The sequence below is a fragment of the Harpia harpyja genome, chromosome 3 (assembly GCF_026419915.1).
Source record: "Harpia harpyja isolate bHarHar1 chromosome 3, bHarHar1 primary haplotype, whole genome shotgun sequence".
In the NCBI taxonomy this organism is placed as follows: domain Eukaryota; kingdom Metazoa; phylum Chordata; class Aves; order Accipitriformes; family Accipitridae; genus Harpia; species Harpia harpyja.
Window position 1 is genome coordinate 12,660,197 of NC_068942.1, and position 72,089 is coordinate 12,732,285.

Here is a 72,089-nt window from a genome sequence, read left to right on the forward strand (position 1 = left end):
AAATTAACTTTTTGTGATTTGTTTTTACAGGCCATGTTCAAATAACTATTGGTCTGTCTAGAGACTAGGAGACAGCATTAACTTAAGCTGGTGGAAATTTCTGATCTTGCTGTATGTCTTTCCTAGGCAGCTGGGTATACACAACTTTCATTTAGCAAGGATTTTGTGCATAAAACAATGACACTTAAAGATGAATGAAACTATAAGAAAAATGTACATGGTCATCTTAGAACAACATGACAGTTGTCTAACTAACGAATAAAGCATTCTCTGATAGAAGAATGTAATTTTGGTGTTTGTTACTTACCTTTGTTCTCCCCCTCAACAGGCCATACCATTCATTGCATCCTTTCTCCTTTTGCCAAGTACTACTCCTGTTGTTTGTTGCTGTTTAACACAAGAAAGTAGTAGGTTAGTGTCCTTGGGCAAGCCTTCTTCCCGCCCCTCTAAAAGAACTGCTTGACTGAAAAAGGTCTCAGTTTTGCTCAATCAACTCCTTGCCTCTTCATGACTTCAGAAAGAGCTGCTTCTGTATAATCTCCCTTCAATCCTCATAGTTTTGTCAGTAAACCAGGTCAGTAAGAGAGCTCTTAGGAATAAATCTGCTTCCACTCTAGTCTCATTCGTATAAACATTACAGCAGGAGCAGGGTAGAGCTCTATGAGCTCTGAACTGGCAGGTTTTATGGTAAATTTCATATGACTTGAGGAGGGATTTGGTCAAAGAACTGATGGAGAAAACGCTTATTGTACTTTACCTGTTCCTCATTTTATGAGAGAAAAAAAGCTTGGTTTTGCCTTTTACACTATCATCTGAACTGCCCTTGGAATGAGGTTTCTTCCTCATCCAGTGAAAAGCGGCTCAGTGAGGATCAAAATCTGAAATGTCATCTGGAAACTTGTTGTAAAATATTAAGACAGAGATCATTTACATTATTTAAACCTTATCCCTTACACTGGCTCATTACTAATTTGCTACATATTCTTATTATATAGAAATCTGGAATGCTTAAAATAGCTCTTCCCAGTCGTTCTGATTGTTCAAGTGGTCTCAGACATTATTAATGGAGAGCATGAGAATCACAAAGCCTTGATGTGATATGTTTTTAATCAGAATGCCATGAAACCCCCCCCCCTGTATTTTTTTCAAGTGATAGCAGATTGTTACTTTCACTGCATTTAAATGCACATCTAGTAATTTCACATTATTTACATTTTAAAACACTTACTGCCATTTAGTGCAATTTTGTATTACAATACTAATGTTACGCTAGCAGTAAATTCAACTCCTTTCTGAAATGCAGCATGGAATTGCTCTCCTTTCTCTTAAGTGAACTTTCTTCTACCACATTTTTAATAAATTCTAGTAAACATTAAGTATGCTACTGCTGCTTTCACAGAAGTACTTATATGACACTTTCATTCTGTTTTTAGACTAATAATCTGACTTAATTATGAATGATGCCAAGATTATAAATGATTGGGTTGTCTTCTGAAAATGTAAATTGATTTTACATGCTTTTTCTTCTGCCTCTTTCTAAAATAGACTTAATGTTCCAAGCTGGAACATCTGCTTTCAATAAAATCCTTATGTATTTTCCCCAGCAAATGCACTTGTAATATGTAATTTCTCTTTTGTTTACAGCTATTTCCGTACTTTGTCTTCATCTTTGTTTCAGACTTATAGAACGGGGAGTTAAATCCCTTGTACATCTGATGCATTTTGGCATTTTTCTTGGAATGACGGACCACAAAGCTTGGAGTAATGTGCAATAGCCATTTACAACACGGGACGAAACACTCACTCAGGAAATGTCAAGTCTGAGTGAGATCTGCCACTACAGCTGTAGGTCTGTTCCTGCCAGGAGGGTGGAAAGAAGTTGTTACATACTAATTTCCTTGGCCTTGCTTGGTATGGGGAAACCAGTGTGTGTCTCTGAAGCTTGCCTCTGCAGGCATTGTACATTGTGCATTGAGGGCATTGGTACCACAGAAAGCAAAGACTTCTGTGTAAAGTAAACGGCATAGTGACCTGTTTTCCCATGGCACAGAGCAAAGGTACAGAAGTTCCCTTCAGCTCCTCCCCTTTCAACCATTTTTGCATTTCAGGGAGAAAAATCAAGGACAGTAGGTATTTCTGCTTCATTAGAAAAGGAAATGGAAGAAGCTTTTTGGTTGCTCCATCGGAACAGTTGCAGTGTCTCTGGGGGTCTTTGGCAGAGTTAAAACAGAACTAAGACATATTTCTGTTCCTTTTGCACAGAAAAGTCTTCAAACCTTCTTTGTCCTCATACCTGTGTCAACGCTAATAAATAAGCCAGAAAGTGAGAAAGGGCCTAGCTGAATGTGGCTGTGCATACACACAGACTTTTCAATGAATTCCAGGAACCTTAATGTATAAATCCTAGAGAAAAGCAAAATGCAGTCCCCCAGACAAACAAAAATTGGATTTAAACGCATGCTTTTTTTGCTATAATAGCTTCCAGTGAAAGTAGCTATGCAAATAAAGCCCAGTAATAATTTACAGTAGCACCTGAAAGTGCCAATGTTCCTTTATTTTTCCTTTTTATTTCTTCATGGCTTCCACCCCAAACTTTTTTAATAACCTAGATGCAGGATAAGTAGGCAGTTGCCTGGGGCAGCCACAGCTTTAGTACCTACATTTCATTTGAAAAACTTTGCAGATCTTTCTTTTGAGGAGAGCAAGGAAATATTTAGGCAGCAGTCACTGAGCAGCAGCTGCCAATTCCCCCTCCTCCCCCTGTAGAGTCCCAGCAGGATGAGCAAATTAAGTCTTTAAGCCCTGTCTCCAATTTCTCCTCCCCTTCCCTCCAAACATTATCAGCTATTCAACCCAACATCAGCTATTCAACCCAACTCTCTCCCTAACTTTCCCATAGCAAGGAACAACTTTAACACAACACTCCTGGAGTGGGTAAATTTGATTTTTTCTCATGCTTTTGAGAAGCACACAGACAACTCAAGATTCAGGTAAATATTCAGCTTTCCTGAAGGCCTTTAGAATCCTGGAAAGGAAAAAAAAAGATAGATTTTTTTCTTTTTTGTTTAAATACCACACTACTGATGTTCTGATGTGTGTTGGCTTTTTGTTCTGCAGTCAGCCAGATGATTTAATTCTCCAAGGTTACACTCTAGAACTATCACAAACTGTAATATTAGTTTAAAAATACTTTTAGTATTGTCTGTTAATCAGTCTCAAATCTGTTGGTGTATATTTATCACCATATATTTGTACTGTATAATGCGCTTTTGATGTTTGATTTCATCTGTATTACTCCATACAGTTGCAGTCTTTATGGTGTATTACATTGTTTAAGACCTTTATCCATAAACGTTCATTTAACATACTGTCATTTGCTAAATATCTTTAATTTAGTTTTTCCATTGTTCTTCTTAGCATGTATAAAAAGAAAATTGAAGAAATAAAATATAAGACCAGTGAATCAACTGATGAAGAAAGTGTTAACATGAGAATTTTTTCTGGGAAAAGTCAGAAATTACAGTCCTAGAAATTTCGACAGTTGTTTGCATTAAAAATTAATCATAAACAACAGAAAAACTGAGACAGTTTCATTGTGTTATTGGGATGCTTTCCTAAACAGAAAGTTTAAACTTCAATTTTAATAACAGTGCAATGTATACTGTAAATGGATTATCTTTACAACTCATTTGTACCATGACTACTTGTTCAGTTCTCTTGTGTTGCATCTAAATACCAGGAGTTAGTCTACTCATCACTTCTGGAAGTGACTGAAATGTCACATTCCCATGGAAAATCAGAATACAATGAATAAAGCTGGAGACAGTAGCTGGCCCAGCTGATGCTTTTGATATTTTTGATTTTCCTTTATTGGTAACTATTTTTCCATTTTATTTTTCAAGAAATTAAAAAGATAGATTTGTGGTTATACACCACGTTTCCTTCCAATGTTACTCTCTTTTATTGTGATTAGAATTTTACATTAAGTGTTAATGCTTTTTACTAAGAAGCAGGTTAATTGTATCATCTAGTTTCAATTAGCTCTAATAGAGTGTATGTATAGCTACGGAGTCTATTGTGCATATCCTCACATAGATGGGGAAATGGAGTAAAAGCTATTATTTTGATGTCCTGATAAATTATGCTCCGTATTATGTTAGATTAACAAAATGCATGACTAATGTCCCATGTACACATGAGCTGTGACAGCATTTCTGAGTGTTAATAAATCTGAGCACTGGCTGATGTCCAGTTCTTTTTTTATCGTAAATGCAAATTAAGTCCACATCTTCTCATTATACTTAGTAATTTACTTCTAAATGCTCAAATCTAGTCATTATTGTTGGCAACCTTTATACTGTAGCTCTCCAGACTGAATTAAAAATAGTAATAAAAATAAACTAATGACTATATCTAGATTGGGGCCTGAAGATAGTTGTTCTTTCTGAAAGAACATTGCAGTCATAATAAACAAATTAATGGCTATAGGCAGCACTTGTTTGAAACACAGTGGACTTAGAGATACTGAATCTGTTTGCAAACTTCACCAGTATTCAAACCAACAAAAATGTTTTTCTGTGCAATAGAACATAAGTATCAAAAAATTATATTACCCCTTTATTATAAAAAGGAAAAATCTTAGTTTTTGCAGCTGTGAGGTACTACTGAGACCAAGGACATGGAAGGGTGCTAGGAGCACTGGTGTCTGAATAAGGATATGGTTGGCTGCAACTAACCCTGTAAGGCACATCGAACAGCAATTATAAGAGTGGCTTAGAGTCCCTCCTGTGGTGTGGAGTGATCTGTTCCCTACCACCAGTCCTAGGAGGACAATGATGCTTTTCTTAGGCACAGAGCAAATGGAAACTGCTTCTTTCTCTTGTGGATCTGAGCTGGAAGCATTATTCCAGGCCTGGATCATACATGGTTTGCAGAAGCAATTACACGTAGAAGCGAGTTCATAAAACGGATGTCACAGCCTGGGCTGCCCACGGTTAACTCTGGACCCCGAGATGATGTAGATCCAAATATAGTTAGTACACGGTAGAAAGCTTATATGGTACTTGCAATATTTGGTTTCTAGAATGGCTAACTCTACACAGAAAATAGTATTGTCCTTAGCACATGCTGCTGGGTTCAGAATCATGATTTAATGGCATTCTCTTGTGTTGCTGAGGTGACTGCAATCCTGGAGAGATGTTCTTAAAACATTTACTGAATCCCAGAGTCCCTGTGCAGTAAAGAAGTGTAACACTGTGGGAGCAGAGGACAACATCATTTGTCTGAGTGGCAGACCAGTTCTTGTGTTGACAGGGGACTGTAGTGAATCTTTGCATGCAGAGAACAAGCACCTAGGTCTTTCACCTGGTACAAATGAATATATGAAGCAGGGCATTTTACACATGTTGAGAACTGGGCTTTGAATCTACAGCTGAAGCCATGCTAAGTACAACATAGGTGAGAGGCAAATGCAGTGGGTACAGCATAATTGGAAAGCAGTGCACCTATGATTGTAGCATAGGATACAGAAATTATTCATCCTGCACTGTATTTTGCAATCCAGCCTTGGGTCACAGAAAAGGCTGCTTCCTTTATGGTACAGTAGACATGCTCAGGCTGCTTCAAAGAATATTTGTGATCCAAATATTCTAGGCGTGCCATATATGAAAGGCATAAAAATTCATAGTGCTTTGCCTTGAGTATAACAGTTTAGCAATTCTGAAAGAGACTATGTTTAATGGGAAGGCTAAAGACCTATGAGCTCTTCCGGTAAGCCTGTTCAAGCCATGTCTGAATATTTGATGGCTGGGCCGTAACATAGTGACTTAGTATTTACTAGTGTTTTGTACCTATCTGACTTCAGTGAATGTTACAAATAAGTGCTGCTGCTGTTAACCCAAAGAACTAGGACAATTATACATATATCTCCCCAAAAGGCTTGTCTTTGAAACATCTTCATAGTCTATTGGTAAAAGATGAACAAATTAACAAATTTAATCTGACAGAATAATACTTCAGTAGCCATTCTTAACCATTTTTTCATGTGAACATGATTCTAAAGAATATAAAATAGTAAGGGGAAAGAAGGATAGGAATACAGTTTATTCTATGGGCAAGTATTCTCAGCTACTTAAAGGATAAAAAGTCAAAGACAGAAATAACTTGACAGTTTAAATAGTAAACATATACTGCATGTTGTAGAGGCAGCAAGTTCCTTCCAGGCAAAGGGCCAAATTATTTCAGAGAGAGCACGGTGGTTGGAATTTAATTATTTGACAGAGCTGGAACCTCTGAAGGGCTTCTTTGTGTGTATTGGTGAGAACTCTAATTGAAGCAGACAATGAACAGGTCAGAGCTTACTGAGACTGATTAACTGCATCACCTGCCCTGCAATTATTGTTACTGCTCTTGAGGCTTTTAACTGAGAGAGCTTTCCTCAGGAGGTACATATGTAGTTTTCCAAGAAGGCTTTTCTTCCCTCTCTGCTAAAGTGTCTCAACATTACCTGAGTGTAGGCTTATCACATTTATCTAGGGAAAAATAGACCTCTGGAGGGGGTGTTTCAACTCCTCCTAAAATATATATCTAAGATGAATTGGTCTCTGAAGGTGTCATTTCTCACCACTGGCTTTAGAAGAAATCTAGGGTGATTAATGACTTATTCAGACATTTGTTGAGATAAAACTTACCTTTGGTGTGTTTTCATTTAAAATTTCTTTGCATGTGAAGAGAAAAATAGGTTACGCATAATTGTAGTTTTGATTCTGTATCTTTGAAATTATGTGATCAACTATTAGATACGCAAACAGCCCCAAGTAATGACAGATGCAATGACTCTACTTTTGTGCTAGGAACTGGTCATTGAGATAAGAATGGACAGTTCTGCTCTATTTTCTTTTAGACTGTTTTGTGAGAGAACATTTTCCTGTGATTAAGTTTTGGTTCGTTTCTAAGTAAAAAGGCTAACTATTACATTTTTATGACAGATCCATCTGTGAGTAGACAGACCACCATTTTTTTTTCATACATTGTAAATTCTCTTAAATATGTGGAAGAAACTTTAACATTCTAGTAATGAACATCTCTGATTTGAAAAGCTGTGATAGATTTTGAGCATATGGACTGGGATTATCTACAATGGTGAAAAGGAAGGCTATATTTTCTTCCTCACAGTTTACAGACCTGTGTCTATGTTAGGCAAAGTTTTCGAAAGAAATCACTGTAATTAAATAGAGAAACCATACACAGAATTCATTTTAATATTATGTGCTCTTAAGCTATTTCATGCTAGGCACCCAAAGTTATTTGTTGCTATTGAAAATCTCATCTATATAAACCAAATCTAGAGACATCTAGCTGAAATACACATCTCGGGTATCTAGTTCACCTGTAACACAGGTTATCATACATAACCTATATTATTTTAGAGATGCACATTAAAATGATTTCACACCTATTTTCCCCCCCAAACTTCAGTATTTCTTCTTACCAGCTATCCACAAGACTTAGGCTCTGATTAGTCAGTGGGATTGTTTACATGTGCATCCACATGACAGTCCTTGAAATAATTTTGAATACTTCTATTTTATTTCCATATTATATTTTTAAAATTCTCTAAGTCTGTCAATTTTATGAACTTCCCTCCCCTTTTTCAAACCATTTTTGCATATTTTATTACAGAGCTTACTTTCCTAGTTAGGCATCACAGCAAAATATTTAAATGCCTAATAATCACAGTCTAGAGCTGTAAGTATTAATAGGCTCATTCCTCAGAATCCAAGTACTGCTTTCTTTCCCTGTCAAATCTAATTGGAGTCAGAACTTCCTAAATCCTGGTCTACAACCCTATTTTTTTACTGATTTAAAATTACATATTGCAGTCTATGGTGCTAATCCAATTTTACAGTTTTATGTTTTTTATAGGAGCAAGAGATTGTGATGTAGGTTAAAGTGCATTAAAATTCTGGTTATGTCGAAAGTTGTGACAGATCAAGTAAGGAGATGAAAAGGGAATTCTTCAGGGCAGAAAGGACAGCCTTATCTGATGTAGGTGAACCAGATACATAACAAATATTTCATCTTTTTTGAATAGAAGGATATCACAGTCATATAAGAACACTTCTACTGGAAGTCCTCAATTAAAAGCAGTCCCATATGACTTCTTACATTTCAAAAGTCTAGAGTATGAGAAGTGATAGCTTCCTACCACAACCAGAAGTAAATGATCTCCAAAGTAATTAACTCAAATCTTATTTAAATATATAAAATGGAGAAGATTGCAAGTCAATAGACAGTGTACTTTGTTCAGCATCATGAGTTAAAATTAATCACTTCTAGTGGCACTGAGGAAACAAAGTCACAGTGTTGCTTTCTCATGCATTGAAAGGTGGAGGGAAGACAGAACACCAGGAGTTAGTTTGATTTGTAGCAAGAGAGACAAGAATGAAGGGGCCTTTTTTAAAAAAATCAAAACTAGTAAATCAAGGAAAACAGTTACAAATTCTGTATCGGTAATGACATTGATCTGCCTTTTCTGTTTAGATGCCTAGGTCTTCTGAGCAAGGCCTGTCTGTTTCTGTATGTTTATATAGTACCTAGCCCAATGTAAATGTTAAGTGATGCTTTTAACAAAAATAGTAAGCTGTTGTTCAAAACTCAGTATTGAAGCCAAATTTTGCATTAGTAATTTCTCCTGATTGTATTCTAGGGTAAATTTTCTTTTTTGAAATTTCTGGAATAATCTTTTAATAGATTGAGAAAGGTAAGGTTTCTACCTTGTGTTTGAGCAGCTGCAATGAAAAATGGGCACAAACTCTTGTGCGGGTCTCAGATGGTTCCTTCTTCTATCATCAGATGAATGTTACAGTTCAGTATTTTAATTCTCAGCACAATACTACTTTGTTTTAGTCATACATACACTCTATGAAAAGAAGCATGCATCCTTTTAAGTCTGAGCACTCCCTGATACGACTTAGAAATACAGTAAAATAATATCTTTTCCTCGGTTATTGTCCTGAATAAAACCCCAATGACCAAAGGCATATTTCTGATCTTTTCGGTCTGCCTTTGGAATTCTTCCTGTTTTTATCAGCTCAGGAAACACATTTCACCACTCACTCCCTCAAGATCAGCAACCAAGGGCCATTTTGCCATTCAGTTGTCTGGGGAGAACTGAAGCTGCTAGACACAACTGAGTGGGAGGGATTCTGATGCTGGACCAGACTTTTGCCATATATTCCTAGAGTTAGAAGCTCAGTTTGCTCAGACAAGCCACAGGCAAGAGTCAGGGGTTTATGCAGATTCATTTCCCCTTATCTTTTTGTAGTGTAATGATATTGCCATCTCTCTTCACCTTTTCTGATACTACGTAAATTGAAATGCTCACGCTAATTCTTTGAATGGTAGAGGATACAGGTAATTTTGACTTTGCTTCTTTTCTAGGTTGACACAAACAGATGTGCTTTATGCTTTATTAGTTTCTTTCTGGGAACTGTGCTGATGAAATGAGTTAAGAGTGTGTTGCACATTAGCACTGTCATCACATACAAGTTTATTAGTGTGAGGTATCCACCATGTGCATTGATCCAGGACCACCCTGCAGTACCACAGTTGTTTCACATCTAGACAGAACCCGAGTTCACTAGAAAGATCAAGAGCAAGTAGTTTAGAGTCACAGTAACTCTCTGTGCATGTGAGCCTCTGTTTTGCAAATGATCCTGTGGCATTCTGAGTGGTCACCTTTTTTTTTTTTAATTAATTCATACTCTCTAGAAGGGAGCATGGCAAAGACTGCAACAGTGTGGAAGGTTTGAAAGGACCAGTGTGCACTAAAAAGAGTAATAGGGAAATAACTCTGGCAATTCAGAGGACAGAAAAAAGGCAGGAAGGTAATTTTTGTCCCTGCCTGCAAAACTTCTGAATTCCTGTTCCAAACTGAAGTGAAATTGGAGAGTTTCCGAAGCATTTTGGTGGTTTGTGTGCATAGTGAAAAAAACCTAAGTCACCCCAAATTATGCTCCTGTAAGGCCAAAGCCCATGATCAGGAGGCTAACGAGCTGTGGGAGAAAAGAAGTTTATGTCATATAATTTATATGAAAAATTTACATCTCATATTCATGCGCTGTTTATTCCCTTATTTGAAGAATAAGTCAGAAGTCTCTCCTGATCTCAAGAAACAAGTCTAAAGAGCAAAATTTGCTGCTGATCAAGTTTGTGAGTACAAAGCATTTGAATTTTGACAAAGCTGTATTTCTGCAATGAAAAACATTTTGTTGCAAATTCTCTGTATCTCATAAACTCATTACTTCAGAGCTACATGGAAAAAAAAAAAAAATTGAACCTGTCATTGGAGAATGCTGTATTGAAGGGATTAAGCAAGTTAAACTAAATATGTACATACTGTCACATTCACTTTATGAGAACACGAGTCTGAGTTTCAAAGAAGTAGAATATTCACATTTTATAGGGTAAATAAAATGGAAATTCTGTTATATCTAAACAGCATACATCAAGAGAGTCAGCAAAGTATCTGTGTGTTAGCTGGTACTTAACTGTCTTGTTCTAATTACTTGCCCTTTAGAACACTTTACCTTCATATTTGTAGTAACTTTTCATCCTCCAGTATAGATCATTACAATATCAATCCTGAGTGTTAATGGAATTTTTTTTGTTTTAACTTCTGTTGACTATACATAGTAGGGTCCTTATTGAAACAGATTCATTCATTTGAAAATGATATTATATTATATTTTAAAGGTCGATTAAAATTGTAATATTAAAAATAAAACAGTGGTTGACAACAATTAAAGGTAAGTGAAAGTAATCTCAGAGTTTTTGCCTTTTCTTATAAAGCCTTGTTATGTTTGAGCCCAGGACATGACACAACCATGTGTAAGAATTTATTGCTCTTAAACAAGAATTGTGTCAAGGACACCCACAAGTTCATATTAGCACGGACTGTTCAGTAGTTGATTGATTATTGTTACACAATAGGTTGATTCTTTGCATATTCTTGGGTTTTGGAGTTATATAACGTTTATTGTAATGATTGATTCTCATTATTATATTCAGCAGAGGAAAATGTGGAAACTATTCTTTGAAAAGGCATTTCATTTGTTGTATTATGCAGAGACACATTGCACAAGCGTTGATCAAGTAACTTAAACATTGAATGAAGGAGGCTTCTGCCATACTCTTCATGTATGAAGGAATCCTGAGAACACATGGTCCAATCCTCTTTATGAGAGAGCCTAACCTCAGAACTAGAAAGATATTATTTATCCTCTTCAACACAGTTCATTTTCTTGAGAGGCCTTTCATATACCATTCACAGTAAGCGTTACGTGCATGTATGTGCAGTTAGGCAAAATCTGTGAAGGTTTAGTTAAATGTTGAAAGCTTGGGAAGTCATCACGTATTTACTTATTGTGCTCGAGACACTAATGACAATGGAAAACTAAAACCCATTTTGCTCATATGTAGCACTAAATAATTTAAAGATGCTTACTTAAAGTTGTTGGTGTATTGGTGAACACATAATATGAGTGAAACCATTCTTATGAAGGGACTAGTTAGAGTTTGATACTACATTTCCTACTTTTTGTGATCTCACTGAAATCTTAAGAATTAAAAAAGAAGAATCCACTCCATGGCTTTGATATCAAAATTATCTGAATTATTTGGAAAATGGCTGTCTTCTAAAACATTTTTTCTTATTTAATACACAAAACAAAATGTTTGGGGTTTGTTTGGTTGGTTGGTTGGGTTTTTTACATACAACAAAATTCATTGGCACTAGTACTGAACAGTCTGCTAGGAAGTCAACATATTTTCATGAATCACACATAGAACATTTATGGAATTCTTTATAATGATACTACATTTATGAAGGATTTTCCTAAAAGACTTGCATATGTGAGAAAAAAAGCACTGAGAGCAGAGTATAAAGAATGACTTGCAAAATTATATTTCATGTTCATTTATTAGTTAAAGTGGAATTAATTTCCTAGGATGATCATTACTGAGGTAATGCATGACAATCCAATGACAACTTTGCATTTATGCTGTCTTCCTTATAGGTTGTCACACTATAGTTCAAAAGCACTAAATATTTATATAAACTATTTAAAAAAAAAAAAGAAGGAAAACAAAGACAGGTTTTGTCTTTGTTAGGAAATTTAATGACAGAAGCTATAACTCACAGGAAAATAGTTATCTTGTTCAAGCATTCCAGTAATATCAAAGAGCACTTGAGCCATCAGAAATTATAGGTATTAAACCTAAATCATTGCTTAGGTTTTTCAAATGCAAATTCACTTCTGGGCACATTTTAAGTGGCATATAGTATTTCCTCCAAATTGTATTAGATAAAGTCACGGACTATTACACTGTTGTCATTCAGCTCATTTTGATGAAAAAGCAATTACTTATAGCAGATTAATGCAAAGAGTGGCCATAATCACAGTAGGTTAGGTTAAAAGTTTATTAGAGAAACACAAGCCATTTAAATTAACCCAAATGACCAGCATGTCAGTTCAAAAGAAACATGTGCTTTAATTTGTTAAACTGTAACCTTTGCTATATTAGAAAAATACTTTGACACAAACACTTTACAAATGTCAGCAGAAAATCTATACTCCATTTCTTCACATTGGTTTTGTGACACAGTGTTTGCTGATACTCGTCAAGGGATAAGTTACGATTGATTTCCTTCCACCCTTACTCTTTTCTCTTGTATTACGGGGAATTAAAGGGCAAAAATGACCTGTTTTTTTTCCCAGACCATTCATATGGATATGCTACAGTAGGTAAACTTAACTTCTGCCTGGAACTTAAAGGTCAACAGAATCTCTCAAAAAAGCTTTGAATGGTAACAGTTAGAGAAGGCCAGAGCATCCTAAGATCGAGGAGGAAAAGTAATGCAGAAAGTGGAAGAGCTGGTGTGGAAGGATATTCTGAGGCATTTGCTTCTGTGTCTTTTCTCTAGATATTGCTCCTGTGTATTTGCACACCAAAAAGGAATTGCTGAAACCAGCTTGATTTAAAGAATCACTAATATTTCTTGCTCTAGGATAAAATCTCTTCATTTTCCTAACTCTGTTTCCCTCTGTCCCTTTCAACCGCTTTTGTCAATGTAAGATATAAAGGTTGTGTTTATACACTGGAGGTTTGTTCCCCTATTGAAAGAGCATTGTCTTTTTGCTAATGCATTTTCAATTGGATGGCAAGGTGTAATAAAGACCCTTTGAAAATAACATTAAAGCTGGATCCTACAAATGACACAAGCATATGAGTTGCTTCATTTCCATGTCTGTAGTTTCAAATATCTGACCATGAGCTGTTAATACACCTGACAAATGAACACACATATGTATAAATACATGTATGTGCACACATATATGTATATGTACATCTCAGGTGGCTTATTGTGCTGTCAGAGAAATGCTTTTCTTGGAGAAAGCTTTTAAGAAGCAATAAATGGTTTTGTTGATGCTATATCAAGAAACTGCAGTGAGGAAGACAAATGTCTTTCACAGTATGGAAGATAGAAACCAATAAAGCTGTGTATTTCATGCAAATGTGCATCTTACATGTTTATTTCTTCATTGTCCTTTATTCCCCAGGAAACAATGTAGTCAAAATGAATACTCAGAGAAGATATCTCAACCCAGACCCTCACAGACTTAGCGAAACTTCAGTGATTTAAATGGAATTGTGCCTTAATAGTCCAGGAGAATTTCTGGAATGGTTCCATAGATAGCCTGTCTGAAGGATAATTGTCTTTCCTCTATTAACAAAGCAATTATGAGCATTAAGAGCATCTTGAACAAGAGATGTGGTAAATGGAGAAATAAAGGGATCAGAGAAACGCCTTTGATCCAAAGATAAAAAGAATATATATTTATTTTTAAAAAATAGGTTAACAAAATAATCCTGTATATATGTCTAAAATTACTAATGAGAATGAGAAGGAAGAACATTTAGAGGGCAGTTATGCTGAGATACATTATGTCCTGCAGCATTTCGGGGGGGGGAAATGATTACTTGTTTCTAAAAATTGCCAGAAATTGGTAGCACAGGTTCTGTACTAGTCTTTCCTGACATAGGAATTTCATGTTAGGTATGTTCCTTACTAATTGTAGAGAAAGCCGTCACAGACTTGCATTTTTGTATGTGATTTAACAAAAGATTTGACTGTGTTGAACGTGGACTACAATTAGGAAACAAAATTAAAATACTTCTGTCATGGTTTAACCCCAGCCAGCAACTAAGCACCACACAGCCGCTCACTCACTCCCCCACCCACCCAGGGGGATGGGGGAAAAAATCAGGGAAAGAAGTAAAACTCATGGGTTGAGATAACAACGGTTTAATAGAACAGAAAAGAAGAAACTAATAATGATAATGATAACACTAATAAAATGAAAACAGCAATAATAAAAGGATTGGAATGTACAAATGATGCGCGGTGCAATTGCTCACCACCCGCCGATCGACACCCAGCTAGTCCCCAAGCGGTGATCCCTGTCCCCCACTCCCCCCAGTTTATACACTAGATGGGACGTCCCATGGTATGGAATACACCGTTGGCCAGTTTGGGTCAGCTGCCCCGGCTCTGTCCTATGCCAACTTCTTGTGCTCCTCCAGCTGGGCATGAGAAGCTGAAAAATCCTTGACTTCAGACTAAACACTACTGAGCAACAACTGAAAACATCAGTGTTATCAACATTCTTCACATACTGAACTCAAAACATAGCACTGTACCAGCTACTGGGAAGACAATTAACTCTATCCCAGCTAAAACCAGGACAACTTCTTTCTGCTGATGTCCACGTATTCAAAATTGTAGCCTCTTAAGTCATCTGTGATGGGATAAACCAAAGGGGTTCCCACTCCTTGCATGGAATAACTTTCTATGCAGGAATGTCAGCAAGATAATATAATGTAAGTAATACAGTTTGCAAGGAGTTTAGAGATCATCACAGACAGTACACTGGTGCAGGTGACTACCATACAATTGAATTTTCCTGGTTTCAGTTCAGAGAAATGTGATCCATTAGCTTTCAAAACCATAAAGATAATAACAAAAAGTCTCAATAAGAGACATCATTCTGCACTTTGGCTTTTTGAATGTCATTATGCTCAATACAAAATGACAAGGACCTTAACAAAATGAAGAAATCCTCACTGAAAAGAAAGAAAGATTTGTTTCATACCTTGCAACAGAAACTGACATAAGAAGTTCCTGTGCTCTTTTCAAAAGGGCAATGGACGTTTGTAAAAAGTTTACTTTGGTTGAAAGACTAAGTAGCTTAAGTATTTATTTCCCAAAATGTATATTACCATATTGCTTAATAGATGTCAGTGATGTGATACTTGAACCTTTTTGATTAAGCTCCTGTTGAACTTTAGATTGCAATAATCAACAGTCTGTACAATTTAAATTTTAGATTATTTAAGAAGTCTTCAGAAGCACAGGCATTATAATATGAGATGATTATTGTCGTTGTTATGAAAGAGGCTGCTAAATCCAGTGGGAATGTTCATCAGCATACTGTAATCAACAGCTACGGAGAATGCTTAATTACAGTTATTTAGGTGACATGTTGATGCAGTAGTAGTGGTGTTGAAAGCAGAAAAGTTGCATGAATTAGCACTTGTAGCCATGTGAGAGGGTATTAAAAGGCATCAATATCAATGTAGAATGTCTGATTATGTGGCTGTTTATACTAATTTGTCTTGCTATTAAACTATAGTGCTCAGCATAAAAGACCATTGGGCTTACATTTTCTATCTTTGATACTTATTCAAAAGGGAAATTATTACATTGTATTTGATTGTCCAGAATTAAATGTTCATAGTAGATTTAAATAGTTTTAATGGATAAAGTATACAAAGAAAATGAAGTACATGTGTCAATAATTCTTGTAACTCTAAGTTTTATTTTTAACATCATTTCCCTGATTAGATTAGGTGTCAAAACTGGCCTGTAAGAAATTATGAATGCACATTTTTATATATTCATGTATTTTGTATATTCATGAATTCTGTATATTCACTAGCTACATACATATAGCTTAGTAACAATCATTGTTTTGGGTTACTACTTAATAGCTTCTGGACTTGTGATCTTTTAAGAATTAGGCTCATCAGTCAGTAGTGGGTCTTGCTTTGACTTAGGATATTCTTATGACTTACATATTACATACATAAATGAACAAAGTTGTTAAAATTCTTGTCTCTAAATTGGAGAGACACGGATTTGACATGTGAACTACTTGGTGGATAAGGAATTGACTGCATGGTCGCACTCAAAGAGTTGCGGTCAACGGCTCAATGTCTGAGTGGAGATTAGTGATGACTGGGTTCCTCATGGGTCGGTTTTGGGACCAGCATAGTTTAACATCTTTGTTGGTGACATGGACAGTGGGATTGAGTGCACCCTCAGCAACTTTGCTGATGACACCAAGCTGTGTGGTGCAGTCGACACACTGGAGGGAAGGGATGCCATCCAGAGGGAGCTTGACAGGCTTGAGAGGTGGGCCTGTGTGAACCTCATGAAGTTCAACAAGGCCAAGTGCAAGGCCCTGCACCTGGGTCAGGGCAATCCCAAGCACAAATACAGGGTGGGGGATGAGTGGATTGAGAGCAGCCCTGCAGAGAAGGGCTTGGGGGTGTTGGTAGATGAGGAGCTCAACATGACCTGGCAAAGTGCATTTGCAGCCCAGAAAGTCAACCCTATCCTGAGCTGCATCAAAAGAAGCATGGCCGGCAGGTCAAGGGAAGTGATTCTCCCCCTCTACTCTGGTCTCATGAGACCTCACCTGGAGTACTGCATTCAGCTCTGGGGCCCCCAACATAAGAAGGACATGGACCTGTTGAAGCCGGTCCAGAGGAGGGCCATGAAGATGACCAGAGAGCTGGAACACCTCTCCTATGAAGACAGGCTGAGAGAGTTGGGGTTGTTCAGCCTGGAGAAGAGAAGGCTCTGGGGACACCTTATAGCAGCCTTCCAGTACCTAAAGGGGGCCTACAAGAAAGCCAGAGAGGGAGTTTTTACAAGTGCATTTAGTGATAAGACAAGGGGTAATGGTTTTAAAATGAAAGAGGGTAGATTCAGATTAGATGTGAGGAAGAAATTTTTCACTGTGAGGGTGGTGAGGCACTGGAACAGGTTGTCCAGAGAGGTTGTGGATGCCCCATCCCTGGCAGTGTTCAAGGCCAGGTTGGATGGGGCTTTGAGCAACTTGGTCTAGTGGAAGGTGTCTCTGCCCATGGCAGGGCAGGGTTTGAACTAAATGATCTCTAAGATCCCTTCCAACCCAAACCATTCTATGATTCTATGGTTCTGTAATATTTCACTTTTCATGTAACTAGAATACTTTTTCTCGTCCGATAAATACCAATCTATTGCTATTAAATTTGGGGTCCATATGAAACCAGTGTTAAATGTACCACAATCTAAGAATTTTTTGTTTTTGCTATGTATTTTTCAGAATTCCATTTCAGTATTTAAATCTTTATATCTTTAAAAATTGTATTTTTAATTTTTATAATAAACTGTAAATATAGTTAAAAAGGAACTGGCAACTAAATCTGAAATTTCCTGACAACCGTAAGTATTAGTACTATTGATTCATCAGGATGATTTTATGTTTGCATTATGTGGCATTATGCAAGTATTCAGAGAAGTGACTAAAGACTAATGTAAGTTGAAATACTGTGAATTTCATGACCGTCTAGTGCTTCCCTTTACATTAAACAAAGTGTAGATAAATTGTGAGATACTTGCTGAAACCTTAATCCTTTTCTGGCAGTTTTCTTTAATGCTAAAATTTTTCCATTTCATACAAAACTAATCATGTTTTTCTATATTTACATATTCAACTTAGTCTCTGGGAGGATTTTTTTTCTCTCCCATCATATAATTAGCTATAAAAAGGTCTTAATCTGTCATCTGCATGCAGACAACCTGAGCATCTGGAACTCAGAATGCAAAGTAAGTGACATTTTCTCAAAAGGTACTAAATGCATGCAATGTATTTTAGGAGAAACAGGGAAAGCTGCAACCTCTCCCTGCCATTTTGAGTATCTGCCTACTCAGGGATTATAATTAGAAAAAGTACCTGAGTAGATTAATAATTTTGGCTGTTGAGAACCTTTAACCCTAGTCCTTAAGTAGGCTTTTATTGCCATTGAAATATAAATACATAGTAGCTTATTGATTTTACATTGCAGTTCAAGTTCAAAGTTGGTTTGTCTAAAATTAAAATAAAAGTATTTCTTCATATGGCATTTATTCATACATAAAAGATTGGGAAAGAGGGAGAGGGCAGGCATTTTCTTTCTTTGCTCTACATGTTCATTCTTTACACGATCTCTCTTGAAGAAAGAACTAGTGAAAAAAACTTTAGGACAAGGATGGAAGAATGATGGTAGGGTTCATGTGTGTAGTGGTAGGTATGAAGTGATTTGTTTCTCTGCATGTTCAAATTGAGAAAGAAAGCTGTTCCATACATCATAGAATCACAGAATGCTTGAGGTTGGAAGGGACATCTGGAGGTCATCGGGTCCAACCCCTTGCTCTGGCAGGGACACCTAAAGCCAGTTTCTCAGGATCTTGTCCAGATGGCTTTTGAATAATTCCAATGATGTAGATTCCACAACCCCTCTGAGCAACCTGTGCAGGTGCTCAGTCACCTTCACAGTAAAAGAAGTGTTTCCTGATGTTCAGAGGGAACCTCCTGTGTTTCAGTTTGTGCCCATTGGCCTCTGGTCCTGTCACTGGGTGCCTGTCACTGGATGAAAATAGCCTGGCTCTGTCCTCTTTGCACCCTCCCTTTAACACATTTATATACATTGATGAGATCCCACTTAAGCCTCCTCTTCTCCATGCTGAACAATCCCGGCTTTCTCAGATTTTCATCGTAGGAGAGATGCTCCAGTCCCTTAATCATCATTGTGTCCTTTCATTGAATTATCTCCAGTATGTCCATGTCTCTCTTGTACTGAGGAGCCCAGGACTGGATGCATTACTCCAAGTGTGGCCTCAGCAGTGTGAGTGTAAGGGAAGGATCACCTCATTTGACCTGCTGGCAATACTTCTAATGCAGCCCAGGAGACCATTAGCCTTCTTTGCTGCAAGGCCACATTCCCGGCTCATGTTCAACTTGGTGTCTACCAGAATCCCCAGGTACTTTTCCACCAAGCTACTTTCAAGCTGGGTGGCCCCCAACATGTATTGCTGCATGGGGTTTTTCCTCCCAGGTACAGGACTTTGCGCTTCTCCTTGTTGAATTAACTTCATGAGGTTCCCTCCTGTCCGCCCATTTCTCCAGCCTTTTGAGGTCCCTCTGGATGGCAGCACAACCCTCTGGCATATCAGCCGCTCCCAGTTTTGTGTCATTAGCAAACTTGCTGAGGGTACACTCTGCCCTATCATCCCAAACATTCACGAAGATGTTAAACAGAACTGGATCCACTATTGACCCCTGGGGTACACCACCAGTTACTGTCCTCCAACTAGACTTCGTGCCACTGATCACCACCCATTTTGTTGATTTTGTGATCCCTTCTTGTCACATCGCCCCGTGGCCTTTGCTCAGGGACCCTGTCTGTCACTCCCTCACAGGACTGCTGGTTACTTTCTCTCTCCCTCATCATTCTTAGTTTAAATCCCTCATGATGATGTCAGCCATCCTGTTGGTGAAAATAGCTTTTTCCTTCTTCGTGAGGAGGATCTCATCTCTCGCAAGCAGACACTGATCTGTAAACAGGGTCCTATGGTCATAGAGCCCCAAACCTGGTCACCAACGCCAGTTCTGCAACCAATTATTGACTTGTCCTATCAATGCTCTTCTCCTCACACCCTTTCCCCTTGATGGCAGGATTGAGGAAAACACTGCCTGAGCTCTCATGTCCTTGACTACTAGTTTTAGACCTCTGTAGTCACTTTTGATACTATCCAAGTTTTCCATGGCAGTATCATTTGTGCCCACGTGGAATAAGTGCAGGGAGTAATAGTCAGAGGGACAGATGAGCTTCAGCAGTCCCTCTACAGCATCCCAGATCCCGGCCCCTGGCAGACAACAAACCTCTTTAGATGTTTAGTCAGGTTGACAGATGGGTGTCTCTGTCCCCCAGAGCAGGGAGTCACAATGACTTACTGTTTCTTCCTGGTGGACTTGCATGGTCTAGGGTTGGTGGACCAGGTTCTTTCCTTGTAGGCACATCTGACTCCTCTTCAACTTCGAGAGCAGTGAATCTTTTTGATGAAGCTTGAGTAGATAGATCAAGTATAGTTCAGAATTTTGCTTGTACATAAATAAGTAAATAAAAATAAATAAAAATATTCTTAAGTTGTCTTAAAAATTACCTTCGTGTCCTGTTATTCCACTCTCCCATGCATTGTGACTCTGTTTTTAGTGAGCTGTAGTGATATGGGGAACATAATAAACATTTAAGGCCAAACATCCTAATCCTTGGGCTCCCTCTATGGTCTCTGTGACTGTGAGATCAGTGTTAACTGAAGGTTCAGACCAGAGAAGAAATGTGCTGAGGAGACTCTGCCTAAATCTATGTATAAAGGAATAAAAGGACCAGGAAAGTGCTGGAACTTCCTCTTTGTAATTCATTTGTTTTTCAGACAGTATGATTTTGCTGACAGGTAGGCTAAGGATTGAGCTAACTGCCAAGAAGTGTGAACCCTTGTTCATTTTAGTACTTGGGATGGTTTCAAATCACAAGTCCCATTTCCCGACTAGTTATGAACATCCTTCTGGGAGAAGATATCAATAGAAAGGGAATCTGACAATGTAAGTGACTGATCAGGGAAAGAAAAATCTGTGTTCCAGTTCTTGATTCACTTTTTTCTTTTTTTTTTTTTTTTTTTTCAGTTTTGTATCTAGTGACTATAACAACTCACTGCAAGGAGGAGGGAACAGAGCCTCTCAGCACTGCCATGGATACTAGGGAAGGCAAGTTATGTTCATGATTTTTAGAAGCTGTGCCTCACATAGGTGGAGACGTATGGTGGAAAAGCACCCAAGTTGCAATGGAGTTTTAGACCAGGTAGAGGAGCTTGCCTTTCTAGACAGTGTGCATCCAGGAGACTTTCAGTCAGACCAGGAAAAACCTCAGCAAGTTCCACCGAAGTCAGACAACAGTGTAGACCTTTCAGATTACATTCTCAGATGGAAATATCTAAATCTCAGTGCTAGGTTCAAGGAGGTGTTCAAAGCCTCATGCTGTTAAAACACAAAGTAGATCACAGGAGTACAGGAAACTGAGCTATGCTATGGTTAAAGATTGCAGGTGGCTGTGTTGTTAATCTAGGTTTTAATCAACTGACAACTATTCCATTTACTGTAGCTAGTGGTGATACTCAACCTACATTGGTAAATGTAGGTCCTTTCAGGAATACTTGCTTTTATAATAATGTTCTAACTTCTCCCCCTGCCCATGTCCTTATGCTTTTATTTCATAGTGGCGATCAAAAAGGTTGTTTCTCTTTATGGTTATACTAAGTCATTATGAAATCACAATTTTATAAATATGGGGCCAATGGAGACCATTAGAACACTTAGGCTGAATGATGTTTTTATTCCAAGACTTCCAGAAAAAATATGAAAACTTAAAGAAATGACAGCCCACCACTTCCTTTGGCAGTCTTTTGCAATGGTTAACTGGAAATTCTATGCTGTACTTTCTGTCTTCACTGTGGCTGAACGTTTGCCTGTAGACTTTTGAGCCTTCTTTCTAGCAGCTTCCAAATGACTTTGCTGTTTAGTATGTTTCTGAAGATTTTCTTCCAGTAAATAATAGATAATATAATCATAATGTTAAATTGAGTTTCTGAGACTTTTCGTCAGCAATTTTACCTTCTTTCTGTACTATTATTTAGTTGGGTCTGAAAAAGCAAAAAGCAAAACCTGAAATGATCAATGCAGAATAAATAAGAGATAGTGATCTCTCAGGCACATTTGTTAAGGGGAAGCATCACTTGTATAAAACATAGTTAAAATATAATGGACTCCAGATGCTACACAGTCATAATGTGTTTACTTTCAAAGCACAAGACAATCACACTGAGGAAGAGCCCTACTGAAATGTCTTTATTTCTCCTTTGTAAAATGACTTTGGTAGATATAATCATCTTGTTGAGGGATGTTAGTCATGGTTGCTCATTCTACCATTATTGACTCAATGTATTCAGAGTAGTTTGTATATCAAATCTGTTGTGTATCTGTGCTAATCAAATATCTGGTCATATATAAACTACAAGTTAATAGTTGATTATGAGTTGTGATAAGCCAATGTCCATAATGTGTTACATTCACATTATTCAATACTGAGGCTGGATATCTACCTCTGTATTAAGGCACAATTATTCCCCTGAATTCTTCAAATGCAGGCCATCGTTTTAGATTTGTATTTGTGTTTAGGTTCAGATATATTGCTTCTTCTCCAGAGCCATAAATAATGACTGTTACCAAACCACATAAATTGTTGCTATAGATCCCATTAGATACTGTATAGGGTAATCAAATGTTCTGAGACAGCACGGTGTTCATAATTTACTAGGGATTCCCTTGCATATACACACTCTGCAGACATACAACTATTTTGTAAGTATTTATTTTTTAATTCATTCTCTGTGGCCATGATCCAATAGAGAAGAAAGAAGAAATGTATGCATACAAAAGCTGTGGAACTTCAATAACACTACCTACATGGAACTGACAAGCTTCATCAAACAAAAGAAAGTGTTAAATATAAATTAATTTTTTATAATAGTTTATTCTATTTTCATTCTGCTTTATAGATATGGTCAGGATGATTCAGTGATTACAGTGATGTTTGTTGTATTACCATTTCTTTTGGCTCTTTTTCATTATATTTTCCAGCCCACCGGAGACTTCTTTTTACATGTCTGTCAAACATGAGGCAGAATTCAATGCTCATCCTATTACTCTGAAGGGAGAGCTTTTAACGGAGACCTAACAAACAAAATTCCACAAATCCTACCCTGAGCTCCTTCTGAGTTTCAGCTGAACCTACAGTCACTAGCACACTTCCACCCCCAAGCTCTTTGACTAGCTCTCTAAGGATATCATTAAAAGTACTGTATACTGTGTATAGAAAAGTAAAGAGGCATATGATGTAGTCTGCAGTACACTGTATGCCTTATTTATATAATAAACCAAGTCCAATTACATGTGATGTGACATGTGCTTGGGAGAAAGCGTCTGCAGTTACAAAAAGAATAAAACTAATTTAGAAAGCCGGTGTTTTAAGAGTAGATGGAAAGTAGGTGGCAACATTTTCTAACAGTTTTCTGTGCAGTGCAGGCTATTAAAAGTTTTCAGAAAACTCTTTGAGTTTTTTCATTAAGATATATTCTATAGAAGGCAATGACTAAGTCACGACTGTAGTTAATGGATCAGACTGATTGCTGATGGCAAGGCAACAAGTGTTGATACCACAGAGAAACTTGTCAGCATGCAAATGTCAAAAGCTTGTTAGAGAGTAGTGGGTTTGGTCCTTTCAGATAATACAGCTTCATATCAGAATTACAAAGTTACAGAAGGACATTCTGTTACCATACATTATATCTAGCTGTTATAGACATTTTGGGGAAACATGCTGGCCCTGTTGAAATCCATGGTTCAACTCCTCCCTTCAAATTTGTAGTTTACCAGGCAATCTGTCTTTGTAATAAAGAGAAAACCCTTCTTTTTGAATTAGGGACTTGAAAAATCTGTTTGTGCTTACATTTGTAAAGCTATAACATAATCAACTATTGAATAATACAGTTTATACATTTTGAAAAAATTAAAATCAGGTCAGTCATTGTGTAAACATGCATAGCAATATTATTTGGAAGGGGGAGAGTTAAGTAGTGGCATAGCTATTAGTATCATTTTCTAAAGCTTGTAAATGCCTTTTCTTCAGAAGAAAAACCAACAGTGCTGAGGTCAATGATCTTGTTAGATAAAAATTTAATTTGTAATAGTACTTGATGAATATGTTGATTTTTATGCCAAGCTTGTCAAATAGAGTGAGATTAATTCAGTATTACTTTAGCCTTCTAGAATGTAAATATCTTAACTTAAATTAGTTGTTTAGGCTATCTCTGAAATCAACACAGAAAGATCCCAAGGGACAATTCAACTCATCCTATGATAAATACCTAAAAGAAAGATAGGTGATATTGTCTGGAGGAGCCTGTCTGCCTAGGTTAGACCAAAATCCTAAAGACAAACTGACTACAGTTATCACAGTTTCATTAAAATCTCCTAAAACCCCCCATCTCCGGCTATATCACTGTATTGGGCTTGTGTGGCAAAGTTTTGGTAGTAGGGGGGCTACAGGGCTGGCTTCTGTGAGAAGCTACTAGAAGCTTCCCCTATGTTCAATAAAGCCAGTGCCAGCTGGCTCCAAGATGGACCTGCCTGTCCTGGTTTTGACTGGGATAGAGTTAATTTTCTTTCTAGTAGCTGGTATAATGTTGTGGTTTGGATTTAGTATGAGAAGAACGTTGATAACACACTGATGTTTTCAGTTGTTGCTAAGTAGTGTTTAGATTAAGTCAAGGACTTTTCAGCTTCTCATGCTCAGCACGCAAGAAGGCTGGAGGGGCATGAGAAGTTGGGAGGGGACACAGCCAGGGCAGCTGACCCAAACTAGCCAAAGGGATATTCCATACCATGTGACGTCATGTCCAGTATATAAACTTGGGGGAGTTGGCTGGGAGGGGCAGATCACTGCTTGGGGACTGGCTGAACATCAGTTAGCAGGCTGGTGAGCAACTGCATTGTGCATCACTTGTCTTTCTTGGGTTTTATTTCACTCTCCTCTTGTTATCTTCCTTTTCATTACAAATATTACTATTTATTATTAGATTAGATTAGATTAGATTTTTTATTTCAATTATTAAACTGCTCTTATCTCAACCCACGTGTTTTACATGTTTTCAATTCTCCTCCTCATCCCGCCGGGGTAGATAGGGGAGGAGTGAGTGAGTGTCTGTGTGGTGCTTAGTTGCTGGCTGGGGTTAAACCACAACACCACCCTGGCCAAGGCTGAGCCCATCAGTGATGGTGGAAGCGCCTCTGGGATAACAGATTTAAGAAGGGGAAAAACGTTGCTGCAGAACTGGGCAATTGCAGCCAGAGAGGGGAGTGAGAATATGTGAAAGAAACAGCCCTGCAGACCCCCAGGTCAGTGAAGAAGGAGGGGAGGAGATGCTCCAGGCGCCGGAACAGAGATTCCCCTGCAGCCCCTGGGGAAGACCATGGTGAGGCAGGCTGTCCCCCTGCAGCCCAGGGAGGTCCACAGTGGAGCAGATCTCCACCTGCAGCCCGGGGAGGACCCCACACAGGAGCAGGGGGATGCCCGAAGGAGGCTGTGACCCCGTGGGAAGCCCACACTGGAGCAGGCTCCTGGCAGGACCTGTGGACCCATGGAGAGAGGAGCCCACGCTGGAGCAGGTTTTCTGGCAGGACTTGTGACCCCATGGGGGACCCACGCTGGAGCAGTCTGTGCCTGAAGGACTGCAGCCCATGGAAAGGACCCACGCTGGAGAAGTTCATGAAGAACTGCAGCCCATGGGAAGAACTTATGTTAGAGAAGTTTGTGGAGAACTGTCTCCCATGGGAGGAACCCCATGCTGGAGCAGGGGAAGAGTGTGAGGAGGAAGGAGTGGCAGAGACAACGTGTGATGAACTGACCTCAACCCCCATTCCCTGTCCCTCTGCACTACTCAGAGGGTAAAGAAATCGAGAGTAAAGTTAAGCCCAGGAAGAAGAGAGGGGATAGGGGGAAAATGTTTTAAGATTTAGTTTTTATTTCTCATTACCCTGCCCTGATTTGATTGGTAATAAATTAAATTAATTTTCCCCAAGTCAAGTCTGTTTTGCCCATGATGGTAACTGGTGAGTGAACTCCCTGTCCTTATCTTGACCCATGAGCTTTTTGTTATGTGCTCTCTTGCCTGTCTGGCTGACAAGGGGAGAGATAAAGCAGCTTTGGTGGGCACCTGGTGTCCAGCCAGGGTCAACCCACCACTGTAACTAATTTCTTATCCTTCACAGAGTCTTTAAAAATATAGACATTTTCCATACTGTTACATGGAACTGTCAAGTGTGCATATATATTTTGATTTTGAGCATGAAATGTGCTCCTATGCTGGAACATATGGTTTTATAGATCAGTGTTATTGGAGTGAGCTTTTTGTGACAAGCTATTAATCTCTGAAAGACTTTCTCCAAATGCAGAGGGATACTTTCAGCAAGCAATTGTTAGTCTTGGTTTAAAACCTCACTGAGACAGAAAATAGGACATTGTCAGACATTTAACAGATTTTACCTATTTCCACAAGCAAAGTTAGAGTAAATGTCCTGGATTTAGGCATAAGGTTGGGCTACTGAAGTTAAAAGCATTTATACAGTATTTACAAGAATCAAACCAATCTGAGAATTATTAATTCAAGTTCCTTGATATTTATTTCTCTCATGCTCAATAGGACATTGGAGAAGAGAAGGCTCCAGAGAGACCTTATTGCAGCCTTTCAATACCTAAAGTGGGTTTATAAGAAAGATGGGCACAGACTTTTTAATAGGGCCTCTAGCAATAGGACAAGGGATAATGGTTTTAAACTAAAAGAGGGTGGATTCAGACCAGATATAAGGAAGAAATTTTTTATGATGAGGGTAGTGAAACACTGGAACAGGTTGCCCAGGGAGGCTGTGGAGTCTAGGAAGAGAAGTCTCATATTTGTAGGGTAACTAGATATTACTATTTCTAAAAGCTCAACCCCTCTCCCTTGGTTGAGTTGGATAAATAGTAATAGTTGAATCTATATATTAGCTGGCCAACAGTTAAGGATCTTCTAAGCCAGGTGTTTCTGTTATCAAAAGAGACATACCCCTCCAGAAGGTGATTCTTCTTGCCTATGCTGGACTTTTAGCTCACTTCTACTAAATCTCTGTCCATTGCCTGAAATGAGCCCCATTATCCACAAAACAGGGCATAGATGACTAGAATGGGCAACAAAAAAATGGTTTAAAAATATACTATTAGTATGTGGAGTGTTATCAATATTTTCTTAGAATTGCAAAGCGAGAAGCTTTGGAATGGAACAGTCATTAATTTTTCTGCTTTCTTCACCGAGATTTGGAATATTTTTAGTCAGAATAGAAATATCACAGAACAGTCATCTTTGAAGTACGCTTGCTCAAAATACAGTATTTGGTTTATCCTGCCAAATCCTAGGAGTACTTGTGTCTAGGAAAAAAGAAAAAAAGTTTAAAATATCAGTTAATTCTTTTCATTCCTCAAGGAGAGTGTTCATTGTGGAATATACAATGATTCAAATAACTCATTTACTTATCTGGATATGTTCATTTAGCTCTAGTTAAAATTCTAAGTTACAAGAAATACTACTTTGAACTAGAATCTTTTCAAAGGGATATTCTCCAGAGATGTTTCTCTGTGTTTACAGGCCCTGTTTTAGAGGGTTAATTACATCCAAGTGTTTCCTTTTATTTCTATGTCCTCCTCTACAAAGACTGAAACATCCTTACAAAATCAGGGTCCAGAGCTGCGATCTTGATTTCTCAATGAGGAGTATAGGTACCTAAATATGATTTTTTTTTTTTCCATAAACAGATCTGTTACTGTAAGTGGTTTTAGTTAATCTAGGCTTGCCTCTGACTGAACCTATGAATCTGTCTGTCATTTAATAAATGGTGAGCAGGACAGATTTTATTCTTCCTCCACTGGAAGAGTGACTCATAAAGGTTTAAAATTTTTGCACAGACTTTGTGTAGTGGATCCAAGAAGATTTACTTTAGCACGTCTAGGATTGCTAATCAAGCTTAAGCCTTTAGATAGAAGAGTTGAAGTCTCAGTCATTCAAAATGACTGAAACAAATGTGAACTAGCACTGAGGCATGTACACGTAAGCACAGAAAGGAGATCTTGTCTTTTTAAACCAGCCATATTGTCTTACAGTCCAGCAATGTAGCAAACTAATTTCTTAAAATCTAATCATAGATTTGAGGTGCTTATAGCCAAAAACTTATGGTGGGCTTCAGGCTGAAACTGAGACATCTGGTTTTGGCTTGGCTATATTGTAGAATTATGCTTCTGTTACTTAAACACAACCCCTTCCAACCTTTGAGACTCCCTCATGTATCCCAGAAAGCCTCTAGGTGCCTCTCCAGGAGGATATAGGTCTCCCATCAGTCCTGTGCTATATCTGCCAGCTCTGTGACGATGTCTCAGATATCCAAGGGCATCTCAGATGGCACTGGACATGTAATTTTAGGCATATTTATGATTTAAGAATTATATTCTAGTTGTCCTTAGGTTCACTAGGTGTCTAAACTAGACGCTGACAAGTCTATACAATCCATGAAACTCAGAAGCAATTCCATTGACCAGCCACTAGCTGTTTACTTCGGAGGGAATAGACTGCAATCCAAGAACAGGCAAATAGCACACTTATAAATACACATATGTGCACATCTTGAACTTGAACTTCATCATGACCTTATAGATTCAACCTCACCATCTGCAAAATAAACACTGATTTTTGAACACTATAAGCTGCAGTGGCAGAGAGCATGAGATTTCATCATGCATAAGGCTAACCAGGAAAGCATAATGATTCTTTACTGTTCTAATGAAACTCATGCTTAGAGCAGTTTAAGTGCTAAGAGTCTTTTTAGTTAGAACATTCAAAACTTCAGTCATATCTTCTATTGTTCATAAAAATAATGAAAACAAGAAGTTGTAAATCATCTGATAAGTTTATAAGATGCTCTCAATTCACAAGATTGTTTCCATTGAACTGCTAAAATAATCTATTGTACATTTATGATGTCAATGTATACCTATTATAGGGCTTGAAAAATCAATATATTTGCTGATATAAGGGTTTAAAAACTTACAGTCTAAATAATAGTTTAGAACTATGTATGTCATATAAGTATATAGCATACAGTATACTGAATAATGGTTCTGTTTGGAATTATCCACTTACCAAGTAAACCAAAATGTACCTAATTGCTAGTTTTGAGAACAAGTGAAAGTCTGAAATTTTGCCTAAGGTTTTTGGAGAAAGACAATAAAGGCTTTCACGGCTTTGTCCAAAATTGTTCCTCTATCTCATGAATTACTACTAGACACTTATTTTCAGAGTATTCAGGTATAATTGTATTCCAAAGTACAGGTAGTCTTGAACTAGACTTGGAATTAAACCAAGCAATTAGAATAATTTTACATAATACTTCTAGTCCAGCTGAATCAGAACCTTTGACATAAACTGAAGTGTCTTGTTGGAGCAAATGCTTCACTATGGGACTATTCCTTTTGTTGTCTTCTGTGGAAAGGAGATTAGGTGTACCCTGCCACAATGCAGTTGACTTTGATCATGAACTTACATGGACAGGTTTAGGATGGACTTGTTTAAATTACTAAATATATTTTATTTTGCCTAGTGACAGAGAACTACAGTACATGTCCTTTACAGCCCTGCAAACACTCGTATTTCATTCCTGTAAATGGTAGTTGTTTCATACATGGAAGAATTAAAAAATACATTCAGTTGAACTACAGAGTAAAGTTTGAGCCTGTACAGCTAAAGTGAAATTGTACAGACTAACATTAGTACTATAAAGGACATAATTAACTGAACTGCATGATTAAAACTCAATTGAAATACTGCTTGATTTTAAAGTTTAAGAAAGGGATATGCTTATTTACATAATGTTTTACAGCAAGGTGACCATGCATTACCACTAATGTCCACTTGCTACTTTCATAACAGTAATTTCAATAACATATGATCTTTAAAATTGCAAGAAAAGAAATTGTAAACATTAAATGATAAACTATAATTCCACACAGAGTTCATTAATGTGTAATTGAATGACAAGTTAAGACTTAAAGAATGGCTAACAGTTTTGGTAGCTTAAAAACAAAGTACTATATTAATTTGCAGTTTAAGATAAGGTTTGCCAGCCTTATGCTATTTTAAGGGGAAAGTTTCTTTTTAATTAGCTGATAAGTTCTATAATATGACACTAACTTGAGAAAGATAATTTAAAGTCTGCATTTTCATTTAAATAACCAATTAAATCCAATTCAGAAGATTTATTTAACCATGGATGTTTTTTAATTCTGCTTAAAATCATATTTAAGAACAAGATTATTCTTTCTTTGCCATGGGAGAAAAGTTGTGACAGTGAATTAAGAGTACTGTTTATTTTTATGTTTATAAACAGGGGCATTTATTCTGATTTTGTACTGGTTTTCCATTAAGGGTGATTTCATTAATTTTTAACCTTCAGTTACACTAGAGTGAGTGAGAGCAATACAGGAGCAGAAGCATCGCATTTGTTTAAATCAGTGTGGCATACTTAATTCCATTAGTTTTCAAAATTTAAAAGGGATAAATGTGTAGACAGTTTTAAGCGCACAAAATAGTTAATAAATAAATAAATAAATATGTACAGATATTTAAAACAACACAAGACATAAATTGTCAATTATGGCTTCCTTTCTGTTACTGTACATCTTAGAAGATGAGAATGGAAATCTTAGGTGTAGGATTGCACCGTTAGATCATGTGTCATATCATGTTCATATCACATCAATAAAATATGATGCACAAAATTTTGCCTGGACAGTAAAAAGACTACTCAAACCTGATATGCTCCACATATCCTGAAAATCCTGGACAAAGGATGATCCAGGCCAATTAAATATACAGCAGACGTCTGCTGAGGCAATTCATCTGGGACATGCAAAGTCCACTGTGGAGGTGCAGATCATCCTCTGGGCAGCATGTGCCCTGTAGGTGTGATACGTATCCACCATTTGCACACATACTTCACTGAGGGAAATCCTATGAAAAGTCATGCCGAGCTGCTCCCAGCATGATTTAGGGAGTGCTAGAACTCAGCAACTACTGAAAACTTTTTATTAATTAAAATCACAACAAAGATGACTCACCTTACCTCAGATGTGAAAAGGGCCCGAATGACCTTGATTTATCCAGCAGTTCTTCTTGCCCAGCATCTTCCTTGCTGTCTGTGGCTGGCCAAAGGGCTCGGTAGCTGTGACAGAGGTGATACCAGGGTGCATGCCTTCAGTGACATTTGCAATGACACATGGCTTCCCTATATGTCATTTTTCTGCCTTTGCCTCTTAACTTCTCTTTGTTATGCCCAATTTTCAACAAACTATTTTATGACACTTTATAGTGATCAGCTTTGAGCTTTGTTTTAGTGTTTTTTCTTGTACTGGAGGCACAAGAGAAAAGAACTGTTCTCAATGCACCACTGCTTTGTGCTACTGTATTTAACATAGGAGCAGACTACTGTGACTTCAGTATAAAACCTGCTCAAAACTGAGAAATCCTACTGAAAACAGTAATTGAAATATCCAGTATCTCAGTATCATATTTTAGACAGTGAAAAGTATCTAGTGCTTGAAAAGAACATAAAAGAACTTTAGAACTAGAAAATATGGGATAACTGATTTTCATTTTAGGTCTCCTCTTAATTTCTTAGTCAGTGGCTTAAATCTGAAAGAGGAGGTATACTATTTTATATGTCTACTACTTTCTGATCTTAGAGAAAGTGAACCTTTCTTCTTAAGTTATTTTAAATTCGTATTTTTGTGAGCTCTTTGTTCTGATAATTGGTAGAAATTCACTGGGCACTTGTGGAAACTAAAAATGAAATGAGTCTTCAAATCATGGTGGAAGTATTTTAAGGAAATGTGAATGATAATTTAATGAAAATTACATGTTTACAGATCCAATTCATGTTTATAGCCTGGACTTTAAATTTAATTATACCCATTTATAAATCAGGAAACCAGAAGTTTTATAATAAATATTCATCTTCTATCAATTACCCATTTAGCAGAAACATTCAATTATTTTTTCTTTTTTTCTGGAAGAATAAGATTAAATTGGTTTTTTTAATTAGTTATTCATCAGCATTATCGACAAGGGCAATAGAAACATGCAGAGCTTTACATAGCATATTTAAATATGAATGCCAAGCTTTATGCAGAGCTTTTAGTGACTAATGCAGAGATGTAATCTAAAATTTAATTTTAGCATTACAATAATAAAAAAGAAAAAATGTTGATTTCACAACCTTTGCACTTTCATAATACTAGGCCTTGTAAGATGACAGATTTCTAAATATCTTAGAATTAGATCTGCGCATGGTCTGGAGCTACCAGCCTGCAGAAAAATTGCATTAAAAAGAGATGTCTTTTTGTTCATTTTATTTTTGCGGGTAAGGTTATTGTGTTTAAATAAACACAATGAAATATTTCACACAAAAACACTGATTCAAAAACGTCACAACAGTTATTCACTTGAAAATGTTAAAATATTTTGCATTCCCAAAATGTAATTGCATTTTGCTTTCTTTTTAAACTACATAGTTGGCACAATATTAAGCTTCACTTCCTGATGAGAGGTGTTAACATTAAGGCTCCTTTTCTCTATGTAGACAGATTTCTGCATGATGGTTCATTTCCAGTGAACCAAATAGCATCATCTTCAGAAATCAGCAAAGGAAAGCTAGTTCTCTAGGGTTCCATCCCATGCCTTGCACTGACTTTACTGTCAGTGGCAGAGGAAATGCTGCTTAATACTGAACTGACACAAAAGGAAATTTCTGGATCAGTTGCACTGTGATTAGACTATAACAGATCAGAAGTAAAAGCTTAGGGTTTGTGGTGGGGTTTTTTTATTGCTTTAGAAAAGGAGTGCAAAAATACTTATTAGCAAAATGAAAATTCTTGTAAGAACTAGTCCTTACAGAAAAACACTTGGACCATAGATTCTGTACTCTGGCAGATTCAGGTTTTTAATGCCTCCTTAACAGGTTTCTGAAACAGCAGTTTGCCTATTTTCTGTCCATTACTTAGGTACCGGGAAGGAATCAGGCACATTGACTTTAATGGGACTTCACTCATTTTATTGGCTATGCTCCAGCCAGTCAAACCTGTAGCCCAGGAATATTCTCCAGCTGCTCTATTTTGCCTTTAAGATACTAGGTAGTTAATACAGTTTCTTCCTACACCTGACTTTTTTTTTTTTTTTTTGTGTGTGAAATATCAGAGACACTTTGAAGGAAATTAGAAAGAGAAATCAGAGGGAATGCTCTAGCATAATATTACTACCGTAATGTGGAGGTTTATATAGCTTTTGACAGGATTGATTGCATATAAAATTTTGCAGCTGAGCAGGTATGCATTTCCTACGCTGAACTGAGATTCTGCTGTCAGCTGCTGTGAATTTGTACCAAGAGTGCAATAAAAGTAGCATAGATTTCTGTTTACATGTGTTGCTATGCAATATTTAAAGTGTAAAGAATTTGAAAGGTTGTTAATAGATGGAAGTGTTTATGCTAGAGGAGATGGAAAAATGGAATAAGGAGTAGGAGGCATATGGTAACTCAGATGAGAAACATTTCATGCTGGGAGAGACATTCCTCTTCTATGGTGTGTTGAATAATCTGGTGTGGGTGTTTTTCTTTGTTTATATGATGTCCTAAGAGCAACACAGTTCCTGTGAGGAAATGAGTATTTTAATGAATTTTAGACAGTCTTGCCTGAGAGCAATATGTATCTAGCTATAAAATATGCAAAGATAGCCCCAAATGATGATGGCTTCATTTTTAATGTTCTGTGTTTATTGTATTAATATTTTAAATAACTCAGTCAAGATGAGGAGCTTCCGCTTATATGTGTATAGCTATATATTTTCAACTGACTTGTGTTTCTCTAGGACAAGACTTCAGCTGATGAAAAAGCCTTTAAAAACAGATTCTGAAATGAGTGTTCTGCCTACCTGTTGAAGTTGTGTGTGTGAATTTGGGAAAAGTGGTGAATTAAGAAGAGTACAATTTAAATCTTGCTCAAATGAAAGGACTTGAGTGCTGTAACATGTGGCATACAACACCCCCAACCTCAGAGCCTGTCTCTAAGAGCAGAATTTGCAAAGCTAATTTCAGTTTGGAGCAAGGTAAGAGTGACAGCTGCCAGTACACTAAGTGCTGGGATGCCCAAATCAATCAATAGGAAATGTAGAAGAGCAGAGCATTTCTGAAATGCTGTCTCCTGCAGAGACTGCACTCCCCAAAGCTAGAAGGCACAGTTCTGGTTTTTGCACATTCACCTGATAAAAGCACTTGCCCAGCAAGTGGTGTTCTGCTTCCCGGGATGCTGATGGAGTTTGTATTTGCTACTTGTTGGCTGAAGGAACAAAAAAAGCCTAGAATAATTCTAAGAGCAGCCACTCAAGACATCATCTTTCCCATCGGACCAGCTGAACTGCTAACATCTGCTCTCCTTTGGCCTGTGTGGCTTTTGCACTTCTTGCTCACAGTGGCACAGTTATCCACAAAAAGGACAAAACGCTGTTGCCTCCCATAGATCTATGATTAGCACAGTCTGTTATCACACACCAGCTCCAATCCTAACCTTCCTCATCCTTTGGGGGGGCGTCTCAACATCGGTCTCCTGGAGCAGATGTTCTAACAAATGAGCCATTAGAAGTCACAGTTTAAGTAAACTTTGTGTGTTCTGTGAACACTGAGCAAACTGGCTCAGTAGAGATTTTCAGTAGAGATCGGTGGAAGGGTGCCTGTTTTACGGACGTTGGAAGAGGATAGATATTGAGGAGACAGACACACAGTAATCAGCTCAGCAAAGGCCGTGCAAAATACAGTCCTTGTTCAGACATTTTGAGAAGTTACTGTTCAAAACACCGGTTTGTCTCAGACATCTGTGGATGTTAGTTTTCTTTCCCTCCTATATCTCCTTTCTTTTTTTTTTTCCATCAGTGTTCCAAACTTCAGCATCTTGTCCTGTTTGAGTAAGACTCAAAAAGCTCCTCATTGTGGTGTTTATAATGTCCAGATTCTCCAGTTAACCAGAAAATGGACTTGTAATGTCATTTGCCATTAATGCAGACATGTGCAAGAATGTAAACAGTTTTGCTGAAAAATGACTGCAAGGCTTTATTTCAGGTAACTTCAGATGTACTGCATTTAAACTGGTGATCTTGAGACAAAAGTTTTTCTATCCCTTTGCCATATTATGCCACACTCCAAAAGGTCCCCATGAAACATGTCAACAGGAGTCTTTTACTTGCTTAGGGCATTCAGGGAGACATAACAGAAGCTGAAAAATACATTCATTTCTGTCATAATTCCTTCTCTTAGACTAAAAACAGTGTTAAAATAAAACTCAGTAGATAAGTGAAGGGTCTAGAGATAATATTGCCCCCAGCAACAGACCAGTGATTGATTGATGTGTTATATATTAGCTAAAAATAATGATTTTTCCCCCTACAGCATATTTGTTAATCTTAGCTGCATTCCAACCTAGACCCCTCTCACAGAAATATTCCAGAATGATTTAAAAAATAGGAAACAAACTCCTATTCTGTTCTTATTAGTACCAGAATGTCACCTTTCCCCAGTTAACTGCAGAAATACATATTTCTTTCATACAGACAATTTTTTTTCAAGAAAAGAGAACACATCCAAAAGGCAGAAACAAGAATGTATTATATTTAGTTGATAAGAAAACCTATGTAATTTTCAACTTGAATTATGTAAGCAACAGCATGCTGAAGATATTATTATTAACAATAATATTAATATTAGTAATAATATTATTAATTTATTTGCTCTTTGCCTGACAGTATCTAAATGAAAACTTCAGTTCCAGATTTTATTTATAACTACAGTGTCCGGGGAAGTAACTTTGTTTATCTGAAACGGTACAGTATTCATATTTCTTTTTTCTGTCTCTGCTTAAAATTTGAATCCCTAGTGAGTAGCGTTCTGGCTCTGTAGTGAATATGCGGCGACTGTATGGAATAACACCAGGACACCACTGACATTTTGTTGATAAGATTTGCATTAAAATATATTCACAGACAGCCTGTCTTGCAAATATACATTACTGTAGAACCTTTATCAATTTCAGACACACTCAGCCTTTATCATGCATAAAACTTACAGAAACATTTGCCAAGAACAGTTATCCAAAAAGATGGAGAAAAGAAGGTAAAGCGTTTTATAACAGTTCAGTTCCCTGTTGTGTCAAGATGGAGAAAAGAATCAAAACCACAGTAATAAATTCTTGTTTTATTCATCTACATTTATTTCTTTGCAAATGTCTTATGCAAATGTAGACCATTAACATGCTCTTTCTAGACAGCTCAGCTCATATATCTAGGTGTGCTCTCCTACTCTTTCTATTCCATCTCTTCTGAGAAACTAACTGTAAAAATGCCTTTTCAGTTTTTTTGTTGTTATTTCTATTCCCTTCAGAGTCAATTATCTTGTTTTCTGGATTATGCAAAACACACCAAAAACTACAGTTCGCCATTTTTATTTATCAGTTCTGGGATGTCACTTAGTTTTACAGAGGAGATACGTAACTGTGAACAAACTCATACAAAGGCAATCACACAACAGTTTTACATTGTCCAGTTGATAACATTGAGGAATCCTGATCTCATATAATTCAATAGTAAAACTGTCATTCGCCTCAACTGAAATGAGATCTATGTTAACAGGAAGTATTACTCAGGTCGCTAACTAAATGAAAAGTTAGCTATTGGCAGTTGCCAAATCCTACTGCAGCATGCTTCAGCTGGTGGCATGATGTCTAGGTGTAGACTGTGGATCTTTTCAATCTGTCCTCCGCTTCCTCTTTAGTCCAAGCAGCAAAGGACTGACAACTTAACTCCCAAACCCTACAGGAATTAGAAGTCTGGGTCTTGTTGCCATGATTCAGTTTCTCCATGAGCCAGCAGAACCTCATATAATGCTATTATTTTCTTTGTAGTTTTCCATTTGCACAAGAAAGAAAACCTGCCTGATTGTTTTTTCATAAGTGATGAGATGAAGTAGCTACTTCTAGAAGTGCTGCCTGTACACTGGCACTCATTTTTGAGGTCAGTATTTTTGAGTCCAATATTTATGAGTCCAATATATGATATTTTGTGGTGCTTCTGTAGATTCTGCTGAACCACCTGGCTCTGGACTTCCCAATGCCCAAATCTCTTGTAGATCTGCATTTTACCTTCTCTCATCTTGAGCCAGCTCAAGTCCTGAAGTAATACGGCTGTGTTGATGCATTTCTGAGCTGAGGTGAAGTTCCGAGAGGAATCATTAACTAGCTCAGGTGTAGTGCCAAATAGAGGAACTCTTATTTATTTTCATCTTTTGCATCTGCATGTTACTTTGATGTACTGCACTGACTTTTAGGATCAGGTAGCATGGTTTGGAGATCTCTTCAGAGTATGCTGAGACACAGTGTAGGTGTTGCACAGTGTTATGCCTGCACGGCTGCTGTGCTCAGCACTAGGACTGCCTCTATGCTAGTAAATGGAGTGTTCCTAGGACCACTGGCTGACACTGAGGACAGCTACAACAGAACTTTTTGCATCGGTATGAAAGAACTCCCGTCTTACAAACCAGGGCTGCTGCAGGCAAGTTTCCTATTGTGAACTGGTCCTGACCTGTGCTAACTGCTGAACTGTACTCATGAGTTATTGGGGACTGCTATTTGTCACTGCCCAAAAGCATGCTAGGGGCAATTCTAATAAGCCACTAATGTAGAGAGCTAAGCTCCTGTGCCCAGAAATGTTTCCTCTCCCTGGTATGTTTGTACCCTTGGAGCACAGGCTGCACTCCAGCCTGGCCTCCTTTTACCCTCAGCCTGCTGCTGCTCCTCAGCTCCTTCCTGGGGGAGAAAAGAGATTCTTATTTTCTTTCTCTCTTCTTTGATTTTAAGACAAGGCATCATACAAAGGTTTAACCAACCTTTTGAGTCTCTTTTTTTTTTTGTTCCCCTGGGCAAGATCTTCCTTTCCTGCATCTATGTACTGCAGTTTGATGTTAATAACCACAATATCATTGCCTATTTTCAATGTAAAGATGCTGATGGCCCTGAAGTCCTGCTTTCATATCTCTCAAATGTACTCCAGGGGCTTTTAAGCCCTAAATTGCTTGTTTCTTGTGGGTTTAATTCTTTTACTTGAACATAAAAGTTTTCTGCTTATTAAAAATATAAATGCTATGTCTACAATTTCCAAAAGCTTTGCTAATCATGGAAGGGTCTAAGAAAGCTCCAGAGCAATTATATCTTGTAATTATAAGAAAAAAGTTCCCAACTACTTCTTAGTGGATCACAACATTTACCAGTTTGGAGCCTGCAGCTAAATGGATGAGATTAGCTGCTAATTTGTGGGAGGAAAAAAAGAAGGAATAGAAAATGAATTTTAGGTTTTAAAATAGCTTGGACTTGTATCTGATTTACAATGAGAGAATCTATTTGTGTGAGTTGCTTTTTCTTCTTCTTCTTCTTCTCCAGAAGCCAGGAAAGGAGCTGAAATGTGCCATTATATGCACAATAAAGTGTTTGCAAATCACAGATATTTTTTGAAAAGAAAAAGTGGGGGAGGTTAGCTAAGGCCTGTCTGCTGCTTGCAGGGACTCTGGAATAATAATTCCTCTTTATACATGCTGTGTCCTTGCCATTCTCATAAAAGCATGGCATCATGGAAACTAGGGCACATCAGAAGAAGGAGGAGGCGTAACAAGGTTGAGTGGGGCTTCAGACTTTCCCCAGTACAAAGTCCCTTGAAATTCTTTCCTCAGCTATACAAACTGCTCTTGGGCACCTCCAAAGGTCACATTTATGAGACGTGCTGATATTTAGTTTCAGGGGTGGGAGTACATCCCTTAGATGTTATGTAGTTCCAGATCTTGATCCCAACTAAAATTCTCTTATAACATGCCGTGTCAATACAGAAAGCCTGTGTAGCTTGTACAGGCTGCAACTGGTACATTCACAGAGCTGTGCAGCAACTGGAAATCTCAGTTCAAATACTGAAGGTGATTGAGGCACGATAGCACAGTGCCAGCCCAAGGTAAAACGGTGTACTTCTCAAGAGCTTCAGTGCAGAGTTGTGCAGCTGGTTGCTTCCATTCTGGTACTAGTGAAATCTTCACTGAATTGGGGTGCTGGGGCAGGTGGGGGGTGTTTCTGTACTGATTTCTATTGAACTGTATAGGGACATTTAAAAGTGTAATTAAGAACTTCCATGCTGCTTTTCATATGCAAAACATTTGGGACACAAAATTAAAGGCTTCGTAGAAGGATCTGTCCCTTCCTGCTACTTTGTTTCTTTGTAGCATTTTGCAATATTAATTCATTCACCAGATTTTGTGTGTTTAGATGTGGATAGCTTGAGGTTCAATTCATCAGCCCCTCTTCCTTACAGCAAAAGTAATGCCTAATTAACATTTAGCTGCCTTGCTGTAAAGTTGTTTGAGATGGTGGATGATGTTTTAGCTGACTGTCATGCAGTGGAAATGACAGAAATAGCAACTATCTGGGACTAACTGGAATTTGAAAGTGGGGTTTCTTCCAAGGCTGGCAAATCTTATCTATATCATGCCTAAGGAGAAGTGCAGTAACATATTTCACAGAAGATAAGGTTATGCTACAGCAGAGGAATTATAAACAGGTGTTCTTGGCAATTGCTAGATTTTAAATCTAAGCCCGTGTAGCTCTCAAAGACTGAGCTAACCATTACTTCACAAATAAAAATAATTGCTTAAATGAATTAATGCAAGTACAGGACAGTTTCTTACCAAAGCTGGTGAAGTAACACAAATTTAGGTGGGTGTTTCTTTTTTTAATGGCTTTGGTGACTGAGTAATATGATTAAAGTATTACTCTTCCAGCATCCAAAAACTCTTTGTGTGCTATTTCCAGCTAGGGAGCCCGTACATGCAGGCAATGAGGAATACGTCTTAATGAAAAACATTTGGATTGGAACTTATTTGCATGCCAAGCTATGAGATTTTCATATATTTCAGAAATATGTTTTATAAAACCCTACAGCTTGGCAACATATGTGTCTCTATTCCATGCTATGCAGGCTGCTTGAAATTGGCCTTGTGCTGAGTCTGCCCTGTCTGGTCCAGTGCTTTTAGATTACCTATGCTTCTTGTTATCCTTGATCATTTCAGTACAATTTGCACTGGAACAGAACTGTACAAATTATTTTTTACTATCAAATATTTCTCCAGAAATGTAATTCTGAGTTCTCCAAACTGTTTGTGTTAGCAAGTATTTCACATATCCTTTGGTCCAAAGAACAGGGCAAGATATGGAAAAGTCAAGATATTTCTGCTGTTTATTTTGACATAAGACTGTCTCTTCTAAAGTGTGTGTGTGTAGAGTTGTAGACAGTTCAAGTGTAAAGAAATCTTGATCAGAGTAGGCATTTCAGTTGCCCACTAGTTTGGCTACACTGTTAGTTGAGCCATTTTCAGATAGCCTGTGTCTTCCATATACTAAAATTATGTTGATAGTAAATATGCTAAATTTAGAGTCTACTTTAAAAAGCCAGAAACTCGGCTGAACTTGTCTGACTTCTTTGTCATGTAGATGGAGCCTTTATAAATGTCTGAAGAAGGATAAATATTTTTTCCCTCTAATATAAATACCAGGATGTCTGAATATGTAGAAAATATTACACCATTACTTATGTCATCACCCTTACTATTAAATCCTGTGTGAAATCTGCTTATGCTTAGGCAAGGGGAGATCATTGGTTTCAGGAAGTGACAGAAAGTTTTGTGAGAGAGAGAAGATGAAATTTAGGCATGTCATTTCCTTATATCCTTTGGAACTCTCGGACCAAATATTTAAACCAGCAGTACTCTTGGAATAAGATTTGTTCATCACAGCTGCTTTTTCTAGTACTGATACTAAATTACAATAAATGAATCAAGAAAAATGGTTAATTATTGAAATCAGAATATTCTGACATTGGAATTTTCTAGTAAAATATAATCTACAGATCATACAGCTTTCAAAATATGTTAGTCATGATTTCAATTACTGAAAAGTTCAGCCAGATCTTGCTTTCTAGTAGTTGTGTCTGTTTTCTTAAGGTCTTCTGTTCTTATTCTGTTCTTGCTCAGTACAAAAGAAGGTGGCTACTTCTCTGTACACTTCTCAGGACATCAGCAGAGCTACTCTCAATGTCATTCTGTATTGCTCAGATTTTGTTTGGTAAATTTCAAATTTGTTGGCATTGTATAGTGATCAACTTGGTGTTCTTTGTAGCACTGTAGCTTAGACCCTATTGAATCATTTTAGATATGATCAAGGAGGCAGGGTCATGGAACATTATTCTGAAGCATTCCCTATGTTATTAAGTGCATGCAACTATTCTCTGTGGATTCCGGAATATGTTCCTATATTTTATGTATGCGTATGCATTATGACAAACTGTATTTGGAAATGCCAAGAAATGTCACTAGTGTTAGCTTGTTAGCCATGGTATGTTAACTTTCTGTCCAAAACAAAAGTGACAAATCAAGAGCTTCTCCAAGTCAGGATATGCCAGCTAGATGGATTTGTGCCTGTTGCCTCTCTCAGTAGGAAGTCTAGAGGGACGGGGGTGAAATTAATGCCAGGGCATGTGGTATTTAAAAGCAACATAGCTATTCTACCACCACATCAACTGACAGTGAAATCTATTAATTATTTGCAGCCTTTATGAACAGCCACTTGAAATATCTCTTGAGGTTTCTACCATAAGGCTGCCTATTACTCTTATTTAGTTCCTAAGATATCAATTAAGCTTGATAAAGCAGAAAAAATGAATGTCACATTTGGTATACTTCTGGCTGACTGCATTGATTTTTGGCTTCTGAATAGGTTTATTTACATGGTGTAATTCAAGCTTGTCATGATTGTAATTTTGTTGGATATCCTCCTCCAATAACTTCTCCACCATTTTCTAATTTCCCATGGGAGGTCAAACATCACTCTAAGAGCTACTTTTTAAAAATAGTTGGGCATTAGATTTGTTAAAAACACTTAGTAAAAATAATGAGTTTAGTAATTCTCTTACACACAGTTGTCAGAAATCTGAAAATGTTAGAAACAGCAGGTATCTGAGACACCTTCAGTGTAGGAGAACATTGTGGCTTTAAACACTACTCTCTCATCCTTTTACAGAAACCCAGGCTTGGAATTAATGATGTTTAAGATCTTATTCTCCTTTCAGATTCTTGATGTGTGGATCTGGCTTCATGTGTATTCTGCTGACATTCAAGAGTTTTCCTTCATGACCATTTTCCACCTGTCTCTGACATTCCAAATCATTCCAGATATTACATATGAAAGATGAAGCAAGAAATGAGGCATAATTATTTACCTTAAGGTACTCTTGCTCAATTCACTTTATTACTCTAGTCATGCTATCTTTGATATGGAAACACTGACATGATTCCAAGTTTTAATGAGTAATTTCTTGGGTCTGGGGGCAGCTGATACAGTTCCTATATTTTCACCAGCTTTAGAGGCCTAGTGCTCCAAAACAGCCTTTTTTTCTGGGCATCTACTAAAATAGGCAAATGCTGTTTCCTGTCAAATTATCAACACCACGAAGAGGCAGTGAAATAAGGATATATTGTCTTCTGAGAAGAAAAAAAACCAGTTAAAAATTTCATTTATTGTTAAAAACATGACTTTTTTTTCTTTTTTCATTTGTCTTAATGCTAGTGATCATGGTCCTAAGAGAAAAAATATAGGCAAGGAATCAGGGATATTTTTTTTTCCAGTGAGAGTAATTGACATAATGAAATTCTATGCTTGACAAATAGTTCCTTATTCATAATTCTGTTTGTTTGTTTGTTTTTGCTCTGTTTAACAAGTCTTTTGGGGGACATAAAGTTCAGGGAGCCATTGTACTGAACATTCTATATCTGTTTTTTTGTTTTCTTTTTTTTTTTGTGAAACAGTGTTTTTGCTGAAAGCAAAGGACAAGAAGGGAGTACGACCAAAAAAACAGAAAAAAGAAAAAAGACAAGCAAAATCAATCTAATTCATTTGGACTACCTTCTTTCTTCCTTAATAGCCTTATGTCATGTTAATACTTATTAAATAAATATACAAACAAGATCATATTCTGCTACACTACAGACTTCCAGTTTTGTTTACTAAGTCACAATGAACTTCATGGTAAACTGTGTTGAAAATAAAGAGGGCATTGAAAGAAATACAGCTTATTTCAGGGGGAAAAAAACCACAACAAAAAACACACTGGGGAAGTATGGTTTCCTGAACCTGGAAAATGTGGGTTTAATTCCAATTCAGTGCAAAAATTCATATTAATATATCACTTAAGCCCACATCCTCAGCTGTGTTTTGGCTGTAACAAAGTGGAATCCCCTGCTCCAAGGCTCATCCATCGCCTCCTCATCTTCATGTAAGGAAAGATTTCCAATTTACCCATGACTGAAGATTTGTGTTAGGCAGGAATGAAAAGGGTAGCACGAAGCTTTTAAGGAGCCAGCTGGCTAGAGAGTGATAAGTTTCTCCTTTGCCAGAGAATTCCCTCCTCTGTCAGAAAATGGAGCTGTGAGCTTTCTCTGGGAGTTGAACAGCTTAACCTCTTCATCTGGCGAAAGACCTGAATGCCAAACCTTGTCTGAGAGACAGGAACAGGTACAGAGATGGTGACAGGAGGAGGAAATGCTACCACCAGAGGGGGGCTGTGCTGGTTAGGGCTGGGCATTCCAGAAAAGATGTGTTTTAAGGGGGCTGTCATAACTGCGAGTGGCATGAAAAAGGTGACTGTGAAGCAGTTCTTTGCTGCCTTTTCCATAGAAGGGCAGTTCAAAATAGTCAAAAAAAGGTGATTATTTATGCAGTGGAATTTGGAGCTGCAGGGAACGGGAGACATGACGTATTCTCTGTCAGCCACTGTCAAAGGCAGAAAACCATATTGGATTGTTAGTTTCAGTATAACTCATTACAGGGGTTCTTATGTTCATATGCGCAGGTTTGCTACCTCCAAAATACAATGAAACTGTGGACACCTCAGATACAGCCTGCTGAATATGCCCATGTTGCTTTTGCATGGATTGCATAAGGGGAAATCCATAGTAAAGTCCATGAAGCTGACCAGGTGATACTCATACATTGCTTAACTACCGTATTGACTTGGTTCAGTGGCAGCACTCAGTTTTTGCAAGCTGTACGTACATTAGGACAACCCCTGACAACAGCATACCCACATGTGAAAAGGCCTTATACAACACTGCGTCCGCTTGGGTAAGTTTCCTGCCTTAGATGCTATAATGCCTTGTAGTAATGTTACATCACTGACATCAGTTAATGGGGCTACTTCCTAGGAAGGTCTTCACAGCTCATTCTGCAGGACTGATTGAGTCAGGACAACTTCTTCTGGGTTCATTTGTAGCACGCTACTTGAGGTTGTCCCTTCAGCCACAGCTTGCTCACAACATTGTTGGGTGTAGCAGATTATGTAACAGCAAATCACCCGTGCTCTTGGGTTGTGTTGTCTGCCCTTGTTTCATTAAAATAAATCTTGATTAATAGGGCTATTTTCATGAAAAGTATTTAGATAGCTTGGAATCCATTTACTTAAGAGGCTTTGATGCTGTAGGCTGAGGCTAATGAAAAACATAATAGCCTTAGCAGAGCAACACAGGAGAAATATTAATACAGGTATTTTGTTTCATATTGCGATTTTGTGAGGAAAACCTTATGGGATTAGCTGGCAGAAAAAAAGGTTAATCTTTTAATTTTGAGGTGTAACAAGTAATTGTTTTAAATGAAAAGAAATCAACATTATTGAAGCTAACTAGTTCCTTACCCAGGGAACGTAATTTAATCCACGAATGGCATGGAGAAGAGGAAGCGAGAATGTTTATCCACTATTAGTCATACTAGAACTAAGGCATCCAATTAAATCAGCCTGCAGTGGGTTTTAAAGAAACAAAAGTATGCTTTTTCACACACAACACATTTGAATAATGGAACTCATTGCTACAAAATAATTTGGATACTAAAAATACAAATTGGATTAAATAAGAGACGTTAAAGAGAAATGGCTTTGTCTATCTGAGGCTGTTAAACATTGTGGTCCAGCTGTAACCACAAATTACAGAAAGTAAAATTGCGTTGCAGGGGAGGGTCACTTTATCCTTTTCCTGTTTCTTCTTACCTTCCCTTAAGCGTTGCTACTGATTTCTGTCATAGACACAATACCAGGCTAAATTAACTTCAGTGCTGACTCAGTGATAGCATTTTCACCTTTTTATCCAAGTATTAATCTCTTATTATCATAAGACTGGCATACCACATGGTCCTACTGTATTTCCCCCATTGACTGACAGACAGCTCCAGGAAGGAATTCAAGGAGTCCTTTCATGATTGATGGTGCCACTGCTGCTGTGTGATTGACTCTGCTCCTCCTTTCCCCCTTCCCGCTCCTGTATGATCCTGTGGGCTTCCCTGAACTGGTTCCCTGGAGCTCACATGGCCACATTATCAGTCAGGTCACTTCACATGTTTGATTAAAAAAAATATCCCCTGCCCCCCACTGCCCCGATTCATTTTCAGAAAAACTAGTCAGCTAATCTGACTTGCAGTATGGTGACACAAACTTCAGGGCTGATGAAAAGGGTAATGGGGGCAGAGGGTTAATCTTTCCACAGATTATCAATCCTTAAATCTTTTTTATGTTTTCCTTTAAAACATATTTTACTGCAACAAATTGTTATTCTTGTCCCTGTTATTTTAAATCTCATCTAAGAAAGAAATACCTCTTAAATTGGAGGTTAAACCAACTATTACTTGGGTGTACTCTGACTGGGATCTTATCTTCAGAAGTAGATTTTACAGCTCTGTCAACAGTTTTTTTTAACACCAGATAGAGTTTTTCATTTCTTGTGACTAAATTTTTATACACAATTTCTAAATCTTGGTTTTGCTTGAAGTACACTTCAAAGTAGTATCTTCAAGAGACCGCAAGAGCACAACTCACATCTTAGTATTCAGTTTGTGAATCTGATATGGTAGTATTGTCAATAAATGGTAAACTGTCTGTTACAGCTCATAATGTTGTTTGATCTGATTCTTTGAATAAAATTGAAATTCCCTTTTTTATTAAAGGTATTTTCATTAGCTTTTCTTTTAATGCTTAAAATACATAAGCTACTTGTCAACCATTTTGACCATTGGTTCTTAGCCACAATTTATGAGCTCTTCTTTAGAATCATCAATGTACAACTTAAGTTGTGAATTTCCTGTCAAAATTGTTCAAGATTAGGGCTGTATAACCAAACTCTTTTAGGTTGCTCAAATTATTTGTTGATGTTTGCATCCCATATCCACCAGACATCCTTTTATAGTAGCATTCTCAAATTGTTGATTTGGGCATCTAGATTACTTGCATATTTCCCTAGAAAAGTCTGTATTTTAAGGATTCATTATCCTTATTTCTCACATGCAGATAGCTTCAGACATGTATGTAGCCTGTGTTACACTTCTGCCAGATGTATTATTTATATTTATTTAACTTCGACAGATGTGACTCTCTCTGCAGCTTTTCCTCAAATAAAAATATGAACTGTGTAATTTTAGTACTTTTTGTATATTATTAAATATCTGATATATTTTCCTGTAAAACACCATGTCTTTGTGTTCTTAAATTGTGAATTCTGAGCTGGATTTTACAACTTTGATGAAGCTTTAATGTAAAAAAAGATTGATCAACAAATCTTAGAGGAAATTGCCTCTGTAAGGGATGGAAAGAGTCTGTGTGTCTTCTTGTCCGTCAGCCTGCTAACACTAACTCACTCTTACGTACCTGGTCTGTATTAGAATGCTCCTTGTGATGTTAAATTTCAGCCACATGTCTCTCAATTGCAGGGTGGAGATACTGCTTTAATCCCAAAGGCAGTTGTGTGGGCTCTTTTATGGTCAGTCAAAAGAAAAGGGTACTTTCTGAGAATGACTCATTTGACTTGCTTTAAATGTCTACCTTAAGATGAGATTAATTACTTTGCTGTGCTCCACTGAGCATAAAGGAGTCCAGGTGGCTACTAGTTCAGATGCAGACATAAAAATTTAGTAAGATGAATCCCATCTCAAACTTCTATCGGGATGTTAATTATTTCAGATTGTAAAACCACGAGATTTTTTACTTAATTATTTTTGTTCTGTAAGTTTGGTAAAATTTCTCTCTCTTTAGATAGGGTGGTGTGTTCTTTTTTCTCTCTTCCATGGTGACTAGAAAGCATATGCAATGTGAATCTTCTATATTTGTTTTGTGATCCCCACAGCAATGGATACATCTACCTAGCTCTTTAACTTGATTATAGTCTCCATCATCTCTGCCTGTACTCATTTGAGAGTTCTCTGACACTTGAGAAATATTCTCAAATTAAATATTTAATTGTTTTTTCCTCTAATGGCTTGACAATACTCACAGTGTATTATGAGTACTATTTCCAAAGTAGTATTAGAAACCACATTTTTTTACAAAATCTTCATATAATTCACTTACTCTTTAGTGTAGTTAAGAACAGTGAAAGGTGAGGGTTCAGTGCATTTACTTCTGCCTGAAAGTTTCTCTAATAGCATCTTTTCTGTCATTGCTTTGGATCGTGTACTTTTGTCCATTTTGAAAAGGGTAACTGTTTCCCTTGCTTTCAGGTTGGTAGTTTGTTTCTTTTCTGACAAAATTCAGTACATTTATTCTATGTAGTATTCCATCATACTGTCACCATTCTCCTGTATGGTGGTGTCCTGCTTTCAGCTGGGATAAAGTTAATTTTCTTCCTAGTAGCTGGTATAGTGTTGTGTTTTGGATTTAGTATGAGAAGAATATTGATAACACTGATGTTTTCAGTTGCTAAGTAGTGTTTAGAGTAAGTCAAGGACTTTTCAGCTTCTGATGCCCAGCCAGCAAGAAGGCTGGAGGGGCACGAGAAGTTGGGAGGGGACACAGCCAGGGCAGCTGACCCAAACTAGCCAAAGGGATATTCCATACCATGTGATGTCATGCCCAGTATATAAACTGCGGGAAAATAGCCTGGGGGGCAATTCCTGCTTGGGAACTAACTGGGCATCTTTTGGCAAGTGGTGAGCAATTGCATTGTGCATCACTTGTTTTGTATATTTGATTTATTTTATTATTATTATTGTCATTTTATTATTGTTATTATTATCATTATTATTTTCTTCCTTTCTGTCCTATTAAACTGTTCTCATCTCAACCTGCAAGTTTGACCTTTTTTTTCCCCCCAATTCTCTCCCCCATCCCACTGGGTGGGGGGGAAGTGAGTGAGCGGCTGTGTGGTGCTTAGTTGCTGCCTGGGGTTAAACCACGACAGGTGTGTGTACTGAGTTGGTATTTCCAAACGGTGACGTAACATAAGTCCCTCTTTTCACCTTGGGTCCCTATCTCAACGTACTGGTAACAGCCCTGCACTCGTAACTGTCTGTGCACCCTTAGTGACATGTCAGTCAGGCTGGTCTCTGGGCTCCAGTCACTATATTGGCATGTGAAGCAACTGCACGAGCACATGACAAATGTTGTAGGTTAGACAGAGACCTGTCATCTTCAAGAGCATCTGAAGTCCAAGTCATCCTAGACGATCCTAAAGGACACTATACATGTATTTGTAGTATATTATATTGTACCTCAAATCTCTGCTCAATTATAATGAGAGTTTAGACTGGTAGGCAATTAATCTTGAATTAAATTCTCAATTAGGTCTTTGAGATAGTTCCATGAAACTTTTCTCAAACTTTTAAGACTTGTATTTTTTTTCTGGAATACTTTGAATTCTTGCTTGAACCCTTATTTCTTTCTGTGTCATCCTGCCTTTCCCCACAAATCATACACTTTCAGATCTGCTTGTGTCTCATCCTCTTAACTCAGTAATTGTTAAATTCTTCATATTGTTGCCAGAATGAACATTTACAGATGGGAGTGAGCGGGTGAAAGCACCAGGAAAGAAGGAAGGGAGGGACAGAAGTGTTTTCTCTGGGTATCTTCCTTTCCCTTGGAGTGTGTTCTGTCCTATGTTTGAGAGGTGCTTACTAGAAGGACTGGAGTTTTAATGCTCTGATTTTCTGGCAGCTGGGTGGCTACCCAGGACACATGGGAAACTAAAATGATTTGTGCATCTAGCCATAAGTGATTTGCCTGAGGTTATTTGAGAACACTATGGTTGGGAGCTGAAGCATGCATGACCTAATCTAGTGCCCTAACCACTTGTTTGTTCTTCCTCTGCACATATGTGCTGATATTATGTTTATTAAAAATGTTCATTATTGTCATAGAACTGCTCAACACTTGGATCCAAGTGATATCTCTGTGGGGTAACTTGGAGTTTAACCTCCTTCCTTTATAAATTCAGATATAAATTCATGTTGTTTAATCAACACTTTCCAAGACTACATGAATACCAAATGTACAGACTGTGCACCTTCTTCCTGATTGCAGTGATATTTAAAAAATTCATATAAATAATTATGTTAATTAAATCATTCAATGCCAGCCTCTTATTGGAAAGCCCGAACATTGCTGAATAATTGCCTGGCAGGCATTCATAAAACAGCTCAGGGTGACCAAACTGCTTTGACATTACTTGTAATGTCCATGTATCATTCATCACCCAGTGTGTGTGGTACGTGGTTACAGTCTCCGATAATGTTAAGTTTGTATACCTTTCCATGGGGATTTAAGAATTAAGAACAGTGCCTCTGAAATGTGTGGTACAAAGAGAAGCATGTTCAGTTTTGTTCCACAGTTAGTCAGAAAACTTACCATATATAAGACAACAACAACAAGAACAACATATTAATCTGTTTATCCCATTACGCAGTGCCATTGTGATAATGGCATACAGCTGACAGGAGACACAGTAGAGTATTTTCTCAATCTGATCAGCTCTCAACCCTTCCTTAGCATAAAACATGAAGAATTTTGTCCTTACATAGCACCACAAAGACAAATATAAATGTGATTTATATTTATATTTACATTTATATTTATATTTATCTTGAAATATGGTACCAATTTGACCTTGGATATATGGAAAAAATATTATGCATATTAACTGCTAGTTACCCTAAGTATGTAGACAGTGATTAACACTTCTGTTTTTGTTACTCTTATTCTGTTCTCACCTGCTTTAGAAATACGGGCTTTAATGCTGTTTCTGTTTTTAAGTACAGAGAAACTGGTAAGAAAGAAAAACCAGCTACCTGCTCTCCATGTCAGTAGGGGGTTCTGTGGTTGAGCCTGCTGTGTTTTTTTTTTGTGAAGGATGAATAATTCTGGTTGAGAAGCAGAGTAGAGGGAGTTCTTATTTTCTACTTGCCAGCAGGTGAAAAATGTGACGGATGATTGTACCCAAGAACATAACAAGAACTCTGGAGATAGGGGTTCAAGTCTCTTACTTTCTCTCTGTATCGGTTCTCAATTTGTATAAAAAGAGAAGAAACGTTTTCCTTTATCATAGAAGTGTTGCAAAGGTAAATGCGATGCTATGTGTGAGTCACACAAAAGCAGCGACGAGCACTGTATTAGGGTAGGGATCAGTAAATGCAGCTGGCCTGACAGAATCTTATAAAAAATTCTTTTCTTGTCCTTCTTTTCTTTTCTTCCCAGTCTTTGAGGGTGTGAGTAAGGGGCACTGAATAATTGAAAACATGAATCAAGTGCACCTGTGACAGTAAGAGCTGCTGGTGCTTAACATCCTGAAACTACTCTTCTAGGAGGAGTGCAAGGAACCCTATCCAGCTTAATGGCCTTCTTAAAGCTGAAGTCAGGTGCTGTAGATGGGGAATGAGGAGGAACAACCTTGTTAATACTTCCTAAACCGAGGGCTCTTTCTGTGAAAGGTCTCCAGGTTTTACCATTTTGCTGTGATTCCACAACTGACACTAAATCCTGTTCAGTTAGGACTGAATGTTTTTCCAGAATAAACAGGTTTGTTTTAAAACAGATTAGTCAGCTAGTCCTGGACAAGCCTCAGTAGCTTATGGTATAGTAACAGTCAAAAATAAGTAAGTAAGACAAAAAGAAAACTTTTGTCAATATATCATTTTGCCTTCACTTCAAAGGAGTGGTCCGTATGCAAAGGAAAGGACAAAAGGTATTTGCAGTCCGAAATTTCTTTAATCCTTCCTTTTTGGGAAAGTATCTTGTCCAATGGAAGAACGTATTCTGAAAGTAACCTGACAAATATTTCCACTGTAGATGTGCAGCTGAACATAAGGTCTCAAGGAGCAACTGTGGGCATTAGGGACTAGAATAGTAATGAGAACTTTTTCTTTTTTTTTCTTTTTTTTTTTTTTTTACTTCTCAGTGGTATGGGGAAGGGTTGAGTTAGAACAGGACTGCTATAGAAAAGCTGGTAGCAATATTTTAAATTAATTTTCCCCAAGTCAAGTTTGCTTTGCCTGTGACAGCAACTGGTGAGAAATCTCCCCATTTTTATCTCAGCCCATGAACTTTCTATTCTTATTTTGTCCCCCTGAAGAGGGGGAGTGAGCAGCTGGGTGGGCGTTTGGCTTTTAGTAAAGGTTAGCACACCACAGGACTGTAACCTTTTGGAGGGCGTTCTTAGGCCCAGCACTTGTTATCCATTCACTAAATGGATAGTATAATGAAACAAAGTCCCTGTTATGAAGGAGGTCAGGCCAGATGGTATAATCATCCCCTTGGCTTTAAACTTTGGAACCATGAAACCTATTAAAGTTTTGTGCACAACCTGAAAGGAAGACAAAGTTTAACCTATGACCTCAACTATCTCAAAGTTTTATAAGATTAGAACTGTTTATGGTTTAGTAAGAAACTTGTTAAACTTGACAATTTTGTGCAGATTCACTGAAACAGCTGCCCTTGCTGTGGGTGAAAGAGGCTAAGTGGTTTAAAGGGTCAGTCTTAATGAGAAGTGTATGTAGAAAACCTCCTTGGGAATGGACTTTCTGCTCTGTATTTGTACACTGATTAGGAAAATGGGAATCTGACCCGTGGCTGAGGTTTTGACTGCTTTTGTAGTGCAAACTACTAGTTCTGTAAGCATTGATCTAATCAAGTCTGGTTTATTATGGATTTATATCTCCCAGTTAATTGTGTGCTTCAGTGGAAGTTATATCTGTGATCAGAACACCAATAAGGCCTTTGTCACAGAACCTCTGGTGTCTAATTTTAGTCTTTCTCTGTATAAATCATTTTGTGACAACTAGTGAGAGTCATAAGGTCTTTCCAACATCAGCTGCCTATTTTTCACAAAGACATTATATACTTGAAATTGTCTTTATATTTCACCTCTTCTGCCACATCTGGCTGAAATCAGACAAGGCTTTCAGAAGTTTTTAGAGAAACACTTTGTCTTTCTCATATACATACACAGACTCAGTGACTGAGCTGAATAAGCTTTAGCTTCTTTGGAAACTAGGCTAATAAATAGCAACAGTGAAAGATTGCCTCATTCAATGTTTTTGGAGTCTGTGGTGAATGTAAAGTGTATTTTCACGGTATTCAAAAGGATATAAATAAAAAAGCATGTATGCAAGCACAGCACCACAATGGAAACTATTTCACCACAGATCCTCATACCTCTTGGGCTGGACCAGGAGAATCTGTCAGCATTTTGGGGCAGTATGGGAAAAGAAACAAGTATCGTTGAGTGTTGCCTAAGGCTTGCTCCCTCTGGCTATTGATCAGAGCAGTGCAGATGTGCTCTTTAATGTCCTCAGGACTCTAAGTGTAAGTGTATGAACAAGGAGGAGAAAGGGTGTGTGTGGGGAAGTGGAAATCTCGCAGATCACAGAAACAGAAGAGAAAGTCTGAAACAACAGATCTTACAGTTACCTGTGTTGGGACTGTATACCTATGACAATATCCTGGCATTTCTGGACCATGAGAAAGTTGCAGACCCTGGAAGATATATTACAATCTTAAAATATAAATCTGATTTCTGACCTAGGAGGAAAGAAAGGGCTTTGAGAGATATAGTGATGTTTTCAGAAGGGCATCTTGCTTTTTCCCAAAACAACAATACTCTCTGTCCTTTGCTTCTAAACCTGGGGCTTCTAAATGCAGTATGCAGGAGAATAGATATACTTGCAAATAGAAAAATCCCTGGGCATCTGAAGAGAAGGAGAAAGTGAGAGACCAGCTACTGGAAAAGGAGTTTCCTATTAAGTAGCATAAAACTTATTATCACCACTTCATTACAGAATTTTAAGGTAGTCCCAGTAAAAATATAATCCTCATTGCAATCTTTAAATCACTTGGAAGTTTCCAAGCTACATTCATCCTCATGAACTCCCAGCCCATAGCAAAGATTCTGATGGGTACCATTGTGGTGGTATCCATCAGAGATTACCCTGGTGTGGACAAGTCTGAGGAATAAAGGTCTATAGGAGCAGTATCATTCTCAGGTGTTTGTATTATTACAACTACCAGAACAATGGAAAGTAGTACTGGGTCTGAAGTGACTTCTTTTCTTTTTCTTCCATCTTTTCTTATATATTTGCTTGCTTGCTTTTTTTTTTTCCCCCCATTCTTTCTTTTTAAATTGAATAAAACTTAAAGAGGAAAAGAAAAGATTGATCTGTCCTAGTTCTAAACGTAAGTAAGGCTGAATTTAAAGATCTTGATAAATCTGTTGCACAATCTGGGGCTCTTCACTGAAGATATTCTGTCATCTATATTTAAGAATTTGAGAATCAACCTGTTTGTACAATACAAAAACAAAACACGTGATTAGCAGTAGGGAAAACCTGTTATTATCTGTCATTTATTATGTAACTTCACCAGACTCGGAACTGTGGGAAGTTGACATCACTGTAGTTTACTTATTTGGAGTTGCAGTGTGGGGAAAACACAAAAAAATTTGCCTCAATCTAATATGGTGCAATAACCATGTGCTTCATCTGGTTCCTCAGGGGGAAAAAAACCCACAAAACAAAAAACCCCAAATCCAACCCTGAAAAAAAACCCCAACAAAAAGAAAAACAAAATATTAAAATCACATTTGCCATGAAGACTTGTTTTATCTAGCAACCACAAATCATTATGATAAAGATGCGACCCTTTCATTTTTTATTTTTTGATGCAACTGACTATGTTAAAGAATGATATTTTTGAGAAGTGTTAAGGGAACTAGGCCTTAAGCCTCATTGTTTCTAAGACTGTTCATATCAGACATATAACTAATGACTAGAGATTGTTTTAGATGTGATTAATATAATGCAGGTGCTTATAAAACAATATGCATAAGCTGCTTATTTGTCCCATGTGTAGCCCTCACTATGGCTGGCTTAAAACCCAGTCAAGCTGAACCAACAGAAAAAGGATCATACATCTTAGACCTAAGACATAAGAATAGATAAGAGTAAGTGATTAACTTTAGAGTAAGATGAATTAATAGAACAACCTGAGTGATTCTCAGAATTTCAACGGTGATCTTTGATGTGTAAGAAGATAAGTGACTGTGGTGACCGGAGACCTTCTGCCTACGACCACTAACTTCAGAAGAACCTGCACAAGACAATAAGAATCAGTTGAGACAGGAAATTGTATTGGACTTTTTAAACCACTGGAGAATAGAGAACTGAGAGTTTGTGGAAGAACACCTAGAACTTCTTTTGACAAATCATCAATTGCATATTGTTTTGTAAAATCATATATGTATAGAAGGCATTTTTGAGTTATGTTTTGCCATTCACTGTGGTGGTGGCCCAACTCTGAGTTGTTAATAAAGCAAACCTAGAGAAACCCATGACTAAAATTCTTTAACAGAATAGAGGTTCCCTACCATTATTCTGATTGTTACAGAAATATAGATAGAAGCAAGGTAATCCTATGAATTCACCAAATGTCACTAGAAAAGTGAGTAGAAAGCATTTCAAATTAGAGTGAGAAAGCTGGGTTAAGCATCAGAAATCATTCACACTTAAAAGTAGGCAAAAAAATTAACACAGGAGTTGTATCCATATGTTTTTCAACTTTGCTTCAAAACTGAAGTGTTTTAGTGGAGCACTTTGGAATGTAATTTTTTCTGAGACAGACAGATTTTTTTCCTTTCAGATTCTTGACTGAGACAGAGTTCTATGTGATCATTTGTTCTACATCAAACTAGATGTAACATGGTACCAAATATAATGAGGCAGCAGATGGAAGCTAAACGAAAATCACGTCCAGAACAGATACTTATATTATGGAACATCTGCTATTCAGGAACTGAGGAATACATTTGGAATAACCTTGCAATAAAGGAAATTGAATCCAGGTAATGTTTAGAACAAGTAATACAAGGGTCCTGTTTCCCAATGTGTCAATGACTTCATGCTTGTACTCCCCAAGAAAATATTCTGGAGGACTGTAGCCTATGGGAAGAAACAAGGAAACTTTCTTCACCTCATTTAAAAGAGAAAATAAAGTTTGTTCTACCTGTTATTATATAACACCCTGTCTTGAAAAGTGAACTTCAAAGGTTTGAAAATCTCTGAAATGTCATTTATTTCTAACAGGAACATAGTAGAAGACAGGCTTGATTGTAGTGATTTGCCAGACTTAATATCTATGATGGAGATCTTCTGGAGTCAAGAAACACCTTCGTTGCCTAAGTTTAAGCCCACAGATCTCAGTACTGCAGAAAAATGAATTTCAGTATATCATAACAGTGGTTCTACAACAGCAAGATCATGTGAAGTTAGTGAAGATAATAATCACAGTTGAGTTTTTTCCTTTCCATATGAAAGCAGGAAAGACCTGACTGTATAAAACCACTTTTAATTAGCACATTGTTAAATAAACAGTGTAGCCAGATGTACTACTGTAGAAAGTTAGCAAGCTACTGTGTAGTAAGTGAATAACCCATTGCATAGATTTTTTAATTCTAAATATAGAAAGCTTTAATAGTAGGAAAAAGTTTCATGCTACGGCACTGAAAAACCTATAGTCTAGGTTCTACCTGTATTCTACCTATAAATTCTACTTATATTAAGAAAAGAAGTGTCACTTTCCTTCCTGTTTCATGAATAATCTGTTCTCACTAATTTGCAAGACAATTAGCTTCTGGTGTTTCTTCTTTTGTGCAATTTGGATGTTCAAATAGCAGGTGGTCTTGTATTTCTTTCCCTGGATATACTTAAGACCCTGTTTCAGAGGCAAATCTGAATCTTTTCTAGATCCTCCAAAGAGTTATTTCCCCCCAAATTCAATGTCCTTAAAGTATGGAAAGGTTACTGTACAGCCTGACTGACAGCTTCAGCTTGCAAAGTAATTTACTATTTGTGCCAAATGATGTTTTTATGATTCTTCATGAAAATAAATAAATATATTTTTTTTTTTCTGGAAAGGACTTTGCAGTTCAACAAGTCCAGTTCTTGCTATTATAGACTTATGTCACAGGGAAAAACTGCTCACTTCTCATAGTTTAAACCAAGCCGGGATTAAAGTAGTTTATGGATTTATTGATGACACATAATTAACTGGCAATCAGTGACCTGTGCATTCAGGATTAGTATCAACCACACAAGAGATAAACCACAGCAGTAAAGACTTACAGAATACTAATTTACAACTACAAGGTTCTAAACACCCCTCGCTCTATATCTAATCCCCAAAAGGGCTATTCCCCATCTACTGCCCCCTCCGCAGGCCATGTGGCTTACACACACATGCACATGGATGCACACACCCCCCCCCCCCCCCCCCCTCGCCAACCAGAAGTGCAAGTTCCCTGCTCACTCCCCCTTCCTGGGGAAGATGAGGGTACTCCAGCCCTACATGCCTCCATGCCAACTCCACAACTGCTCACCCTAGTGAGGAAGCCCCCAGGGGGGTCACACCTCCATTCCGTGTAGGTGGCCCACAACCTCCCTTATGAAGGGGGCTGCTCCTGGCACCCCATGGGGACGCTGTCCTGCCAGGCCCAGGAAGGGGCAGGGAGTCACTGTGTGGATGCTCCTCTGCTACCTGCTCTGTCTCCCCTCCACTACAAATCTTCTATACTTCTTTTCAAGCTTACACACAACTGTAGTCATCACCTGATCAAGGTCTGTCTTTAAAAATGGGAAAGGTTATTGCCTCTAGAGTAAATCCTCTTGAAATTTCTTTCCAAAATTTAATCTTATCATATGGAATTTCATTTACTTTCACTTCCAGCTGCAATTTGTTCAATGCTTGTTTGTGACATGTTGTTCTTGTATCAACACTTTCCTTTTACTTTCATTTGCAAATGATGACTTTTTGGCATCAAATTCTTTCTATCCACCAAGAAAACAATGGAAAAAAATTGAAAAATTTTAGAGGTTTAAAAAGAATAAATTTATTTGAATGAGATGTTTTAACTGGCTTCCAGACTCAGGCCAAAAATATTGTTTTATAGGAAAAAAGCAAACACAAATTTCTTACTTTCCTTTTATAATGACAAATGTTGAATCACAGAATTTCCAGTGAAATCAAAGGGGTTTTGTGTCCTTTCTTGGACTGGAGTTTCAAACAGACAGTAAAAGTAGGCTTCATCTCCAGACTGACATCTACATTTATGTGTCTAAATGTAGATGTACACATGTGCTAATTGCAAACACTCCTGGTACTGACAGTGGAGTCATGTTCAGTAGACCACAATTCAGCTCATTCTGAAGAAGACACTTAAAGGTCAATTCATCTGCCCCACAGAGTTACCTAGTGCCCTTTGAAATGTCTTATGGTATCTGAGAAATTCACGTGAATTTCTGGAAGATATGACATAAGACCTAGGGATAACCTGTGCTTACGTTGGTAGCTGGAGGCCTGGTGGAGTACAGTAAGTGAGTTTCCCTTTTAATCAACTGAATATATAACTAGGTTAGACCTTTGTACGTGTAAGCACATACACCTAGGTGTCTCCCTCTGGAGCTGATGTCCACTTGTAACTACAGTTATTGAGGAGATACATAATTCAGCCAACCTGCAGATATACTGCCTCACTAAAGAGAACTGCCTGAAATAATGAAATAGGAAAAAATACATAGCTTCTAGAAAAGAATTGGGATTAAAAAAAAAGTGAAATCAGGTCAGATTCAGAAAACAATATTGCAGCTTAGAAGATTAAATTAACAGAAAATCAAAACGTGTAAAAATGACTAATTTGATTTCTTTCACTCTGAAATATATTTTCAGTTTTGTCAAAGTTAAATGGAAATAAAAGGCATTTTAAGTTCAGTGAAACATTTCTGATATATCCAGAACAAATTTGTTTTTTTTTTCTTTAGCCTTTCTACTGAAACAGATGCTTCATTGCTTTTACAGTTCAGTGTCTCAGCAATGTATTCATTGATTTCTGTGGGCACAAACTCAGATCCCTTAGTGATAATGATGATCTTGCTGTTCAGTCATTGCCAGAAAATAGAATCAATGAGTTTGGTCCTGGTACCACCCTGTTCTCTGTGGTATGTTTGTCATTTTATGAAAATCCAGAAAGTTTTAATTCTGGTTACTCACTAGTTCTCAGAAGAAGCAGGAAAAAGTCAGGAGAGGAAACTGAAAGTTTGAGAAAGCCTTAAACAAAGCTGGATTTACTATCTGGGAGTAAATTATTTTAATAGCCCCATAGAACACACACCAGGGCACCTCGTTCTCTTGTTTCTTGTGCAGCTTGGCCACTAAAAATATATCTTTGGTTTTGGATGTTATTGTTCTGTGTGGGTACAGAAAACCAGGAAAAAAAAGTCCTAAAAAGCAAACAAGTTTTTAAGAGATTCTGGATATGTTGCTTTTTAGCGTGTCCAGAGAAGGGCAACCAAGTTGGTGAGGGGCCTTGAGCACAAGTCTTATGAGGAGAGGCTGAGGGATCTGGGGTTGTTCAGTCTAGAAAAGAGGAGGCTGAGGGGAGACCTTATCGCTCTCTACAACTACCTGAAAGGGGGTTGTAGTGAGGTGGGTGTTGGTCTCTTCTGTCAGGTGTCTGGAGATAGGACAAGAGGTAATGGCCTCAAGTTGAGGCAAGGGAGATTTAGGTTAGATATTAGGAAAAATTTTTTTACTGAGAGGGTTGTCAAACATTGGAATGGGCTGCCCAGGGAAGTGGTTGATTCACCATCCCTGGAGGTATTCAAAAAGCGAGTGGACAGGGTACTCCAGGGCATGGTTTAGGGGGCTGGTTAATGGTTGGACTTGATGATCTTGAAGGTCTTTTCCAACCAAAATGATTCTATGATTCTATGATTCTATGATTCTATGATTTTCCTGTCTTTAAGACAGATATCCCAATGGTTTTTTACCTATCCTATTCAATTGTCTGAGTTGCTTGTGCAGAAAATTCTCAGTCTTAAGTTGGAGACTGGTTTGGAAGGACAGAGAAATGTGTATCTTTTTTGGGGGGGATTCAGTGTTCAGAAGTAAATGCCGTTGGCATTTGGCCACAATTAATTCAGAGAACATCAGTGAAGGATCACCAGCAGAGAGGCTTTATGTCACCAGTCTTTCATGAGACTCACAGGAACAAGGGAGTCTAGACATGTTTCCTTTTTATATATTAGATTTTGGAGGGGACCAGAAAACCCAGCCCTCTGTTACTGTTTTGCCCTCTGGGTATTACAAGACACTGAGGTTTTGGGACTATTGTTTCTTGGAGTCTGTCTGTGAGACACAGTATGGACTGTTTAACAAGGGAGGCAATTGTTTTGTCTTTTACAAAACCACCACTTTTCATTCCTGTCAGGAATCTGAAACATCTGATGACATCTTGTATTGTGATTTGGTGCCCTAGTGAAGAACAGTTCTCAGAAAGTCCTTTCCCACAGCTCACTGAGTTTATGAAAATATTTATCTCCATAAATGTCTCAGCTCTAATGTATTCCCCACTTTGTTCTCCACCATGGCCTGTAGTCATTGGCCAACTCTTGAATAACACAAACCAGGTTATAAACCTCCTAGGGACAATATACATAGGTAGGTAGCCAGATGACAGGTGAATGATGAAGGAAGGATAAAGTGAGCCCTTATTGAAGAAAGTTGGAGGTGAAAGAGACAGACATTAATCCTCATATCTGTTGTCAGGTACCGTCAGAGGATATGACTAACAGCCAGTTAGAGGCAGTAGGTAGCATCTTCTGGTTGTTAACCCAGCGATACAGTCCTTGCCTCAGAAATTTCAGTAATATGCTAGTAAGTAATGACAGGGCTCAAACAAGCTTTTCTTTGTAGAGCTGCCTGGTGAATTCAAGCTGTACTTATAATACAAAAAAGTCATGATTTGGTGATGTTTATTTTGATCTGGGTAGAAGTGTTTGCACTTGTGGGCATGGTGTGCTGAATGCTGGTACAGCCATCTTCTTTTGCTGGGTAAAGACCTGTAGTGTAGAACCACGTAGTCCTCCCCAGCATGGTTTACAGCAACAGAGTGGCCTTTATAAGAACATTAATAGAACAGTGGACCTGAGCATTTCTGCAGTAAGAGCTTCAGACTGGTCCAATATTTAAACTCTTACTGGATACTCTAATACATCTTTTCTATACACTGGGTTTATATAGGCAGTCCTTGTCCTCCATAGGTGTACATTACTCATTTTCTGCCACGAGTCTTTTACTTTCTTCCCTGACTTCTTAGCACAATACAGTCTATAAAGTACTCAGAAATAATTCTGTTAAAAAGTGAAGGCATGCCACACTATGATCTATCTGCATTAATACAGCTTTTACACATGAGGAAGTAACTGCTGAATTTGAATGAGATAATTATGGGCAAATGCATCAACAGAGAGGCAGACATTTTAAAGCTTCAGACACTAATTGCCTGTTTTGTTTTATTCTTAGTGGGTATCTTTTATTTTTGCCTTTGAAAACTTGTATGCTTGCAGCCAGCTTTCTCAGATGTGTAAAAGAAGAAAGAATACATTGATTTGAGAAATAAGAAGCAGCCACAAATGTAAACAAGATAGGCCTTTTTGTCTCACATCAGAATACTTTTTCCTTGTGACCCTCATTAATCTCCTGCAGTTTTCTTGCTAAGGCATGTTTATCACAACGAGAAGACACTTCATCAGATGTAACCGTGATCTGAGTAAGGGGTTATGCAGCTGTGTGGCTGCATCCAACATGTGCTACATAAACAAATACTTTGCTAGATAGTATTATTATGGGAACACTTTCTTCTTAATCCCCTTGGAAGTCCTCACCTGTGCTGATGGATTCAAGATACAAAACAATTACAGAAGAGATTGCTACATTTCTCTATGCAGCGTGACTTCCTTTGAGTTGCAAGAGTGATGGTCTTCTCTAATGATCAGTCCACATTCCAATTCACCCAATCAATTTCCATTTTACTTTGAAGGTGGGCATCAAATAACCTTTCCTTTGGCTATGACCTTTAATAATTTCCAGATCTGTAGTAATGACATGAAGATTCTATATCCTATTACCAGTGTAGGCTCATCCGCCTACCCTATTAGTTTTGCCCTTTGGGTCTTCCAAACTCTTTATCACTTCCAAATGCATCTGACAGTGCCAGGAATTTACTAAAACTACATACTTATTAATCTTTTAAGAAGCACATTCATTTCTATATAACTTTAAAAAGACCCTTTTCAATTTCTTGTATTTTTATGGTGGAAAACTACTCATTGATTCCTTAGCTTGATTTATCATGTCTTTCATAAATCAGCAAGAAGAATATAATAAATGCTAAAGCATCAAATCAAAGCTAGAGAAGAAGAATCAATAAATTAATGTATTTTCATTTGTTACATTTGCTTTTCCAGTTTTAACCTTTAAGACATAATCTTGACATAATTTCTGTCTTTTCTAATTAAGAAATGTAAAAATATTAGGGTGGGATCTTGAGTGTGACTCGGATCAAAATCACAACATCCAGAGCCTGAGTCAGTTGCCTCAATATAGGTATCTAGAACCATTTGGGACAGCCTTGGTAAGCAGAGACATCTTCAAACAGCTGGCAGATGTGATGCAGGTACTATAAAATTCATATTCACTTCTGGTTCTGGGAGGTCTCAAAATTTTAGTTGCCTGACGAAATCCACCTTATCATACTGGGACCTGAATTTCTGGTACAGTCAATGGAGAGAGATAAAGATCTTTGAAGGTCTTCAGACTGAAGTCTTATCTACTTGAGTGGATAGGTCCTGGAAGACTTTGGGGTCACATAGATGTTTCTGGACAATTTGACAAGTGGACAATATGGAGGCACTGAATCCTTTTCATTAGAAGATGGTTTCAGGAGACGTTCACATTGTAGATGCAGGTTACTTCCTAGGCTAAGCAGTCTGAAATCTGTAACTATTTTAGTAATAAAATAAATGATACAATAATATCAGGAATTCAGACTTCATTGAAACCTCATTGAGGAGAGATTTATCATTAAAATCATGAAAATATATGAAAATGCAACAGAGAGTTAAATTCCTAGCCTTCTCATTGATGTCCTGCGAAGGCAGGCTTTAGCAGACAATAAAATATCACATTAAGAGAAAACATTAAAGACACAGCTGACTTCATTAGAGAGCAACATCTATCAGAAGTTGTAGTGGTCCAATAGCAGCAGGACTGGGGTGCATGTGGATTAATAGAACAGAACTTAAGAAAAGAAATCAATAAAAGAAGAGCCACGTTGCAGGTATGTAAGAAAACACAAATTCTCTTAAGTAAAACATGTCAAGGCTTGAAATGAACCCTGTTCACCCCAGGACAGCAACTCACCTGGAAATGTTTACCAGTTTCAATATTCAGATGGTTCAAAGCCATTAAACTCCCCAAAAAGCAGAGACTTGATCTGTCTCTAACATTCTAAACAAACACCACTGACCATTGGTTGGTTTCAACATGCAAAACTCTGATTATTACCCTTGCCTTACTACTTTGGAAATTAATTATATTAATATCATAGTTTTTGTTATGCAAAGTTTTCCTGCGGATCTTTTTTTGCCAAAATTTATAGACTACTTTAACTCAGATGTTATCAAAGTTTATCCTTGCACTTCAGAACCACTGCTTTCTGTAACTGTAAACCATGTTTTGTGTTAAAATGTGAATCAGAAGTAGCTTTTCAAAGATCCTGTTAATTAGTGAGTATTAACAACACTTCGTTGTTAGAATAACAATGGAATAAAAAATAGAGCTTCTTCTTTTATGACCTTTCTGTAACCAATTTAGAAATGTAACTTCATTTTCCTTGAACTCCAGGGTCTGTTCTATCTGTATTTTCTTATTTGAAATACTGAGGGTTTGGGTTTTTTTTCCCCCATTTCTTTTGAATAACCTGGTTTTCCTCTGTCTAGTTCCTAAGCTGATTCAGCCATCATAATAATTATCTCTGACTAGACTTTAATTGCATTTTATCAACCAAGAACCATTGTTTAGTGAGCTGATAGGTTTGGCAGTGATATTGAAGAGTTTGTCATGCTGTACATGGAGAAGATACATTAGAATGTGATTACATCAAATAATGGAAATGAAAGAGAACAACACAAAAAGAGAAACAAAGGTAACATTCTTCAAAATTCTACTAAATTTCTCCTTGTGTCAGTATCCTACTGGACTACTCTGACCAATAAGTGAATCTCTCTCCATGGATTCAGTGAAAGGGCTCGATGGAAAATATTGTGGGCTTCTTTTTGGAGGGGTTATTCTACAGGGAAAAAAAAAAAAAGAGAAAGAGAGAGAGAGATTTGTTATAATGGAAAATACCTAGTAAATATCAATAAAATTTTCAAAATTTTGGCCCATGATGGGTTCTTTTTATGGAAAAAAATATTCAAGTAACAATATATGTAACAGCAGGCCACTAATCTGTTGGAGTTTTTTTTAGGATGCAGACCATTATAGAAAAAATGTGAACAATATTGTCCAAAAGGACTACATTTAAGTAAATGAGATACTAGGTTTTGGGTAAATAAAATAAATCAGGAGAAGCTATATTATCCTTCAGCTGAAATGTATTTAAAGTATATTCATGTGGAAAGTTTCACAAAATCACATGGTCACAGAGATTCAGAATATAGAAGGACCAGAAGGACCAGGATCATAAAATTAATTAAGGAAAAACATATTATTTGCCTTAAGTATCAAGGAAGGAAGTCTGTTAGATTAGCTTTTTCTGTCTGTTTCTTAATATACAATCCATGTATTTCTTGAACTAATTTCCAGTTTCAAATGTCCAGATTTTACAGCCTGTTATACATTCAGCTTGTCTTGTGAGCAGATGATTTCTACTCTTAGCAACAATTTTGTATACAGCTGACACACAGAGTACCTTAGGTAAGTCTAGCTAATCATGATGTATGAGCTGAAAATCAGAGAAAAAGTCACCTCAACTATTACTCTTAGCTTTCCTAACTTTTGATAAAATTTACATAAATTCAGCCATCCTTCCTACTGCTTATTACACCTTTGCTTGGGTAGAGGAAGCTAGAAACTGTGGGGAGTTTGCAGAGTGAAAAATGTCCCTTTTTTTTCTGCATATTTGCCCTGAATTTACATGCCAGAAGAATGAATGAATGAAAGCTGTTGGTTGTCACCAGGGACCATCTGTCTCTGTCCATATAAAGAGGATTTTGGAATCAGATCACCTTTGCTTTGCTTATGAAGAGGAGGAGAAAATATCTGTTGGTAGCTCAAAAACTAGAGAAAGACAAACCATCTGGAATTGACAGGTCTCCAAAGGGAAAGGTGGCATTTTGGATCAAGGTTAGGCAATATGGAAGCCCATCATCAGGGAGAGTTAGTGGAACTTTTTAAATGCAGATTTGGCTTTTGTATTTCACTTTCTTATTGCCATAACATGAGAATGAGATGCTTATTTTCAGGGCTCCAGTTCTAGTTCCCTTTTTACATTTGTATAATATAACGCAAAAAGCCAGAATGTTATGAGCATGTTTCCCAATAGCTCTTGATACCACAGTTGAAACTCTGACTTTGAGTTTTAAATAAAAAAAAACACCTTTGACTCACAGAAAATGTGAGTCAAAATGTAGGCAGTGTGGGTGAACTATAGTTGGAGCTTTAATTCAGGTTCAAGACCTGAATTAATACCCTAATGTGAATATAGATCAAGACATTCTCTGCTGATGGAGATCCCAGGAAAAAATGAAACAATGAGGAAGAATAAAGCTTTTTTCCTTCCCAAATCGTTAGGCATTCTAGGAGGTACACTCCATGTCTGCAAGCTCTTTTTTAGCCTCTCGAATGGGGAAGTGCTGGAAATGGTGGGGAGATACAAAATCTTCTCCGCATTCCTGAGGAGGAATTAGAATAAGTTGAAAATACTGTTGGTCTTTTTGTGACAAAGCTTCTCTGATCTGAACTTTACCCACCAGTTCTCAAGTCACAGCTTGAAATACTTTTGGGAATGCTCAGGAAGAGAAAACCTCGGGGAAAAACTGTTTTGCTCATTTAACCTTTTTTGCCAGACATTTTCAGTTTGCAGTTTGGATTTTGTCACCATCCCTTAGGACAGTATTTCTGTTCTCCGGAGAAATGCATGAAAGACACAAACTCCACAGGGATATTTAGGATTAAGCTATAAATGCTGACTGACGTCTACTGGAAACAGCTGCCTTGAGTCTACTCCTGAGCTCACTTTTACTCATCACAGTATTATTTTAGTAAAGATTTTAACAAATACTTCACAGACAAGAAAGAATCTTTTCTTCCAGTTACCTTCAATAATTTTTGTTGGTTGCCTTTCCCTGATTGTAACATCAACAACTTCTTATGAGCAGGTACCCACAATTTCTGCTTTAATTTCAGCTGGGTGCAAAGTCTCAGTGACTTAAATGTTAATGTAGCAAATCAAATTTTAAACCGAATATAGGAGGAAAAAGGCAGTGTCATATTGACAACCTCGTGATTGTAAATTAAAATAAGAAAGTTATTTTACATACTGTTTCCTTTTTTCTAAACCATTTCTTTACTGCTCAAGTAAACTGATGAAAGTTTTTCCAAGAAAACTGAAATAAAAATTCATTGAATGAATAGAACCAAGCATCATGAATTAGCTTCTTTGGTACTGTAAGAAATTTAAGTTTTTAAACATAGATTATTTCATCAATTCAACGTTCAGTTACAATATTTTCCTATTAATTTTTTATGCAAAAATATCAGCTGAGAAATTTTATATACTCTAAAGACAAAAATATATATTGACAACAGGTGCTAATGTTAATGAATCTGTCAAATTCTTGGACACGTCTGTTCTTTCCCAGGGCTCAGGATGCTGTTTTTGTGACTGATGTCATAACTGGTGTTCTTGTGACAGGAAGAAAGTATGGAAAACTAATGTCATAAACTTTAAAGATATATTCTGTGTCTTAAGAGAATTGTCATTGGCTGTCAGAAATTATAATTTAGCATTGACAAGTTGTTCATAATTTACCCTGTGAGACAAATTGACAGCCAAATCTATATTTTATTTTCTACTTACACTGTTGGGTTTGGATTTTTTTTTTTTTTTCAGAAACTATTACTGTTTATAGCCAGATTTCAAAATAGTCAAGAGAAGGCATTATCTCTGCTGATATCTTTTGAATTACTTTTAGTAAGGATTAGTCAATGACCAGACTTCAGCTTCTTTGAAATTAAACTTCTTTGAGCACTATTAAGAAAACAAAATGTGGAAATAAAGGTAAGATGATGCAGTATGAAAATTACTTTCTATCAAACAGTTTATTGTTCATTACAGGATAATTTAGGCTGGAATGGATTTTTGGAAGTCATATATGTTAACCTGTTCCTCAAAGCAGGGCTATCAGGTTGCCTGGGGTCTAGCTGAATTTTGAAAGTCTCCAAGGATGGAGGTTCCGCAGCTGCTCTGGGCAGCCAGTTCTAGTGCTTCAGCACATTTAGTATGATTTGGTTAATGGTCTTCCTTCGTCAGTCATGAATAGGTTAACTTCTTTTTTTCTTACATTACAGTCAGCTTTTTTTAATTCTCTTTTTTTTTTTTTCTGTATATTTTCCAGATCGGCTAACTTCCTTATTGGGTCTCAGCTGGTGAAGATCATCCTGTGAGACATAGCCACAGTGCACAGTAGCACTAATATTACTAAAGGTATGTACAGTTTAAATTTGGAAGTAGCAAGGTCTGCAGAAGGCAAAGAGAAACAATAATATTTTAGATGAACTCTGTATTTTATCTTTGTGTTACAGGCTTTGAAAGATATTCTACTTTTGAAACCTTTCTTTGAAAATTTCCTGATAATGTGAATGAAGAACCGAGGAGATCTAAGGCTCCTTTACTTGCCAGCTTGCATAAGATAATATAAAATAGCACAATCGGAATAACACATAGCCAAGCGCCATCTGTATACGTTACTAGAGGAGTGAAATGGCAACATCAGAGGATGCTGGGAATTTAAAAGGATCATTATTTATCCAGTCATTTGTTATTTTGGAAGCTGTTGTTTGTCTTTTTTTTTTCTTTTTTTGTTTCAGACATTAGTCACTGAGTTGATCCAAGTTCCCTTTTGGGCTACTTAAAATTATGATTTGCAAATGAGTTGCAAATGCCTGAGTGTGAGTATTTGTATGTATGTGAGAAAGAAAATATATGCATAGTTCTGTGCAAGGACAGGCAGAATTACAAGGGGCATCATAATCATAGTAGCTGGAACAATCGGTTGTTATGGATTTCTTGCTCTGAAAGAGTGGCTTTGAATATCTTTTTAGCATTGTGTTATGCTAGTGTCCCAGACAGAACTTGCAAATGACATCTCAAAGATTTCTATTACTCTTTGGTGGAGATACATGAGAGACTTCATGAAGTCTAGGGACCTTGCTACTGCTAGTGATTTTATGTGAAAGGCACAGGTTTTTTTTCTTGCTTTCTCCTTCCTTTACCAATAACTGGAGCAACGTTTACTGTAATTAAGCTTTTGCAGTATGTGGTCTGAAGATTCATAGTTATGGTGATTCTTCCTCTTAATAAAAATATCCTTCCTCCTAAAAAAGAAGTCTTAAAACATCACACTGTTAAGTTCACAAATTTTATGGACTAACAGCTGTGCTTTGGACAGAGACAGTTATTGGTTTACTGTGAGTATACCATCACCATTCAAGGTAGAAATTTACCATAACTATAAAGCTATTTTTTAAAATAAAGGTGTTTCTTTTTCAGTCATCTCTTTTTAGAATGATTGTATCTATCAATGAAATAGTAAATACAGAAAAAGAATGTTTGTCAGATAACAGTTTGGTCTGATGTATGACTAGCCCTGACATACTGCAAACCATAGAACCGAAACATTCTTCAGTGATTACTGCCACCTACAAAACACAGAGCAAGAACCAGGAGTGGGCAGAGACATGCTAATAAGTTGGTAGCCTACCTTTCCTCAGGTACCTATCAATGTCTAAAGGAAAAAGGGCAAGACTGTGGTAAATGGTATCTGCAGTCCCAGAGCAGGAGGTGGGTTCAAGAGGGGGAGTGGGACTGACTCAATGTACTTTTTCAGCAGTTTCTTGAAAGTTTAGTAGTTCATGCACTGACTCAAATGCAGAACAGTGCCTTAAGGCAATGTCTAACCAATTGTTACTAGATCTAGCTTAGTTTGCCACTATCAAAGATGTTAGCAGTTTCTAAAATGTTGTTGTTTTTACTGCTCGTGGAACCTGCTGCATGTTGGGGAAGAGAAAAAGTATATTTTATCAAAATAGTTTAAAAGTGGGTTTGTGTGGCTAGTATTACATAGGCAGTGTAGCCGGGCCTGAAGTTAGGCTTTGCTGAAGAAAACGAGCAGAGGAATTGTAATCATGCTGGCTAATCATGCACAGTAATTGTAATAATCAGAGACAGTAATATCTCAGACAGTCACTGCTAGTAAGAGTGACAGCTTATGTTTAGGACACGAAGACTCATGGTCTGTCCACAGTAGTGAATTAATTGTGCCCAGGAAATGAGGCACAGAATGGCCCATCATTAATAATAAACTTCCTTAGACCTGAGAGCACAATGCAGAGCACACAAACTGCCTGCTGGGAATGGTCACTCCTGCCATGACTTGAACTGGGGCAGGAGAGCTACTTGGCCTAGACTGAAAGCCATTCGTGCAATTTGACAATACAGACAGTTGATTCCCAGCATCCAGGATTATGCTCCACTGCTGTTCAGTTTACTACTATTTTTGTAGCCACAGGCATCTTTCAGATAGTGTAACTGCTTCTTTCCCACAGCAGCTGAGTGGATGGTGTATTACAAGCGTGCTGTTTCCCAGAGTGTATGCTGCTCGGAGTCCTCCATTTGCATTGAATTTATTGAGTTTGAAGATGTTCAGTGATGTAAAGCTCTTTGGACAGAGTTCCCAATTCTCCATTAATTTATTTCTATCTATTCTCCTCCCCCTGCCGCCCTTGGAAACTGACAGTATCTGCAAAGACACAGGGGGTTATTTTGAGTGCTTTTCAGTCAGTGTGTAGTCTCCAGGGTGATGCTGGTGTTACCCAAAGAGGTAACCAAACACAAGCTATATTCCACTTAATTTTATTTAAAGCAGCCAACTGAAGCACACAGAAAACATGCGCCCAATTCAAGGGAAAACACTCGCTCCGAGCCACACAAAATCAGACACATATGGGTCTTGGGTGCTCAGCTGGCCATGCCAGAGGGTCCTCTTAGGGTGGTTGTGTCTGGGCAGGGTTGCACAGCTGCGACGCGGTGTGTGCAGTAGGACTCGCCCCGCAGGAAGCCTTGGCCTTTGCCCTACCACAGCTTCAGGGTCTCAAGCCACATCCCTGCCGTAAGCCTCTGGGGCTGCCAAGACACGTCCTCCTTGGAGACTGCCACCCTGGCACCCCAGCCTGGCCCAGCAGCACTTTATGGGCTGAGCCCGTGTTTTTGTTGCCCGGGGCATTCAAACCCCTCTTTTGCTGCTCTTTGCTGACTCATTGCAGCCTTGGCCAGTTTTCACTCATACACCCAGTAAGCTACTAAAATTTATCCCAGCCTTAATAGCATCACTAGAAGTCACTATCTCTGCTAATGTCTACAAACCACTTTTGACTTCCTTTATAGTTCACAGAAAGAAATGGGTAATTTTTCTGACTTTCTTAAGTGTACATTAAAATGAGATTAATATTATCCTAACAGTGTGTTAAACTCTTCTGACTATAAAAAGAGCTTGTAAAAATAGCTCAGCCACAGGTGTCTTATGTTCTGGCTGTCTACATGGGATGAGGAGGATCCTCAAGAGCCTCTTCAGAAGTCATTTGCAGTTCATAACATTTGGTGACTTATGCAGTAGAATACACAATATATCAAGAAATGAGCTGAGTGAGTCATTCATTGCTTGCTATTCTGAGACACTGTCCTCTTGAAATCTATAATTAGAAAGTCCATATAATTGATTTTTGCTACTACCTTTTTCTACATTTTCTCCTTTACCTGTCTCAAAATCAAAGCTGAATGATTCACGTTTGTGCAAAGATTATGGACACTAGGAAGTTGTGCCCTATGCAACTGGGTACTTAAACCTGGGTATTTGTAATATTAATATGTCTCATATCAGGCTTCACTCCACAAAAGCAAAGGAAAAATAGAAGAGCAAGGAGTCACAGTATGACTTTCTCATGGTAAAAGCTAAAATTAGGCTTCTTCATTATGTTCTGCTTTATAGTTGTGAAGAAAAGAAAGAAAAGGGAAGGGTCAATATTTATTTTAACCCCCCCTTTTTTTTTCTCAAAATTATTTTGTTTTCCTGTAGCTGCCATACAAGATAAAAACCACAGAAGACTTTGGCTGTAATTCTCATATTCATATGGAGAGAAATAACTTCTCTCTGTGGATTAATTTATTTGAATGATAATATGTAGAAGCTCCATTTTCATAAAGTTGTTTTTGATATTTCTTGTTTATTTTAATGCTCAGCTCTTGTTCTGCATCACTAAAATAAAAAAAACCCAAAGCTGAAGCCCCAATTTGGAGTTTGTTTCAGATTTTAAAACAAATGACTAAGTTTGTCCTTGCATTAGAATTAATTAAGCATGTCTCTATTTTTGTGAAGTATTTTCAGGGGAATGGTAATTTCTACACATTTCTAATGAAAACAGTTCATAACAAGATCAATAGCATGACTTTCTAATTATGAAGTTCTCACTATTATTCAAGTACTCACTATAATCAGTTTAATTCATTTACTGGCAGGGGGTTCACAATTAAAAATTTGAAGGGGTTGAAATGCAAAAGCAGACTGCTGTCTCCTTGTTACAAAAACGTATTGCTAAGTTGCTTGACATCTTAATACAGTAGGCTATCAAAAGACATCCAGCAATACTGCTGCTACACCAAAGCTCTTAAAATGAATTGCTAGATATCCCTCTAGGAGCCTTACTGATTACAGATATTAGATGACTTTCAACTTAAATATAAACCTGACAGATTTAACACGTAGCAGAAAAAAACAGCATGAGAGATACTACGGGCACTAGGCAGTTTATAGTCCATCACTGTAGGTACTCTATTCATATGGTGCTGATATTCTAGCACCCACTGCCTAAGGTTTCACAGGTGCATGGGCCATTTTCCAGTTAACTACAAAATCAGAAGGTGTTCAATGACTGCAGGAAAAAAAATTCCAGGATGATGGTAAAATTTGTATGTCATTGTTATGGGAAAGTTTTAGTTTTAGTACAGATGGATCTTTTTCATGGACTGCAAATGGCAAGATTCAGCCTCTTTGGATCTGCCTTAGTAAAACACAGTTTAGTGCTGCTATGCTGGCAAACCAGTAATTAACATCGCGCACAGTGAGCCTATTTGTCTCCCTGTGATAAATATAATGTACACAAACAGAGGATACTCACATGAACATAAATATCTGTTGACAGCCCTATAATAAAGATGAACTGGTTTTAACAAGTCCAGTAGCATGCAAAGTTTTCCTGACCAACTCACAAGCAGTGATATATAAACTAAACTGGTAAGAATTTATGATTAAACTGAAAATATAAGAAAATGTATGGAAGAAAGCCAAGTAATATAAAAATAATTTTATTTTGAGTATTTATTTAAAAAAGGGAAATATCAGTTCCTTCCAGCGTGTCCTAATTTTGTGACAGGTTATCCTGATCAGAATCATGCCAATATTTGATTGTTTCCTTTGTGGACTGAACCAAGGATAAACTCAGGTTCAGTCAAGCCCAAATTACTTTTTGTTTCTCTTTTGGCAAC